The sequence below is a fragment of the Lathyrus oleraceus genome, chromosome 3, assembly GCF_024323335.1.
Source record: "Lathyrus oleraceus cultivar Zhongwan6 chromosome 3, CAAS_Psat_ZW6_1.0, whole genome shotgun sequence".
Lineage (NCBI taxonomy): Eukaryota > Viridiplantae > Streptophyta > Magnoliopsida > Fabales > Fabaceae > Lathyrus > Lathyrus oleraceus.
In genome coordinates this window covers 65,673,614-65,745,702 of record NC_066581.1, presented here as the reverse complement: position 1 = coordinate 65,745,702, position 72,089 = coordinate 65,673,614, and the positions used below count along the sequence as shown (strand labels likewise).

At 40.2% G+C, this 72,089-nt stretch overlaps 1 protein-coding gene across 1 annotated transcript; it reads left to right on the top strand.

The window, feature by feature from the left end:
• The first annotated feature begins 27,271 nt into the window (after nt 1-27,271).
• Nucleotides 27,272-35,247, top strand: LOC127129694 (uncharacterized). The gene is made up of 2 exons (XM_051058832.1): nt 27,272-29,692; nt 35,098-35,247. Exons 1-2 carry the CDS (start codon nt 27,272-27,274, stop codon nt 35,245-35,247), a joined length of 2,571 nt encoding a protein of 856 aa, XP_050914789.1.
• Nucleotides 35,248-72,089: the final 36,842 nt, after the last annotated feature.

The window sequence follows — 72,089 nt, the reverse complement described above, 5'->3', positions numbered from 1 at the left end:
TGTTAAGCACATAAAACTACATTCTTTCCCTTTTTGATTATGATAATATATCTCTTAGAGAGGTGGTTCAATATAAGTTAAGATGAAGAGAAAGTTTGAAGTATTAACTCCCTCTAACAGATATAAAGAGTATACCCTGAAGGTGAGAAAAACAAGAAAGGGGGGTTTGAATTGTTTTAGAAAATAAAAGCTTTTTCAAAAGTAAGAACACACAGAATTTTATACTGGTTCGCTTATAACACAAAGCTACTCCAGTCCACCCGACCAAGGTGATTTCGCCTTTAAAAAGGACTTAATCCACTAATCTTGAAAGATTAATACAACCAAACGTCTAAGAGAGTGATCTCTTAGTCCTCCCAAGTATACAGACTACGGATAGTCACTTGAGGAACAAAATCAATTTAGCAAAATAAATATGTAATAGAGAGTGCTTCTAAGAGTAAGCGAATATAATAGCAGAATAATCAAGCAAGTGTTTTCACGTATGAGCAGCAGCTCGTGAAAAGCTTTAAGAGAGAATGTAAAGAATTTTCTGTGTGTTATTGTGTATCTCTCAATACGGTAGGCTGTCCTTTATATAGTGGTGAAAGGACCGTTGGAGTGATGACAAAATATTGGCCTTTGATGAGCATTCAATGTCATTACTTCTGTGTTTCTTGCCATAACCAATTTGTCTCCCTGAATAACTTCTTTCTAAAAATACTTCCTTTCTATTTGAAGAAATTCTTTCCGTTACTCTATCTGGATTTGGAGAATCTTCATCAGAGTCTTTGTTATCTCGGAGTTTCTGTGTCAGAAGGAGATTGAGTTGAGGTTACATCAGAGCTTCTAAGAGTACTGGTCTTCTAGATCATCAGAACTAATTCCAGTGGATGTTTAGAGCTTCTGGTTCTTTCTACTGTCTTGTTTTGCTCAGAATCAGAACTTCTAGAGCGCACTTCTACTTCAGATGCTTCTGATCTTCTAGTACTTTGTATCTGATCAGAGTTTGTATCTGATAAAACGATCAGATTCCTTTGTTGCTATTCAGAGTCCTGCACACTTAGAGAATTTTCGTTAGGGTGCCATTTTTGGTTTCATCATTTGTTATCATCAAAATCCTGGAATTATATTGTAGAACTAATTTTGTTCTTACAATCTCCCCTTTTTGATGATGACAAAACAATCTTAATTAAGAGATGAAACATTTATAGATAAGAATTTTTTAGATCAGATAGAAGTGAGGTCCCCATGAGATAAGTCTGGGAGTTCAGAAGTTCTTACCGGAGCTTCCATGAGATGACGTTTCTAGATACTCTTCTGCAAATTTCTAAGTCAAAAGGATTAGAACCAATTTTTAAACAATGTTTGCAGAGTACTAAAAGGATTTAGATATGTTTTCATCAGAGCTGTTTTTAGTTCTCCCCCTTTTTGTCAGAATCAAAAAGACTTAGAAGGAAGGACAAAAAAAAATATATATATTCAGATAGAAAACACAAACAGCAGAAAGCGAGAACAAACACAACAGAAAGAAACAAGCAAATCAACAAGCAAAAAAAATCCTAGGTGCCTAAGGGTTTGGAGGTGGAGGCATCCTCTGAAGCAGCTGGGTCAGCAGATTCTGAATGTTGACATTGACTGAATCCTGTTGATCCAATCTGGCTCGGACTTCTTTCTGCTCCTTCTGAAGATTTTCAAGTGTCTTGAGAACCAAAGGGACAAAGGTGGAAGACTCCCCCTGAGTCAGAGCATCCGGTTCTACCCTGTTGGCAGATTCTTCAGCACGACGAGCTTCAGCTTCAGCAGCGGCTTTAGCTTTAGCTTCAGCAGCAGCAGCAACCTCAGCTAGAGCTTTTGCTTTAGCTTCAGCAGCAGCAGCAACCTCAGCTAGAGCTTTTGCTTCAGCTTCAGCAGCAGCAGCAACCTCAGCTAGAGCTTTTGCTTCAGCTTCCTTGATCCGTTGCATTTCCTCTTGTTTGGCTTTCTCTTCTGCTTCCTTACGGGCTCTCTCCTCAGCTTCTCTGGCTAGACGCTCCTGGAATCTTAGCTCAGCGTCTCTGATGAAGTCGTTTCAGACTTGCTCAGAGAGGCTCTTCAGCTTGAAGGCTTCAGCGATCATCCAACCAATAACTCTGTTCCAGTGTGTCCTTATAGCTGAAGGATCATCACTGATGCCAGAGTTGATGGTTAGAGACTTGACCTTGTCCACTGAAGCTCTTGCAAATAGCACTATTGCTTCCTCTAGGGTTGGCAGGGTGTTTTCTGGTTCAGAGGGTGGAGGTGGAGAAGAGGGAGGGCTTAGGTTGAGAGTGGGAGTTTGTGGTTCAGCGGATGTATTTGGTGGGTGTGTGTCAGAGTTGTTTGGTTCAGAAGGTTGAGGGCCAGATGTTGTTGGGTTTGGTTGTTCTGTGGGTGGTGAAGTGACTTCTGGTTCAGGTGTGGTTTGTGTTGGCTGTTGTGAGGCCAGAGTCTGAGCTTGGAGTTGGGCTAGAGTGGGAGATGAGGGGTCATAGTGTTTTGCATCTGAGGAAATGTTGTAGTAAGGGGGTGATTCTGGAGAAGAGGATGAAGATGGTGAAATGGTTTTGTTCAACATTTCTGCGTCAGAAGTAGGTAACGTTGTGGTGGCAAGGTTAAATTTCTGAGATGGTTGATGAGATGTTCTGGTGGTTGAGGGAGGGGTTTCTGAGTTTGTATAGATATGTGTGGGTTGAGGGATGGAAGAAGCAATAGTATGTGTTTGTACAGAGGGAGCAAGAGAAACGGACTTACCAGAAGGTCCAGGCAGAGGTGCTGGAGGTCTTGATCCGGAGGATTCTCCCAGTCTTGCCTTCTTAGCTTGCTTCGCCTTCTCAGATGGTCCTCGTGGACGCTTCATGAAGTTCGGAGGCTCAGCTGGCAACTGGCTTATGCTGAAGTCTGAGATATCCACTCCTTGTTTCCTCAGATCATCTAAGTAATAAAGGATTACCTCTAGGGGGTCGATCTTTAAGAACATATAAAGTCCATGTGGGATCTTCCTCTGATCTTTGAGAGCTTCCTAGGAGGTGTCCATAGTAGGTTTGAACTTGACTTGATCCAGAATCCCCATGCTCTTCAGATTTTTGGCGTTGAGAGCTCTTCTAGTGTCAATCATCACGTCCTCCATGAGTCTGAACGTTATCAGATGGTCCACGAGACGACTTTCAATCAGAACGTCAGAGATTAGCCTTCCCAGAGGAATGTAGTTTCTGGGCTTCATGTTGTTTCTTGTATCTCGTACAGAATCTCTGAGGTACTTGAAGAGGAGTGCTGGAAGGCAGAGCTTCAGACCCTTTTGGATGCAGTACAAGATGCACTTTTGGTCTGTGTTGATGTAATCTGAAGAATTTGAAGCTGGGCGATGATGGATGGTGCCCAGGATGATCTTCAGCCAGACTCGGAGGTTCTGATGTAGCTCTTTGTTCTTGGAGTGGTTTCCTTCAGCGTTCTGCTTGAAGATGGTTGGGTTAATCTCATGGGACATGTATTTTGCCCTAGGATTAATGTTGTAGATCCTTCTGCCTCCATCTTTCTCCATGTTGTAACACCCCAAAATTTGCCCTCCTCATTCATGCATTCATTTAACATTTCATATTGCATTTTATCATGTCAATCAGAATTAGATCCAAGAAAAAAAAATAAAAAATAAAATAAAAATAAATAAATAAAAAAAAACGAAAAATAAAAAAAATAAAAAAAATAAAATAAAATAAAAAATAAAAAATAAATAAAAATAAATAAAATAAAACGAAAAAAAATAAAAAATAAAAATAAAAATAAAAAATAAAAAATAAAAAAAATAAAAATAAAAATAATAATAAAAAAATAAATAAAATATAATAGAAAAAACTTGGACTTGGACCTCTCTCATTTGAGCCCACAAAGCCATGAAAATCAGGTTATAAAAGAGGGAGATCAGACAGAAAAAGGAAGGGAAGCAAAATACTCTGAGGTTTCCTTGAAACAAAACCCTTGACAAAACCTGGAGAGAAACCTGACAGAGAACTCAGAGCAACCCCCAGGCAGCTCTGAAAAATTCAATCTGACTCACACACTTTCATCTCACGCAAACCCTAACATTGCCTTGGAAACCCAGCCGTGCCATTTGATTTCAACCGGTCTCTCCCATCAGGTTTGCCTCATTCCCATGATTTCATGCTCTTAATTTGGATCATCTAAATGTATGAGGTATGATGGATGAATTTCATTATGTTTTTGCCCACGGGTTTAATTATGCATGAATGGGTGAAACCTATGCCTTGAATGTTTAATCACATGATTTCTGAAATGTATGCCACAGGGTTTGAGGTTTCTGAAACCATACTGTTATCCATGAAAAAAATGCTTATCGTGTTTCACTAACCCTTTTGTTGAGTTTTTGTAAGGGCTCACAGACTCTTGCAGAGATGGTTTGCGTGGTTTTCCCACTTTATTTGTGGGATACCCCCTGGAGGTTCATTCCAATTACCTGTACTGACTCACCTTTCTTTGATGGCATTAGCTTGGGAGATCCCTGGGTTTCTTACTTCTTTAATTGCTGTTACTTCGGATCTTTATCCGTGTGGTACTTTTACCTCTTTTCCGCATTTTATCGCTTTCTTAGCTGGAAGACCTCGATAGGAGGCATTTGTTTTCTTTTGTTTATTTACTTCTGAGCCCCTTGTTGGCACATTTACTTTATACATGTTTGTTTTGTATGTGTTCGTATCCCTGCAGGTAGCGCGGTTCCTTCGTCAAGGACTGCCTTTTTGCCCTTGAGCATCCCAAACCCTAAAACCCAAAGCAACACGTTATCTCCTTCTACTACAGGCGAGTAAGTCTCCAAAGGTCGAGCATCCGGTAGATTGCGTAGTGACGTCGTTCGTCCAAAACCCAATCCATAACCCCGTAGTTAGCTGAACTACGTTTTGCTCTGATTCTCAGGCCAGATGAGATACGTAGGCATAAGACGCGATGTCTTAGCGAGCACACATCCCCCTAACCCATAGGTCAGCCGAGCTACGAAGACTCTGATTCTCATATTCAGATGAGATACGTATGCAGTGGATGCGACATCCTCGCGAGTCATTTTCATTTAACCTTTTTTTTTGGTAAACAACACAAGATAAACTCATACCCTTTAGACAAGAACTACAAAAGTGGATCCCGTAGAGTACTACGAATGCGTAGGGATGCTAATACCTTCCCTTCGCATAACCGACTCCCGAACCCAAGATTTGGTTGCGAGACCCCGTCTTGTCCTTTCCTTTTTCAGGTTTACTTCGAGCGTTTCCTTTCCCTCCTTTGGGATGAATAACGCACGGTGGCGACTCTTCTGTCATTTTCTTTCGCCGGTTGTTTTTTCGTGCACTATATTTTTCAGGTTGCGACAGCTGGCGACTCTGCTGGGGACACTAAGAAGTTGACCTCTTGCTGGTCCATCTTCCCTAAGCGAGTCCCTCCTAGCTTTTGTGAATTTCTTGTTTATTGGGTGTTCATGCTTTTGTAAATTTATTTGCTTACCTGCTTGCATGCATCTGTTGTATCTGTTGGATCTGTTTGTTTGTTTGTTGGGATGGGGTGTTCTATGAGAGATAAGCCCATTACCCAGGCTTGAGTGTACACACAGGTTTTAGAGTGGATAATCACGAGGCTTGCGTGGTGTGTTGCTACGTTAAGTCGTTCGTGAAGAACCACACCCAGACGAGGTTTCTTTTGGATATATTATGTCTTACGGGTGTTCCGTAACAGCAGGATGTTCCTCTAGAAATCGTCGACTCTGGTGACCATTTCCCGAGAACTCAGTCGAGGCCTCTCCTCCGAGACGTGATTATGTTAGCTCTGGTGGGCGCATTCTCGCTGCTCAATCCGAGGACCCCGAGACTAGGAACTTGCTATTAGGATGTCCTGTTGAGGGGAGTCAATGGAGGTCTTTTGTCCCGTAATAATACCAAACCTTCAGTGGTAAACGTATTATTCGCGACTGAAGGGCTGAAGCTGACGAACTTCTGTTCTTAGAACCTACCAGTGAGGGGCGGGCTAAATTCAGGAAACCTTAACCTCCAACCAACCCGGTTTTCTGGAGCAGAGTTTTGGTCTTGTATTATATTCCTCAGTGAATTTCTCTCCAGGCAGTGCAACCTGACAAATGTTCAAGCGGATCCATCAATTCTGATTGACATGCCTTTCCATTGCATAACATCATCTGCATATTTGCATCCAACATCTCATGCTTATTCATTTGCAGGCTATTCCCTTTCAAAACGGGGGTGCCTTAAAACTGAACAAGCAGTGCATCGCATACCATGCATATTAACCCTTGTCTGTTTTGCAGGTGTCACCATAGTGTCTAATGTTTGTTCCCTGAATCAGGCAGTTATTGGTCCCAAGCGAGTCCACAGGTACCTGACAAAGGAAAATCGTCCACAGCTAGCGATGGACCAAGTACAGAAAGAGCTGGCTGATATGCGTGAAAGGATGGATCAGTTCATGACATTGATGACTGGTATGGCAGAAGGCCAGGAAAAGCTGAGGGAATTGGTTGAGCAACCGAGACCCGATCCGGAGGTGGAGATACCAAATGCTGAGGGAAACCCTGGTAACCCTGGGAACACTGATAACCCTGTGAACACTGGTAACGCAGGTAACACAAATGCTGATGGAAACCCGGGTAATGTTGGCAACACAGGGAATGTTGGAAATGGTATTGGCGGAAGGTACAATGTGAATCAAGGAATTCGGATTAACGGGCGCCCCGTTACTGAAGATTATCAGTATGATCAATTTTCTTTGCACGACGAGGCCCTCGAGACCACTCGCCGTATGGATGAGCTTGCTGAGAAGCTCAAATCTTTGGAGTCTCAAAATTCCTTAGGCTTTGATGTCACAAATCTTGGTCTGGTTCAGGGAGTAAGGATTCCTCACAAGTTCAAACCCCCTACTTTTGAGAAATACAACGGGGCTTCTTGCCCACGCACTCATCTCCAATCTTATCTGGGAAGGTTGGGAGCTCACACGGAAGATGAAAAGCTGTGGATGTACTATTTTGAAGACAGTCTAACTGGAGCTTCTCGTGAATGGTATTCTCATTTGTCTCGTACTACCATCAAGAGCTGGAAAGACTTGGCAGAGGCTTTTGTCAAGCAATATCAATACAACTTGGACATGGCTCCAAATCGGACCTTGTTGCAAGGTATGTCTCAGACTGCCAAGGAAACCTTTAGAGAGTATGCTCAGCGTTGGAGACAGATTGCTGCGTCCGTCTAACCCCCTATGTCTGAAAGGGAGATGGCGGACATGTTCATGAACACTCTTCAAGGCAATTATATTGAGAGATTGGCTGCTTGCCCGTCAATCAGCTTTACAGAAATAGTAATTGCTGGAGAAAGAATCGAGAGTCTGTTGAAGATGGGCCGAATTCAAGACAATAGTGCTTCCAACTCATCAGGTCCCAAGAGACCGTTTGCTGGTAACGGTCAGCGAGGAAAAGAAGGCGAGGCAAGCGTTGTGTATGCCGGCAGAGGCAGGGGTAGAGGACGCCCTAATTATTATCAAGATCAAGTGGCCGCAGTCACTATTCCAACACCTGTTCCTCAACCGCAATATCATCCGCAACAACAACCCAGGTACAACAATCAACAACAAGGAGGTAATCCGGGTCAGCAGAGACACTATCAACAACGTCCAAGGCAGATGGACCGGGTCATCGAGCCAATCCCAATGCCTTATTCAGTATTACTTCCCAAGCTGATTGACATGAATCTGGTTACGTTGAGAACTCTGGCCCCACCAATCGATCCCAATAATTTGCCTAGAGGTTATGATGTCAACGCCAGATGTGCTTTTCACTCCAACGCACCTGGCCATACTACAGATAATTGCAAGGCTCTCCAGTTAAAGGTACAAGATTTGAGAGATGCCCAGTGTAAGACCCCAATTTTGTCCCTAAGATCCCTCATGGCATCATATCATATCATTTCATTGCCTCAAGGATCATTAGACACCTTGCTCCTTCCTTGTGGGTGGGTTATCTTTTTGAGAGTGATTCCTGATCACCAAGCATGTTTGCATTTGTATATCATTGCTTTCCTTTTTATCACTAACCAAAAATACAAAAATATATCATCTAACCTTTGTCTTGCAGATAAAGCATTAACAGGTCAAGACAATCAAAGGCATTCATTAAGCAATAGGTGGTGGCCATTCTTGAGAATTTGGACCCCACAAGCATTCACAAGAGTTCATATGAGCTATGATGTCATTTTGAAGCAAAATCCCAAGTGGTAGAGGCTTGAATCTCATCAGAACATTTCCCAGTCATTTGAAGACATAGAAAGTCAACTGCAAAGTCAACTGTAGATTTGGAAGTGGGAAGTGATTAGAAATACCTCATTCATGTTCAAACAAGTCTCATTTGACATTTCAAACATCAACATTGAAGAATTTAAAGTCAGGTCAAAACTTTCCAAAAATAGAAAGTGACCTATAATTTGAATTTGCCAAAAATGGAAAGGTTTTAGTTCAATTTCAACTTCATATTACATCATCAAGAAAGCTTCAAATGAAATTTTGTTGAACATGGAAGTTGTATATCTTTTTCTCCCATTTCCAAAAAGTCCAAGATCATCAATTTCTCATGTGTGGTTAAGAAGATATGATCAAAACATGGCAAACTATGCATGGAACTTCAAATGGACATAACTTTTCAACCAAAGCTCCAAAATGGGTGGCTCTTTTTGCATTATTCTTCTCTTGACCTCTAATTTCCAAATCATGCATCACATTACATAAATTGTCATCACATGATCATTTGGTAATTCATTGGTTTTTTGGAGGGGAATTTTGAAATTCAAATTTGGTGCATTATTTGAACATTTTGCTATTGCCATTAGCTCCAAAATTGAATTTTAAGTGAAATTGAAGGGAATTCGTGCACTGTTCATACATACACTTCATGCATAAGGGTGAAAAGCCAATTTGCACATACACCTCATTTTTGGTTAATTACACTTAGCTTTGGCTTAAGCATGATTAGAACAGAATTAACACAGCATATATAAAGAAAACCCTAACTGTTTTCAGGGGATAAACAACCATTTTTCAGATCTAGATCCAAAATCACAAAAATTCTCTCTCAAAATTTCTTCCAAATTCTTTACATCCAATCCATTTCTAGTGCTTGATTCATGATCCTGAAGTGTTATTGAACAAGTTTGCACGTGGAATTGAAGAAATTGGCACCACATTGAAGCATATTCGAAGCTTGAAGCATCCATGGCAATTTTCAAATCTGTTGGATTCGAGTGCATTTGAACTTCATTTCTTCCATCAATCATCTATACAAACATCATAGAGGAACATTGGAGCTATCACCAGCCTTGAATCAAGCCAAATCCAGTTGCTGCACTTCAAGAGGTCACAATTCGACTCTCTTATTTTTGAAATCCATTGCTATGTTGTTATAGATCTTGATGTGTTGATGATTCTGAGCTTTGAATCGTGAATTTTAGTGCAATATTCACTGAGTTAGGGTTGATTAAAGTTCCATGCATGAAAATTCATTTGCTCAATTCCACTTGTGTATGATGATTCATGATTAGTTGCTATTAGATTCATGTTCTACATAAGAAATGCTGCATGATGATGTGTTCATTTGTGATTTCTGGAGAAAATGTTCTTGAGCTCGTATGAACATTCACTGTTCATCTTCTTCACGAGGAAGAAGATGAAGTTCAGCTTAGGCCACGCTTTTTGATCTCTTTGGCAACGTTAATCCGTGGCTGCATGTGTTTGCTTAGGGCTCAGTTTTGATTCGTCCATGTCAGCGCCATGCAAGCAATTCCATTGGCTTATGAGTGTTGATCGCGCGTTGACTGCCACATGTATTAATGAAACGCGGCGTTTCATTCAAACTGAGCGCGCCAACATTTCAAATGTTCCCTGGCTTCGATTCCTGGCCATTCCATTATTTCAAAATGCTTTCATATTTTCCACTTTCCCTCCTTATTTCATATGCTTGCTTCATATGTTTTTTTATTTTTTCTCCAACTTCATAAAATCATAAAAAATAGAAAAATGCATCAATTTGATCCCAATTTTTTCCTACTTGCTCCTTGCTCTGTCTATTATTTTTTGATCATTTTTTCCAAAATTTTGCTTGGCTGGATTTTGTTTTGTGCTAGGGTATTTGATCATGTGTCCTATTGATACCTTGCCATGCTTATACCTTTGTGAAATGCTTGTTTCTTATCCAATGATTCTGAAATTTTGCATGATGAAACTAGACACATTGCTTGACATTTTGGTGTTGATTTGGTATTTTTTATCAATTGTCATTTCTGTTTTATGATCATGTTAAGTTGGTGTGACAATTTGTGTCACACCTTTGCTTGTCCAACTTATGTGATGTGTTTGCCATGCCAAATGATCTCTAATTGTCCTGATTTTTTGTGTGATGCATGTTATAAGTGTTGTGAATGATCATGAATTTTGTTGGAATTATTTGAATCCTTTCTGATTTAATTGAGATTTTTCATTCTGGTTGATCACATTTGAGCTTTAAAATTGCCTTGAACTTCAATTGATCATGAAATGCTTTTGGTTAATGATATTGATGTGAGACCTTTTGGAATGTTTCAAGATGTGTTTGAAGTTGATTCATGTTAATTTTCAAGTTCTGTTTTGAATTTTTTCTCCATCTTTGACCCTAGGCTTTGACCTAGTGGTTTGTTGCTTATCTTTGAGCTTTGATTTCAGGTTGAACATCCAAGTTACATGGTTAATGATGCTTCATCACTTGAGCATTGATGTTTGCCTTTGATTACTAACCTTTGTGTGTTTTGTAGGTTGATGTTAACTCATTTGAGTTTGACTTTTGGCTTACACATTTTGTACATTGGGATTGTTGGTTGCTTATTGACTGTTGTTTGATTGTCTGAGTATTGTACTGATTTATTTGATGTTTCCACAGGTACATAAGTTGCTTTAAGTTCATTTGAACTTTGCTTTGCTTGGTTGCTTAACCACTTAGGTATGATCTCTCATCTTCATGTAGTCTGGAAGACCTACTGTTATTGGTAGGCACCTGTCTGAAGTCCTCCTTAAGAGGCAATGCTTGTGATTGTTTAAATTTTGTGCCAAGCAGGAAAAGTCCTCTTATGAGGCAATTGGTAGATAAAAGAGATGTGTAATCCATCTCCTACTACTCAGTGTGTCATTCACCTTGCTCACACCATGTGTTGATGCATGTTGAATAATAACCCAAGATCTTATAGAGTCCATTCGTGGAGAAGCGTTCCAACTTTCTGAACTCCCACACCTTCCATTGATCAAAGCTCTCCCTGACCAGGGATAAGAGCTATGAGGCACACCCCTCATCTCCATTTCATCAGCTTCACCCTAACTCTCAATGTTAGGGTTAAGAGCACAAAATACCCCATTCCAGTTGGCTGTAAAGCCTAACCCTGCTTGAGCCTAATTGATTGTATATAGTGTGTGCTAATTGACTTGTTTGTTGCTTACTTGATTCATATGTGCATATTTGATTGAGTGTGCCTTTGTGCATTTAACATCATTACTTGTATATCATTTCATAAACTTTGCTTTGTAGCATTTTGCTTTGTAGCATTTTGCTTTGTCCATGGAGGAGACAAGCATAAGTCCATTACTTGGCAGTTGTTCCTATGATATGGTAGGAGACTAGTATAAGTCCATTGATTGGAATCTGGTATCCATGTTTTGTTTTAGGAGATTGGTATAAGTCCATTGATTGGCATCCGGTATCCATTTCGTCTTGTGAGACTGGTATAAGTCCATTGATTGGCCTCCGGTATCCATTTTGTTTTGTGAGACTAGTATAAGTCCATTGATTGGCATCTAGTATCATTGTTTCTGTTTTGCTTTAGGAGATTGGTATAAGTCCATTGATTGGCCTCCGGTATCCATTTTGTTTTGTGAGATTGGTATAAGTCCATTGATTGGCATCCGGTATCCAGTTGCTTTGTTCATCTGTTATTTGCATTGTTGCCTTATTCCAAAGGAATCACTTGAATCATCTACATATGATCTCAAGAGGTGAACATCTAAGAAGTTTTACTTCCTCACCCTCCACCTTTTGTTTCTTTAAACCTCCATGTGCATGTTAATCCAAAACCAGAAAACTGTTGTGCAAACATTTTCATCTCTTTTCAAATTAGAAACCTAGGCCTTAGGCCTTTGATTTTTTCAAACTCCATTTCATAATACTTCTTTGAATTGAATTCTAATCATATCTTGACCATTTTTGTGAATAAATCCTAATTGGTTAATTTCACTCATTCAATTGTTTTGTGGCTTTGTCCATTCTTGATAAGTTTTCATACATTAGCCATAGGTTTGATTTATCCTAGTTGGTTGATGTTAATCTCACCTTTTGTCCTTAGTGATTGAATTGTAAGACTTCCTTGCTTATTATAGGGTTAACCCCTCGTTAGCAAGTTGAAGCTTTTCTCACATGGTGGACTTGTTGTTTGTATAAGGTTGAGTTTTCTCCCGTGGATAACGAAAGACCTTAGGGCTTTTGTTTTAAAATCAATCCACCCATACCTTTTGGAAATCTTTTAGCCGAACTACGGCGTTTTGATCCTTACCTTCCATGGAAAGGTACGTAGGCAACGGGTTCATCCGTTCAAACACAAAAATAATAACTTGTATATTCTTTTCTCATCCCTTCAATCCATGTTTGCATAATAAATATTTCATAAACAAATAACATTTCGTACAACAAGTGTGAAAAGGGCTCCCTAGGAGTACCTAGGACGTTTTGGGTGCCTAACACCTTCCCATTGCGTAATTAACCCCTTACCCAGATCTCTGACCTTTTCATTAGTTTTCTATGTGTAAAACTTCTTAGGCTTTTGTTCGCTTTTTAGCCATTCCTTTGGATAAATAAAAGTGCGGTGGCGACTCGATTCTTTGTATTCTTTGCTTTTGATTTAATCAATAAATCATAAAGTGACGAATACACCGCTACACCCAGGCTATCAATTTTGCTCCGGTGCCTAATGTTATCCAGAACCCGATGCCGGCTCACGGCGGGCAGAGGATTAATGCTGTTGATAGTGGGGAAACTTTGAATTTGGTTTCTGATGTGACTAAGGTGAAGACTTCGCTATCGGTGGTTAAAGACCGACTTCTGAAAGGACAAATTTTCCCGGGCTGTGGGGAAGAATGCAGAAATTGTCAAGCTGCCGAAAACGGATATGACAGTTTGAGAAAGGGTATTCAGCAACTGATAGATGAAGGTTGTCTTCAGTTCGATCAGGCCCGTCCAGTGAAGAATGATGTATCGACGGTGACGTTTTATTTCACTCCTGAAGAAATATATGTTCCCGAGAGACTCGCTCCGACAACAATATATTTCCCAGAAAGTACAGAACCAGCAGCGGTGAACATCGAAAGTTCAGCACCAGTTGCAATTTACTCTGACAGCCCTCAACTGACTGTGGTTGGTCCGATCACCATCACAATACCAGGACCCGTTCCGTATGAGAAAGACAGTGCTATCCCGTGGCACTATGGGGCTGATATCTACTGCCAGGGGCAGAGAGTTAACGAAGAAGACATTGACATTGGTAGCTCCGCTGTAGACAATGTTGGAGGGGTTGGTGGCTTCACTCGCAGTGGACGCCTATTTGCACCATCAACATTACGCGCGAATACTGAAGCTGAGGCAGCTGCCAAGGCTAAAGGGAAACAGATGGCTGCCGAAGAGGTTACTACTGAGGAAGATCCTCCTAAGACCGCATTCGAGAAGGAAGTGGATGAGTTTATGAGGATTATCAAGAAAAGTGACTACAAGGTAGTCGACCAGCTAAATCAGACACCCTCAAAGATCTCCATTCTCTCACTATTGCTGTGCTCTGAGGCGCACAGAGCAGCCTTGTTGAAAGTACTGAATATGGCCTATGTTCCACCGGAGATAAATGTTAACCAGCTGGAGTCGGTAGTTTCCAATGTAAACGCTAGCCGGGGGCTAGGGTTCACCGATAATGACCTGACATCTGAGGGCAGGAATCACAACAAAGCCTTGCATATCACAATGGAGTGCAAAGGGGTGGTGCTTTCCCATGTTTTGGTTGATACAGGCTCTTCTCTGAATGTTCTTCCAAAGAAAGCCTTAATGAAGTTGGATTGCGATGACACCATCCTGAGGCCAAGTAACTTAGTTGTGAGGGCTTTTGATGGCTCTAAGAGAGCTATCTTTGGCGAAGTTGAGTTGCCAGTTAAGATTGGACCGCAGGTGTTCGAGAGCACTTTTTATGTGATGGATATCCAGCCTGCCTACAGCTGTCTGCTAGGTCGGCCTTGGATTCATGTTGCCGGTGCTGTTACTTCTACCCTCCACCAGAAGCTCAAATATGAACTAGAAGGTCAGGTCGTCACTGTCTGTGGTGAAGAGGATATTTTTGTTAGCCACCTGTCTACATTTAAGTATGTAGAGATGGACGGCGAGATGCACGAGATGCTGTGCCAGGGCTTCAAAGCCATAAACATCAATGAGGTCGCGCCCGAAGCTGTCTTTTCACCTGAGTTTGAGAAGGTCGGGACTTCTATCTCTTCATACAAGCAAGCTGTCGAAGTGGTTAAAGCTGGTGATGCCCAAGGCTGGGGCAAATTTGTGGAGCCAGTCATCAAAGAAGACAAGTTTGGATTGGGGTATGCTCCGGGATCTCAGAAGAATGAAACCGGTACTCTCTCCAGCGGGGGTTTGGTTTCTCCCCACATCGTCAATGCTACAGATGAAGACAAGGCTGATAGCGACTGTGACTTAGATAGCTGGATTCGCCCGTGTGTCCCGGGAGAAAAGCTCGACAATTGGTCGTCTGAAAAAACCGTCCGGGTTACTCTACTGAAAGAGTGATTTTTATTGTTTTCCTTTATTACATGCATAATAAAGTCTTACACTTTGCCCAAGGTGTAATGGCTCATTTGTAGGGCCATCCATTTAGTTACATTTCGCAATTATTTTTATCATCAATAAAGGACGGCTTTTGCAAACAATTTTGTGTTCTCTTTCTTTCAGTTTTTTTTTACAAAAAAAAATGGCAATGTTTCTTTTTTCGTTTTTTCTTTCTTTCCAAAAAAAAAATCTCTCATTCTAAGGTAAAGCATGATCCTCCATCATGCAGAGCGGACCACCCGGATCTCACTACTAACGACACTGCTATGGCCAAGTATGACTTCGACAATCCTATCTATTAAGCCGAAGAAGGGGTTGAGGAAGATTGTGAATTGCCTGAAGGGTTAGCCAGATTTTTGAAACAGGAGGACCGAGCTATTACACCTTATCAGGAGGTGATTGAGACCGTCAACATCAGTACCGCAGACGACAAGAAAGAGATCAAGATCGGGGCAAGTCTACAGGCCGAGAGGAAAGACCGTTGATCATGTACTTGACTGTGTTAGAAAGGTCAATGGGTTGTGTGCTCGGTCAGCATGACGAGTCAGGTCGAAAAGAGCATGCAATATACTACCTTAGCAAAAGTTTACCGACTGTGAACAAAGATACTCATTGCTCGAGAAAACTTGCCGCGCTTTGGCATGGGCTGCTCGCCGACTAAGACAGTATATGTTGACTCACACGACTCTATTGATATCAAAGATGGATCAAGTCAAGTATATTTTTGAAAAGCCAGCGTTTACCGGAAGGGTTGCTAGGTGGCAAATGATGCTGACAAAGTATGACATCCAATACCCTTCACAAAAAGCCATCAAAGGAAGTGTCTTGTCAGACTATCTTGCAGAGCAACCGATTAATGATTATCAACCTATGAGGTTTGACTTTCCTGATGAGGACATCATGTTTCTCAAATCGAAAGATTGAGAGGAACCACTCCCGGAGGAGGGGCCTGACCCTGAATCCAAATGGGTTATGATGTTTGATGGGGCGGTCCACATCAATGGTCGCGAAGTTGGTGTAATGTTGATTACACCGGAAGGGGGTTCATATGCCATTTGGTGCCAGAATAACTTTTCCCTGCACCAACAATGAAGCCGAATACGAAGCTTGTATCCTAAGACTTGAGGAAGCCGTCAATATACAGATTAAAACCCTGGATGTATACGGGGATTCAACTTTGGTCATCAATCAAACCAACGGGAAATGGTGCTATGCTGGAACTACGTACCCAGAATTGACGTATCTCGGTCAGAGACGAATGAAGAAAGCATTTGGTCAGAAAATGCGCCCTCGGGGGTATCAAGTCGGTGAATTGGTACTCAAAAGATTTCTTCCTCCCAACACAGATCACAGGGGCAAATGGACACCGAACTATGAGGGTCCGTACGTGGTTAAAAGGATTTTCTATGGCGGAGCTTTGATGCTAACAACCATGGATGGCGAAGGATTCCCGTCCCCTATTAACTCAGACGCAGTTAAAAAAAATACTTCGCATAAAATAGACCCGCTGGACGATAAAAAGAATAGTCCAGGAAAAAAAAGGGCATCCCGACGAACCAAAAAAAAAAGAATAAAGAGGTTCGGGCAAAAATTAGGGATATAAAAAAAGAGTACACCCGGTGAGTCGAAAACCCAAAAGGGCGGCTCAGGCAAAAATGGGTATCCCGGTGGATTGAAAACCCGAAAAGGGGGCGATCCAGGCAAAAGTTAGGGAATAAGCGAATGACTGTGATATGAGTTCATCAGTGTTATATCACCGTTTCATTCAATCCGACAATCTTCGAAGGTTAAAGATCGACTAATCATCCACTTCAGAAAGCAAGATGAGCAGAGCGTCTTGAGGACATACGAGCCATAGCAGAGTTGAAACTCGGTGGGACCCCGTATCCCCATTGCCATTAGGATAGTTCTCTTTTTATAGCGATCACCTCTTTTCAGGGATCAGCTTCCTGATACCCTCGCCTATTCCTGGCACAAATTTTCTCCCCAGTAAGAGTCGAATAATTCAGTTAAAGAGCCTCTTTATTTTTCATTTATCAGTTTGTTTGCAAAAATGTCTGAATTTTTGATAAAACATATTGCGTATGAACATAATGGTGGCTTTTGCAGATGATTTGCATAGGAAAACATTTAAAATTGCTTTGAATGTGCTTAATCCCGGACGGTGAATTCAAACCGAGTAATTCCCCCGAGGCATACGTGTATTTTTGGTTGCAGGTCACAGGAACCGGATGCCAAGTCATGAATCCTCATCCCCAAGCGGTTGACGAAGTCTCTCCTCAGCAGAGCATGTTCCCCAGCAGAGTTGACAGTATCCAGACTATATATCCCCAGCGGAGTTGACAGTGTCAGACTGTATCTTCCTAGCAACAGCGGAGTGGTTGCATAACCAACAGATGAGAGGGTGGTGTTCCTAGTGTTCATCTCATTCCCCAGCAGATTATTTTTAACAGATTTATTAATCCCCAACTTGAGGGCGATTAGCAAGTTCATATCCCCAGCAAAGGTCGTTTCCTACGACATTTCCCCAGGAAGTGTTTTCCCCACAGACTCTCCTCACAGAGCCTCGCCGAACAAAGTTTCCATAGTTGATACTCCCCCCGCAAGGTCAACTTTTCAAGCAGCCAATTTATATTTGGTGGCTCATTGGTCCCGGCAGACGGATCATTCCCCACAGAGCATTCAAGGATTGATACAGCGATCTGTTCCCTATTGGAGTTTGCTTCCCCAAGCAGATTTCTTTTTACTCCATGCATAACATTTGCATTTGCATGCATATCATATCAAGCATACACATAAGCTGATAAACAGGTTCTTCCAAGCAGACTGAAGAATTACTTTACAACCAAGGTCATGAGATCCAGCCAGAGGATCAAGCGTGAGTGATCCAGCCTGAGGGTCGTTTTGAAGATTCAGCCTGAGAATCGTTTTCCAGTGATCCAGCCTGAGGGTCATTTTGAAGATTCAGCCTGAGAATCGTTTTCCAATGATCCATCCTGAGGGTTATTTCGAAGATTCAGCCTAAGAATCGTTTTCCAGTGATCCAGCCTGAGGGTCATTTCGAAGATTCAGCCTGAGAATCGTGTTCCAGTGATCCAGCCTGAGGGTCATTTCGAAGATTCAGCCTGAGAATCGTGTTCCAGTAAGCCAGCCTAAGGCTCAATTTGAAGATTCCCCAGTGAAGTCGCCTACAAGCTTTATTTCCCCAGCAAGCCCAAGTCTAATTGAGGAGTCGTTACAACATGTTCTAGCCCGAAGAATATGTACGAAGCCCAAAAGTGGAATATTCTCGAAGCTGCATATCTAATATGAAGGTTGGGTGTAGATGTCAAAAGAGGGTCAACCAGTGCATGCCTCAGATGCGGGATCCTAATGATGGGAATTTATCATCAAAACAATCCAGATCTAGCCAGAAGATCGAAGTAGATTTAGCCAGAGAATCGAAACAAAGAAGATCTAGCCAGAAGATCGAAAATCGCAACAATTCAGATCTAGCCAGAAGATCGAAGTAGATTCAGCCAGAGAATCAAAGGAAATAGATTCAGCCAGAGAATCGAAACGAAGGAGATCTAGCCAGAAGATCGAAGATGATCTAGCCAGAAGATCAAAATCGTATCCAACCCGAGGATCAAAATTAATATCCAACCAGAGGACTAAATTGAGTATAGGTTCAGCCAGAGGATCGAAACTCCAGATTAAGCCAGAAGACTGATTCAGATCCAGCCAGAGGATCGGAAGAAAAATAAACAGCGCGGTGTATTTCCGCGTTTTTGTGGTGTTCTCGGAGCGCAAATTTTCGGTCTGTCTTTGGTATTCAATCACAGCTCACCCCGTTTGTCTGATAAGCTGTTCGCTTTCATCCTACTCGGGTTAGCTGATGATTGAATAGGGGCAGCTGTAACACCCCAAAATTTGCCCTCCTCATTCATGCATTCATTTAGCATTTCATATTGCATTTCATCATGTCAATCAGAATTAGATCCAAGAAAAAAAAAACGAAATAAAATAAAATAAAATAAATAAATAAATAAATAAAATATAATAGAAAAAACTTGGACTTGGACCTCTCTCATTTGAGCCCACAAAGCCATGAAAATCAGGTTATAAAAGAGGGAGATCAGACAGAAAAAGGAAGGGAAGCAAAATACTCTGAGGTTTCCTTGAAACAAAACCCTTGACAAAACCTGGAGAGAAACCTGACAGAGAACTCAGAGCAACCCCCAGGCAGCTCTGAAAAATTCAATCTGACTCACACACTTTCATCTCACGCAAACCCTAACATTGCCTTGCAAACCCAGCCGTGCCATTTGATTTCAACCGGTCTCTCCCATCAGGTTTGCCTCATTCCCATGATTTTATGCTCTTAATTTGGATCATCTGAATGTATGAGGTATGATGGATGAATTTCATTATGTTTTTGCCCACGGGTTTAATTATGCATGAATGGGTGAAACCTATGCCTTGAATGTTTAATCACATGATTTCTGAAATGTATGCCACAGGGTTTGAGGTTTCTGAAACCATACTGTTATCCATGAAAAAAATGATTATCGTGTTTCACTAACCCTTTTGTTGAGTTTTTGTGAGGGCTCACAGACTCTTGCAGAGATGGTTTGCGTGGTTTTCCCACTTTATTTGTGGGATACCCCCTGGAGGTTCATTCCAATTACCTATACTGACTTTCCTTTCTTTGATGGCATTAGCTTGGGAGATCCCTGGGTTTCTTACTCCTTTAATTGCTGTTACTTCGGATCTTTATCCGTGTTGTACTTTTACCTCTTTTCCGCATTTTATCGCTTTCTTAGCTGGAAGACCTCGATAGGAGGCATTTGTTTTCTTTTGTTTATTTACTTCTGAGCCCCTTGTTGGCACATTTACTTTATACATGTTTGTTTTGTATGTGTTCGTATCCCTGCAGGTAGCGCGGTTCCTTCGTCGAGGACTGCCTTTTTGCCCTTGAGCATCCCAAACCCTAAAACCGAAAGCAACACGTTAACTCCTTCTACTACAGGCGAGTAAGTCTCCAAAGGTCGAGCATCCGGTAGATTGCGTAGTGACGTCGTTCGTCCAAAACCCAATCCATAACCCCGTAGTTAGCCGAACTACGTTTTGCTCTGATTCTCAGGCCAGATGAGATACGTAGGCATAAGACGCGATGTCTTAGCGAGCACACATCCCCCCAACCCATAGGTTAGCCGAGCTACGAAGACTCTGATTCTCATATTCAGATGAGATACGTATGCAGTGGATGCGACATCCGCGCGAGTCATTTTCATTTAACCTTTTTTTTTTGGTAAACAGCACAAGATAAACTCACACCCTTTAGACAAGAACTACAAAAGTGGATCCCGTAGAGTACTACAGATGCGTAGGGGTGCTAATACCTTCCCTTCGCATAACCGACTCCCGAACCCAAGATTTGGTTGCAAGACCCCGTCTTGTCCTTTCCTTTTTCAGGTTTACTTCGAGCGTTTCCTTTCCCTCCTTTGGGATGAATAACGCACGGTGGCGACTCTTCTGTCATTTTCTTTCGCCGGTTGTTTTTTCGCGCACTGTATTTTTCAGGTTACGACACATGCCCAGAAGAGCAGCAATGGACTTCTCAGTTATCACCATTTTGACTCCCAGAACATAGGAGACGATGTAGTGATCATCAGCATCAGCGAATCTCCAGAATTCCTTCACTAAGTTTGTGTAAACTGGCCCATAAAGACGTTTGAAGTAATTTTCCCAACCTTGGTTCTTGAGTTCTTCAGTGAGGTCAATGCCATTTCTTCGCATGTTGTCAAAATCCACCAAGGATTTACATAACACTTCCAGTTTCTCAAATGGCGTTGCAATATTGATGTGAGGCTCACAATCAAGAATGTGAGGCTCTTTGTAGATGGGAGTTGTGACTACACCGGTAACCGTTGAGTTTGAGTTGCTTGAACTTGGAGCTTGTTCGTTTGAATCCATTTGTTGAGAGAAGTTGTAGACAGATTGTTGTTGAGCATCCATGAGTGTTGTTGATAGCTGAGATGAAGATTGAAGAATGTTGCAGGAATGCCTTGAGAGAGCTGAGCTTGCAGAGGTTTATGAGTGCGTGAGAGTGAAAAGTGTGCAATGTGTGAATTGAGGTGTTTAAATACCCAAATTAGGGCGCATGTGTCGCACCCCAAAATTTGACTTTGGCTTTGTTGACCATATCCGGATTAATCTCGTTGTCTCGTATTCATCTCAATTTCTTAAACTTCGCATGACAACTGGTTCGATTAGGTTTTGTGTGTTTTCGTTGCTTACCGCGTTGTATTTCGTTGTTTTAGCAAAACCTGGCCGATATCGTTGCCTCGTATTTATCTCGCTTATCTCTTTTGTGCGTGGCATCGCTTCGATTAGGTTTTGTGCGTTTTTTTAATTGTTTGTTTGTCGGTATTTTGACTGTATTTCGAATATATTAGAGTTTTCGTATTGTCCGATTATTTGTGATTGTGTTTGTCAGCGTTTTCGTGATGTCGTGTTGATTTTATTATTGCCTAGGGTTGTTTATTTAATTACGTGTTGTGCCGTGTGATTTAATCGAGTCTGTTTGAGTCGTGTTGTTGATTTTACTGGTTTACCGGTTTATTGGTTTTATCAATTTGTCTGTTTTGTTGTGCAAATTATCATCGTTTTTATCGCGTTCGTGTCGCTCGATTTTATCGTATTTTAATCGTGTGCCGTTTAATATTATTTGTGCTTAATATTAATTGTGTTTAGTTGTTAATTAGTTTATTTAATTAGGATTAATATTATATTAGTTTATTATTATTATTATTATATAAATATAAATTATTATTAATTTATGTTAGATATTTTTTAGGTTTCCTATTGTTTAAGTAATCTAAATATATATTATTAATTTATATTAGATATTTTTTAGGTTTCCTATTGTTTAAGTAATCTAAATATATATTATTAATTTATGTTAGATATTTTTTAGGTTTCCTATTGTTTAAGTAATCTAAATATATATATATATATATATATATATATATATATATATATATATATATATATATATATATATATATATATATATATATATATATATATATATATATATATAGATGTTGTTAGTAAGAAAAGAAAGGGGTGAATCAGTAAGGAAAAAACGTGTGGTGAGAGAAACAGAGAATTGAAAAGAAATATTTTTCCAAAAGCATTACCGTATTTCACTTGTTCTTTATTTTCGGTAACCCAAAATCGTCCCGATTATTCACCGAAACACAAAACCGATTTCATATCTTTGAAGTTCGTTGAGTCCAGGTCACAAATATCCAAGGTTCATTTCATTCCGGCGTCGTTTCACCGATCAAAAGCGACGTTGAAGTCAGGTACTCACGAAGGCAGCCAGCACTGCGTCGGTGACGGTTTCCAGCTTTCGGTCGATCATTTGGACGATCAGAAGTTCATCCTCTTCACACAAGGTAATATTCTTCACTTATCTCTGAAATCGGCAAAGTTCCGGCTTGCCGACATGTGTTTTAATATATTATTTATCTATATATATATATATATATATATATATATATATATATATATATATATTTATATATATATTTTTGTCTATTATATATCTAAATAAATAAATATATATATATATATATATATATATATATATATATATATATATATATATATATATATTATCTTTGTCTATTATATATTATTGTCTATATATATATATATATATATATATATATATATATATATATATATATATATATATATATATTATTTTTGTCTATATATATTATTTGTCTAAATGTACATATATATTATTTTTGTCTACTATATATTTATTGTCTAAATATAAATATAAATATATATATATATATATATATATATATATATATATATATATATATATATATATATATTACTTTTGTTTACTAAATATTGTTTATCTTTTATTATTATTTTGCATATATGTTTTATTTAAATGTTAGTTAAATTAATTATTTGTTTAAATGTTTATTTTAATTAAATGTTTATTTATATCAAATGTTTATTTTGTCTAAAGTAAATGTTTATATTGTTTTTTTATATTTGTTTATGTTGTTACTAACCGTTTCGTTTCAGTTTCAGCTCGATTAACTCCACTAACTATTCGTAATACTAACTATTCATAGTTAACTGTGTTGTAATAATTTACTTTCTCGCATTTTTTATGTTCTGTATTGTGTGTTTAATCGTATTGTTCACGTTTTATATTAAAAAATCGAAAAATCCAAAAAAGAGAAACCCGATGCGATTCCAACGGTCGCCGTTTAAGAAACCCTTTTCACACACTCACAAGCTTACTCTTGGGCTTCCTTATAATGAGCCCATTTATTTATTGTTTCAGGGTTTAGGCTCATTCAAATCTTTTGCCAGCTTTGGCTTTTCAGTTTAAAAACATTTTCAAAAGGACGTGTCAGTCTCGAAGCCTCCCGCCTAGGTCGAGCAAGAGATTGCAATACACGCCAATCTAAAATCAACAAAACAGACTTTCCCCTTTTCTTTTGGGAGAACTACGTGGATTCTGATTTCTCCATTGCGCCTTGGAGATACGTAGGCATGAAGTCTACGACTTTATCGAGTCCAAAAGCAATAAAATCAAGTTCTTTTCTCATCTCCCCAATCAAACGATCAAAGCGAAAAAAGCAAAGCATTCACATAAACATAAGCAAAAAGGTTCCTGTGGAGTACCACAGATGTAGAGGGTGCTAATACCTTCCCTTTGCATAACCAACCCCCGAACCCGTAACTCTAAAGGGATTTATCGTTATTTTTCCCTTCCTCTTTTTGGATAAAATAAAAAACGGTGGCGACTCTTGCATTTAAAATATTTTTCAAACGGGTTAAGTTCAATCAATACTTAATCTCGTGAAAAATCCCGCCGCGACAGAATGGCGACTCTGCTGGGGACTTACATGATTAAACTTATTTGAGGGTTTAGCCTATCTTTGCTTGTTTATATGTTTGCTTTGTGAATATTTGCTAAATTGTATTGTTTGTAATGTTTGTTATTTTGGGTTTTGGGGGATACTTGTGAGAAATCCTATACCCGGATTTGGGGCACATTTGAGATAGGATGGATGATAATTCAGGTTGACTTGATAGGAGACAATCCTTACCGAGTTGACTTGAGCCTTTGTCCGCTTGGTGGAGGCCTCTTTGAGGGTGATAGTGCTAAACAAGTCATTTGTGAGGCATTGTTGCTTTCGACGGGCCCGTGAAGCCAAGGACCTTAGTTTACCTTTACCCCATCTTGGCCTTACTTAGGATGTGATGCGGTGACCACTTCGGACCAAAAGTCTGGTTTGGTTGATACACGATATCACACTCAAGCGAGATTCTTTTGAGAATAATATTGGAAAGCGAGCAGTTGCTTAACCCGGTATTATCCGAAGAAGGATCCATAACCTTGGGAACTTTTAGAACCCGTTTAGCAGGTGAACCTTAGAACTTATCTTGGGGCTTTGTCCTAAACTCCATGCTGGTGATGAACTTTGAGCCTTGTATTGTTTGACCATGTTTGTGTTTGTTGCATTCATGCATGACATGCATTCATTCCCATCATTTCAACCTTTTTCCAAGGAACTTAAAGTGAGGATTGCAAATATTGCAGGAAACATGGATTTTGGACGGAGAAGTGTGAAAAAGTACAATCTCATCAATCCAAAGATAGATGAACTAAAGAAACTGGTTTCTTCGATCGCAGATCCTATTGGTTTCAGAGACAGATATGGGGCACTTATATCTTTATTGACACTTAGGATGGAAGAAGGGTTATTGCAGACATTAGTACAGTTCTATGATCCAGTCTATCACTGTTTCACATTCCCAGACTATCAACTCATGCCTACATTGGAAGAGTATGCCCAATTGCTTCACATCCCAGTTGCTGATACAATACCTTTCTCTGGTTCAGAAAAGTTACCCGAGCACAGTTCTCTTGCAAAAGTGTTGTACACGAAGAAGTCAGAATTCAAGAATAACTTCACCACCAAAGGAGGACTTCCAGGTTTCACTGCCAAGTTCTTAATGGGGAGGGTTTCTTATTTTGCCAGTCAAGGTTGTGATATTATTGTGGAGCATCTGTTCGCCTTGTTGATCTACGGTTTGTTACTATTTCCTAATATTGAAGGTTTTGTGGATTCATATGCTATACGCATCTTCCTAAGTGGTAATTCTGTTCCAACTTTGCTCGGAGACACCTATCATTCCATCCATTACCGTACTTTGAAAGGAGGAGGAACCATAGTCTGCTGTATACCGTTACTCTACAAATGGTTTGTCTCTCATCTTCCTAAGTCAGCTACTTTTTGGGATCGCAAGTCAGGACTTCAGTGGTCACAGAGGATTACGTCTCTTACCCAGTCAGATATTGCATGGTATAGTAGAGTTTTAGACGATGTGAAGATCATTGATAGTTGCGGGGAGTTCCCCAATGTGCCCCTCATGGGCACAAAGGGAATCATTTCTTATAATCCAGTACTTGCTAGGAGACAACTCGGTTACCCTATGAAGGACAAGCCTCCTAACATTCTTTTAGAAGGTATTTTCTTGAGGGATAACGAGGAGGACCCTACCATGAAAGAGAGAGTAGTAAGAGCTTGGCATCGTGTTTGTCGCAAAGGGAGACTTGAATTGGGTAAGAAAGATTGTACCTCCTATGAGCCGTACCTCCAGTGGATCAGAGCCAGAGCTATACAGTTGAAAATGCCATACCCACATCATGATCCTATCAAACCCGCTCCGTTGAAGACCCCCTACCTTCCGCTAGATGACAAAGAAGAACTCCAAGCCACCTTGGAGAGGGTCAAGAAAGAGAGAGACGCTTGGAAGGATAAGGCCCAGGTGCTCGAATTGGAAAATGAAGAACTTCAGAGACAGTTAAAGGAGCAGAGTGGAGAAGATCGTGCAGGTAAACGTCCAAGGGTGCAAGAGGATTTATTTTCCTCAGGCACAACAGATTACTCCCAGATTCCACAGTCCTCAGGTGCATGGAAAGGTCTTGTAGACAGTTTGGTGAAGGAGAAAGCTTTTATGCAGAAGGCCTATGAAGAAAGAATTGAGAGACTTGAAGGACAACTCCTACTTGTTTATGCTCGTCCTGATGACACATGTCCTTAAATGGTTTTCTTGGTTGTATTTTGGGTTGATAACTTTGTATATTTTGATAAAAATGCTTAAAATGAAAAATTTTGTTTTGTTATAAAAAATGTTTGCAATTCTATCTTTTCCTTCACTTAGAGTTCCTTGGAAAATCATTCATTTTGCATATCCATGCATCACGTGCATACAGGTTGTCTGTCTTGGTCCAGTCTTCTAACAGTTGCTTCCCGCCAGCAGATCCATTTCAAGCTGACGCATAATTACAACACAAGAGCCAACTACAAAAGAAGAATGGAGATAACAGATAACGAGAACCGAGAATTGAAAGCTCAGGTTGACCGCCTTTCTGCTATGGTCGAGACATTGATAGCAAACCAAGCAGCCCAAGCTGCTCAACTTCAAACAGCACAAGCTCAGGTTGCCGAAGCACAAGATGCACAGATCCAGGCGCAAGCACAGGCAGCAGAGATGCGCAACCAAATGTTAACCGCCCGTCTACAAGCAGAGGAAGCCCAGGCTAGGGCTCAAGTTCATAATTCAGGACAGACTTCGGCACAAAATCAACCTCAAATTCAGAATCAGACAACAGCAGCACCCGTCACTACAGTCATCGTTTCAGAAATCAACGCTGTCCCAGTCACTTCTGTTACCATCACAGCATCCCGTCCTTGGGAAATACCCAGGGATCTTAATCAAGATAGATATCAACAAGAGTTCGTTCCACCAAATGCTCCTGTCTTCACTAATGTGCCTCCCGTTGTTCACTATACTCCTCACCTAGGAGAACCTGTCTATCACGGCCCTACCCCAAGTGAGGATCCTGGTCTCAATGATAGAATGGATGAATTCCAGGATCAGTTTGCAGAATTACAAAAAGAGATAAAAGCTCTTCATGGGAAAGAACTGTTTGGCAGAGATGTAAATGATATGTGTTTGGTTCCAGACGTAAGGATGCCAGCAAAATTTAAACTACCAGAATTTGAAAAGTACAAAGGAAGTTCTTGTCCACAGACCCATTTGGTTATGTACGTGCGAAAGATGTCAATGTACACCAACGACCAAAGGATGCTCATTCATTGTTTTCAAGACAGCCTTACCGGTGCAGCTTTACGCTAGTATATGGGATTAGACAGTTCTCAGATCAAGACTTTCAACGATTTAGGCGAGGCCTTTATCAAACATTACAAATACAACCTTGATAATGTGCCAGACCGAGATCAGTTGAGGTCCATGCAACAAAGAGAAAAGGAGACATTCCGTGAATACGCGCAAAGGTGGCGCGAAATTGCAGCACAGGTTGTTCCACCTATGGAAGAAAAGGAGATGACGAAAGTGTTCTTAAAGACTCTTGATACTTTTTATTACGAGAGGATGATTGCAATCGCTCCTACAGACTTTACTGACATGGTAAACATGGGAGTCCGTTTAGAGGAAGCAGTTCGAGAAGGGCGTCTAGTCAGAGAAGGAAGTTCATCTTCAAGCGGGGCAAAGAGGTACGGAGGTTTTATGAAAAAGAAGGAACAAGAAACTAATGCTGTGTCCTATAATCATCCAAGAAGGATCAATTATCCTTACCATTCCCAACACCAACATATAGCAGCCGTGACTCCAGTAATCACTTCCGCTCCAGTTCAAGTCCAATACCCTCAGCAGCGTACCAACCGCTTCCAACAGAATACTCAGTATCAGCAACAACATCAACCTCAACAACATCAACATCAGTTACAACAACGTCCACCACAGCAACAAAGAAGAACCAATTTGGATCCAATTCCGATGTCATATGCAGAATTGTATCCAGCTTTGATCACTAAAAACCTTGTGCAACCACGACCACGACCTCCTGTACCAGAAGTGCTACCTTGGTGGTACAAGCCAGAGGTATCTTGTCCCTTTCATCAGAATGCTCCAGGTTATGACTTAGACAACTGTTTTGCTTTAAAGTTGGAAGTACAGAAGTTGACAAGAGCAGGTATCCTGACCTTTAAGAGCATGGGTCCCAATGTGAAGGACAATCCAATGCCAAGTCATGGTCCTTCATCAGTGAACAATATAGAAGTTTGTCTCAATAAACAACGTGTTACGAAGATAGAGGAGATTCGGCAGTCTTTGGTTGAAATTCATTCTGTTTTATGTGCTCATGGTCTATTCCAACATGACCACCAGATCTGTGGTACATGTTCAGTCAATTCAAGAGGTTGTAGAAAGATTCAAGATGATTTGCAAGGCGTCCTTGATCAGGATTTGATTCAGATTTCTAGACAAGTGAGTTCTCCAGAATCACAAGAACAAGAGGTGAATGTCATCATTCCTTGCTTCAACATTCCAGAGAAAGTAGAGATAGCTTATCATCCGAGGGAGCCAGTGGTGATTTGCCCTCCGGGCCCAATGCCTTACACTTCAGATAAAGCGGTCCCCTACCGCTATGCAGCAACTATTATTGAGAACGGTAAAGAGGTCGAGATTAAAACCTTAGCCTCAGTTACCAATATCGCAGCAAATAGCCGAATGACGCGCAGTGGCCGCGTGTTCGCTCCGCCGGTTATCCCAAGTAGAAATGTTGAGAAAGATCCAGTAGTCGTGGTACCAGTGACAAGAGAAGCAGAAGGGCAAACAAGCAATTCAACCCTTGACAAAGAAACAGATGAACTACTCAGAATTATCAAGCTCAGTGACTACAAAGTGGTAGATCAGTTGCTACAGACACCGTCAAAAATCTCGATCCTGTCCTTATTATTGAATTCAGCTGTCCACAGAGAAGCACTACTGAAGGTGCTTGATCAAGCCTTTGTAGAACAGGATATAACAGCAGAGCAGTTCAACAATGTTGTAGGCAGCATCACTTCGTGCAATGGCTTAGGCTTTTGTGATGAAGAACTGCCAGAAGAAGGAAAGAATCACAACTTCACTCTCCATATCTCAGCCAATTGTCAAGGGGATTCTTTGTCTAATATCCTAATTGACACCGGTTCATCTCTGAATGTCATGCCCAAGTCTACCTTGGTGAAGCTAAAGTACAAAGGGGGGCAAATGCGGCACAGTGGAATTATTGTGAAAGCGTTCGATGGATCAAGAAAATCAGTCATTGGAGAAGTTGATTTGCCTATTGGTATTGGACCACATGTATTCCAGATCACTTTCCAGGTTATGGATATAGTGCCAGCTTATAGCTGTCTGCTCGGACGCCCATGGATTCATGAGGCAGGTGCCATTACATCCACGTTACACCAGAAGTTAAATTTTTTCAAGAATGGGCAAATAGTGACGGTTAATGGGGAGCAGGCTATGCTGATTAGCCACCTTTCATCGTTTAGTGTGATAGAAGCAGACGAAACGGCTGTTCAAACTCCATTTCAGGCCCTGACCATCGATGATTACAAGAAAAGTGAAGGTTCAATCGCGTCATTCAAAGACGCCCAACAGATTGTCAAGACAGGTCCTACAGAAATGTGGGGCAAGGTGATAGAGTTGCCAAAAAACGTTAACCATGCAGGATTAGGCTTTGTTGATGGAAAACAAGTGCAGACTTCAGTGGTGCGACCTTTCAAAGATATCTTTCACAGCGGTGGGTTTATCAACATGGTAGCAGTTGAGGAGGATACTTTTGAGGGAAAGACAGAAGACGAAGGCCCCAGATTTGTGACACCAGGAGTAGTTATGAAGAACTGGACCGCAGTTGACATCCCACATTGTGTCCACATATCAAAGTAATTAAGCTTTTCAGTTTTCAAAAATCTTCCGCTTTAGCCCAAAGCGCGAAGCATTAATTTTGTAAAATGGGCACTTTTGTCAAAAACGTACTATCCATGAAAAAGATCTTTTGTGTTCCTATACACTTGTGTCCTTTTATCTTTTCAGCTTTTTCGGAAAATGGTAACACAAAAAACCTTAAAAAGAACACATTTTTGCATGTCATGGTCAGTCCTCTAAAAACAATTGTTTGTACAGGTTACTTAAACCCGTTGAACACAACGACATCATGCCCTCTCCCAACTTTGAACGTTCTGTATTCGAAGCTGAAGAGGAAGAGTGGGATGAGATTCCAGAAGAGGTCGCCCGCGAGCTTGAAAATGAAGAAGACACTATTCAGCCATACAAGGAGCCTTTGGAAACAGTCAACTTGGGTTCGGAAGAAAATGTGGAAGAAGTCAAAATTGGAGCATTGTTATCCCCACAGGTCAAGGAGCAATTGATCAGCCTGTTGAAAGAGTATGTAGATGTGTTTGCTTGGTCTTATCAAGATATGCCTGGTCTCGACACTGACATCGTAGAGCACAAGCTACCTTTGAAGCCAGAATGTCCACCGGTCAAACCGAAATTAAGAAGAACACATCCAGATATGGCCGTCAAGATTAAAGAAGAAGTTCTGAAGCAAATAGATGCTGGTTTTCTTGCCACTTCAGTGTATCCAGAGTGGATAGCAAATATTGTGCCAGTTCCTAAGAAGGACGGGAAGGTACGAATGTGTGTCGACTATCGTGACTTAAATAGAGCAAGCCCAAAGGATGATTTCCCCCTGCCTCACATTGACATGTTGGTAGACAATACAGCAAGGTTTGACATATTCTCCTTCATGGACGGATTCTCCGGGTATAACCAGATCAAAATGGCTCCCGAAGACATGGAAAAAACTACCTTCATAACACCATGGGGAACATTCTGTTATCAAGTAATGCCGTTTGGGTTGAAGAACGCAGGTGCTACTTACCAGCGAGCCATGACAATGCTCTTTCACGACATGATGCACAAAGAGATTGAGGTTTATGTGGATGACATGATCGCGAAGTCTCGTTCAGAAGAAGGTCACTTAGTAGATTTATTGAAGCTGTTTCAACGATTGAGGAAGTTCCGTCTTCGCCTCAATCCGAACAAATGCACATTTGGCGTCAGGTCAGGTAAACTCTTGGGCTTCATTGTCAGCCAAAAAGGCATTGAAGTTGATCCAGATAAAGTAAAAGCTATCCAAGAGATGCCCGCACCAAAAACAGAAAGGCAAGTGAGAGGTTTTCTAGGACGATTGAATTACATATCCCGGTTTATTTCTCACATGACTGCCACTTGTGAACCTATCTTCAAATTGCTGAGAAAGAGTCAGAATTGTGTTTGGACAGAGGATTGTCAGAAAGCATTTGACAGTATCAAAGAGTACCTCATGGAGCCTCCTATCTTGTTACCACCTGTTGCTGGAAGACCGTTGGTTATGTATTTGACAGTGCTTGAGAATTCTATGGGCTGTATTCTGGGTCAACAAGACGAAACTGGAAAGAAAGAGCATGCCATTTACTACTTAAGCAAGAAATTTACTGACTGTGAATCACGATACTCCTTACTCGAGAAGACATGTTGTGCATTGGCTTGGGCTGCTAAGAGATTGAGGCAGTATATGTTAAGTCACACCACTTGGTTGATATCCAAAATGGATCCAATCAAGTACATTTTTGAGAAGCCTGCACTCACTGGTAAGATTGCAAGATGGCAGATGCTGTTATCAGAATACGACATTGAGTATCATACCCAGAAAGCTATCAAGAGCAGTGTGTTAGCCGAGTACCTTGCTCACCAACCCGTTGAAGATCACAATGATAACGAGGATGAGTTTCCTGATGAAGATGTCATGTTCCTAAAATCCAGAGATTGTGAAGAGCCACTTCCTGAAGAAGGACCTGAACCAGATTCTCAATGGGGTTTAGTATTTGATGGAGCTTCCAACGCTTATGGACATGGAGTAGATGCAGTCATTATCGCTCCAGAAGGTTCTCATATTCCTTTCACGGCAAGAATTTGTTTTGAATGTACAAACAACATTGCTGAATATGAAGCCTGTATCATGGGTCTTGAAGAAGCCATTGACCTCCGCATCAAAAATCTTACTGTTTATGGTGACTCAGCGTTAGTTATCAATCAGATCAAAGGAGAATGGGAAACGCGCCACCCTGGCTTGATCCCATACTGTAACACCTCAAAATTTGCCCTCCTCTCTTGGGACCAGCATTAACATATTTGCATATCATTTTATGACATTAGGCATTTCATATTGCATAGCATGTGGTTACATTGTGCAAGTCATCCTCCCAAGTCTTGATCAGAAGATGAGGAAGTCAGGAAGTGCAAGCCTAGGGTTTATTGATTGATCATGGCCATCTGAGGATTGGGCTGTGAATTAGGGTTTCATGATTTTCAAGGGTATTGGTCTTCATCTTGATTTTTTGATGTCTGTCCGCATCATTGTTTGATGTCTGTCCGCATCATTGTTTGATGTCTGTCCACATCATTGTTTGATGTCTGTCCGCATCATTGTTTGATGTCTGTCCGCATCATTGTTTGATGTCTGTCCGCATCATTGTTTGATGTCTGTCCGCATCATTGTTTGATGTCTGTCCGCATCATTGTTTGATGTCTGTCCGCATCATTGTTTGATGTCTGTCCGCATCATTGTTTGATGTCTGTCCGCATCATTGTTTGATGTTTGTCCGCATCATTGTTTGATGTCATGTAAACATCGAGTTTCCTCCCGGTCATTGGTTAATGTCTGGTCGAGCTTTTTTTGGTGTCAGTAAACATCATCGTCCGATGTTCAGTAAACGTCGAGTTTCTTCCCAGTCATCAGTCAGTGTCCGGTTGAAGGTGTACCCTCTGACGTGTTGCCCTTAGAGTGGTGATTAGTGAAGTTTCCGACTATCAGATTGAAGCACTTATGGTATTCAGGCCAGTTTTTCGGAGTTCAGACCGAAGTGGTTTTCGGACCAGGTAGAAGAAGAGAAAATTTTCGGGGTTCAAGAAAAGCATAAAAAGAAGAGATGATAATCCCGAGCGGATGTGTGGTGATCAGACCATGGTTGTCCCTGTGTTACCATTTATTTTGGTATCCAGGTCGACGTTGTTCAGAGTTTGTTTCTTCGCCGATGCTGACAGGCGCTGTTAATTATTCATCCCATCAGAGTGCAAATTGTTCGTCTGTTCTTGGTATTCAATCACTCTTCATCCTGATCATCCGAAAGCCGAGGCTATTTCGTATCGACAGGTTCACAGTGGATTGAATAGGGGCAGCTGTAACACCTCAAAATTTGCCCTCCTCTCTTGGGACCAGCATTAACATATTTGCATATCATTTTATGACATTAGGCATTTCATATTGCATAGCATGTGGTTACATTGTGCAAGTCATCCTCCCAAGTCTTGATCAGAAGATGAGGAAGTCAGGAAGTGCAAGCCTAGGGTTTATTGATTGATCATGGCCATCTGAGGATTGGGCTGTGAATTAGGGTTTCATGATTTTCAAGGGTATTGGTCTTCATCTTGATTGAATTGATACATCATCATCATCATGGTTGGGTGTCATCAAGAGATTGGAGAAGATTCCTTGAGATTAGGGTTTTGACCACCGGTCAACCCTAATCAGTTGCATTGCCAGTCTAGGCTGGATCAGGAGATGAGGTTTCTGATGATTATGGGGTTCATTCTATGATAATATTGTGCTTATTGAGGCTAGGGTTGCACCCTTGAGTCATTTCAGTTGGAGATTGGGGTTAAAATTGATCTATGCATTGCCAGATTCATCTATCAGATGAAAAGTCAACTGTGGTCAACTGTACATGATCTGATGAATTTGGAGGTGAAAATGAGTTGGATACACTTAATTCATGTTGGAACAAGTGTTAAATGACATCTCAAAGCTTAAGAATGAAGAAAATCAAGTCAGGACAAAAACTGCCAAAAATAGAAAGTGACTTGTAATTGAAGTTTCCAAAAATGGAAAGTTTTGGACCTCAAAGCCACGTGTCCAAGGAAGCTTCAAATGAAAAATTGTTCAACATGAAAGTTGTAGGTCTTGTTCTCACCTTTCCAAAAAGTCCAAGAACTTGAAAATCCCATGTATGGTTGGAAAGTTATGGCTCAGTGAAATTCAAAAATGACCCGTAATCAGGAGGCCATAATTTCCACATGCTTTGTCCAAATTGCAAGTTCTTTATATGCACAAACTCCATTTGACATGTACTTTGAGGGTGCATAATTGGATTTTTCCAAAAGTGGTCAAGGCAAAAAGTCACTTTTCAACTGGACAGCTGAATTGGACCAGGGGCAAAATTGTCCAACTCTCAAAATAATTGGAATTTTTGAATGGGACTTTTTCCTACACCTCATAAATGGAATTTAGAGTGTGTTGGAATCATCATTTCTTGCATAGGCCTTGTAAATTGAGATTTGGCTTGAAAAATGCAATGGATAAAAATGGACAAATGGTGTCACATGGTGATTTTGAGATTTACACATCCAATGAGCATAAGGCAAGTTTCTACAGCTCACATATGACAATTGGAAGGTGTATGTGCTGTCAAAACATGTGGCATGAGCTGTCATGATGTATTTACCACTTTTACCCCTCACTTGAAATTAACCATTTTCACTTAACACTCCAATTTGGTTAATTGATGGATTAAGCATGGATTAAGAACACATATATAAGCATAATCACTCCATAATCATAACAGAAAATCATTCATCCCAAGGTTGGATCTGAAAACCTCTCACATTCTCTCAAATTCATCAAAATCTCAAGAACACTCCAAAAACCAAAATCCATCAATCTTCCTCAAATCTCAACCAATCTTCGAGATTTCTTTTGCATTCAACTCCTATAATCATCCTCTAGATCTGTTTTGATAGTTTGGAAAGAAAGGAATACGAAATCGTGGCTGTCAAAGAAGCATCATCCATGGTGAAATGATGAATTCGCGCGCTAGAAGCTCTTGCAATCGCATCTAACCGTTCCATTCGTCTTCCTCATCATCTTACTGCAACTGTTTGAAGGAATTAAAGCTCAAGAACAACGAAATCACCGCTGCCATTACAGGTTTGAGAAATTTCGAATCTCATGCTTTGCCAAATTGTTATATGCATTCTATAGTTCACTTCATGTAGAGTATGATGATGCTTGTGGTTTAGCAAATGGTTAACTATAGGAGAAGAAATCTTGAATTGAATTTTCGTGTTCAAACCCTAACGCGATCGATTCATGAGTTATAGCAACATTTAGACGAAATTAGGTTGATATTCAGGATCCTCGTGTTGAGACGGTTTCAACGAGTGCTCGTTTGCTAATTTTGGTGAACTTTCGTTGTTCTTCGTATTTGTGCCATTTCTGGAAATCCTGGGAAGAAGACGATGAAATTTTAGAAAATTACTGTTCAATCCAGATTTCCATTTGAAAATTTGAATGAAGCGTTTTCCGCTCCCGCCTAATCTATTTACAAATCTGCCACTGTAGTTTTAATTTAATTATAATTAATTCTTAAAAAATTCATAAAAATCATTAACACATGAAATAATTCATAAAAAATTGTAGAAAAAATCAGAAAAATATGAGAATTTTTCCTTTGACTTCCTTGTTGACTGTAGATTATTTTTGACCTATTGGTCAAAGTTGTGCATGGTATAATTATTGTTTGACTTAGGCTTGTCTCACATGTACTCATATTTGATACATTCTACCATTTTGTTCATAAAATGCACATGCTTGCAAATAAATTCTTGAAAATTTTTGTGATGATTGTGGACTCATTGATGCTCATTTCCATATAAATTTCATGAATTTTTGATACCTGGTCAATGAGCAGCAAATTCTGGAACTTAGGTGTGACAATTTGTGTCACACCTCATTATGTCAACTTGCTGGATTTTTTTGAGTGACCTATACTTGTTGGATTAATGTGAAATTTTGCATGATGGTTGATTAACATGTTAAGATGCTGTATGAATTTTTGTGGAATTTTACATTGCATTTTCAATTTGATTGTGATTTTTCATTTTTGTTGGTCAATTGTGCAAGCTTGTTTGACATAGGTTGGTAGATTGAATGAGAAATGCTCATATGGTATTGGATTGTCATGAAATTTGATATTCTTGTAGTAGACACATAATGTGACATCCCTGTTTTGGTCTCACTCATTTCTTTTTTGTTTTCATTGAGTTATGAATTTTTGAAGTGAGTTCATGTGTTGATGTTGTGATTTGGAGCCTATTATTGTGTCTGTTTTTGTTGATTTTCATTGACATGGTTCCATTTGCCCAATTGAGCTCAAATTTGACATGGTAGACCTTAATTATCCCCTGTTTAGGTGTAATTAATTTGAGAATTTTTGGATGTGTCTTGGTATGGATTTGAATGCAGTACTTCTGTTTGTATGTTTGATGCTCCATTTGACTTAATGTGAATTGTTTTGAGCATAATATGAGCATAATGAATGATCTAAACATGAGACCAATGATGTTTGCTCTTGTTTGACTTTAATTTGAGATTGGTTTGTGAATGCCTTGCTGTTTAGGGATTTTTTCTTGCTTTGGACCCTAGGCTTGGCCTAGTGGTCTAGTTACTAATATTTGCTTGATTTTTCAGGATCAAAAGCATCATGTACATGGAGAATGATACAAGTTGATTTTAATTGATGTTGTGGATGTTTGTACACTAACATAACATTGTTTTGTAGGTGTTGGAGCTTGGGCTTAAGCCTTGAGCTTGCTTTGTGTTGTATTGTTTAAACTGTTTGTTTGCTGTATAGTTTTGTCTGTCTGAGTACTAACTGTGTTGGATTGTTTCCAGGTACTTTAGTTGCTCAGTTCCTTGTGAACTTTTGCTTTGCGTTGCTTAAGCAACTTGCATTGAGGTAAGTCCTCTTGACTTCATGTAGTCTGGAGACCCGGCTGTTACCGGGCCGGGCAAATAAATGTCTGAAGTCCTCCTTAAGAGGCAATGATTGTGTTTGTTTATTTTTAAGCCCAAGCAGGTGAAAGTCCTTCAAGTAAGGCAATTGGTGGAAGGTAGGGACAAGCAACCTGTCCCCCACTATTCAGTTGAGTCTTCTCCTTGCTCCCATTACGTGGTTGTAGCATTGAGATCAAAAGCCCAAGATCTGTTGTGTCAGAGTCATCGAGTATAGAAGGGTTCCCCTATTCTGGACCCATGCTCATTTGTCAGCTCTCCCTGGTTAGGGATAAGAGCCGTGAGGTCTGATCCTCACTTCATCCCATCATCTGCTTCACCTTAGCCTCGTAATGGCAAGGTTAAGAGCAAACACAGCCTGTACAGACGATTGCTTAGGCAGTCAAACCTGATTGATTGAGCCCCCTTGTTTGGCTATAGTGCGTGTTATGTGGATATCTGATTGACATGCTTGTTTGAGATACCTGTTCTCATTTGATGATATATGATTGTATGCTTGTGTGCTAGCTTCTTTCCTGGTTAGGTTAGTTTGCTTATGCAAGTAGGATAGAAAACTGAACTTAGGGTTAACGATGCATGACAACATTAGGCTCGAGTCTCAGCTCCCTAGTCGTGTATCTTTCCCCGGTTTCTGGTTAGCAATTTAGTCCCTTTCAGGGGAACTACATCGCCCTGATCCTTGTTCCAGACAAGGTATGTAGGCAGGTGGTCGTGCGAGACCACTCCGGGCAACCTTTTTCTTTTTTTTGCGTGTGTTTACTTGTTATCTGATTGTGTTTTGGCTCGGATGCCGACGTAAGCCCAGTGATTGGCAGTCGGGCTCCACGTTTGCCCCTTTGAGTGCGTTTTGGTTCGGATGCCGACGTAATTCCATCCAGTGGTTGTCGGGCTCCATGTTTGCCACCCTTGCATGTTTGTGTTGTTTTGTGTTGTTTGGCGCGCGTAAGCCGAACTACAGTGGCTCTGATTCTTGTTCCAGACAAGATATGTAGGCATAAGGTGCGACGCCTTATCGAGCCCGTTTCTCTTAACCCCACCTGCGTTCCCTGTGTGTGTGTGTGATGTTTAGCAACCTTTTCTTTATTTTAGAACGTGGATCCCTAGGAGTACCTAGGACGTGAGGGGTGCTAATACCTTCCCCTTGCGTAACCGACTCCCGAACCCATTCTCTTGGTCGCGAGACCATGTCTTTCCAGGTTTCTCTGAGCGTTTCCTTTCCCTATCTTGGGATAAATAACGTTTAGTGGCGGCTCTGTGTGTTTTTATTTTGAGTCTCGCCGGTTGATTTTTCGCAGGATGCGACAGCTGGCGACTCTGCTGGGGACTTGCGATGTAGACCTATGCTGGTCCATCGTCCCTAAGCGAGTCCTTCCTAGCGTTCTAGGATTAGTTTAGGTTGCTTGTTTGTGTTATTTATTGCATTTATTATTCTAACCAGTATCTATATTTGCATAAATGTCTGCATGCATCATACTATCATGTTGTTGCCGTCCTCTTTGCAGGTGGTTCCTCTGTGTGGGGTGGGTGTTCTGAGTGGGGCTAAAACCCAGGCCCGAGTATACACCTAGGATTAGTGTGGTCTCATGTCGCCTCTTTCATGTTAAGTCAACATGTGCCTGGCGGCGTGATGTACCACAAGCCGGACGAGGCTCATTTGGTAGTGCTCATCTCTGTGGATATTCCGCTTTGTTTGAGTTACTCCATCTGAGTTGTTGACTCTGGTGACCGATCTTTTCCCGGATTTTTGGTTTAGACGATCTTAAGGGAGCTACAATGGCACACCCGAAAGGGCAAACCCATTGAGTATCTCTGCCCGATTGTCGAGACTATTATCCGCCTTAGGATGACCTGATTAGAATTTACCTGTGAGGGGAGGGTGATTCTTTCAGATGCATGTTCAGATGCATATTCAGATGGTGACTTTTTGATCTGTGATTCAGAGTCCTATTTATAAGTTGGATTTATGGCCGTTTATTTCTGAGACGCCGGAGTGCTGTCCGTGATTTATCAGTGGGGATCCATTTATTTCAGGATTCCCCGGGCCGAGTTATTTATCAGTGGGGATCCGTTTATTTCAGGATTCCCCGGGCCGTTTCAGATGATTGTGGGTGTCTGCTCAGAGACTGACAGTGATGATGATGATGTATCTGTCTTCCGTTTATTTCGGAACCCGTGGGTCAGATTGGTTACATTTCTCCTCAGATGGTAATGATCAGTCCAGAGGCCAGATTCAGTACAGAGGATCAGATGACTTGGAGGATGGCCCAATGCATTGCATACATCTGCATCATTCTCATTTTGCATTCATCTACATCGAACCTATGTCTAGCCATGTGGGGAGTACTATTGATTGAGAATCTGGTTGAGAGACATCTTGAATTTCAGAATGTGGATGTCAAAATATTATCTGTCTCGATGAAACCAGGATCGAAGAGACAAAGTGTTCCTCGTATGGATAGACGTTGCATTCATGCATATTAACCTGTTTGCTGTTTTGCAGGAATCATTGCTCGCGCTCGTAGAGTCATCCCTTTGCACTCAACCCGTCCTCACAGATACTACGCCAGGCGCAATACTCCCAGACTGATGGATCCTCCCAACGCTGACATCCTCGAGCTGAAAGAGAAGATGGGAGAGCTGATTCATGTCATGCAAGAGTTCGCCTTGGGGCAGAAAGTAATTGCCGAAAAGGTGGAGAGGATTGAAGACTGGCTGAAGATGGGGAACATGCAAGGAAACGCTTCGTCATCTGGACCGAAGAAATTCTTTGGTAATGACCAGCGCAAGGATGGGGGTAATACCAGTGCGGTCTACGCTCAGAGAGGACCCAGTAGGGATCGTTACTTCCAGCACACCGCTGCGGTAACTATTCCTGCTGACAATCAGCCTGCACAACAGCAACAGCAACGTCAGCCATTTCAGCAGAGGTCTCAGAGGGCAGGATATCCAGTCAGGAGGAGGATGAGTGATCGGCATTTTGACAGGCCGCCTGTGACATACTCTGTCCTATTGAAAAAGTTGAAGGATCTAGGGCTGGTACAGTTGAGGACTTTGGCACCTATGGGACCTGATCAAAGGCCAGCCAATTTTGATGAAAATGTCAAATGTGAATTCCATTCGGGTGCTCCCGGGCACAGTGTAGAGGGCTGTAGAGCATTCAAGAATGTCGTCCAGGACCTGGTAGACTCCAAAGCTATCAATTTTGCGCCATCACCGAATGTTAATGCTAATCCCATGCCGGTACATGGTCAAGCGACGGTGAGTGCAATTGCTGAAGATGCAGATTACACCTGTGCAGTGGGTGGAGAGACCAACAGTGACTGCAAGCTGGATGGTTGGGTAAAACCGTGTGCACCAGGGCAGCAAATCCAGAACTGGAAGGCTTAAAGAGATCAGCACTGACACTCGTCCGGAAGAGTAGCATTTCTTGTTTTCAGTTTATTTGCATGAAAGCCATATGTGTTGCCCGACACGTAATGGTTCATTGTAAGGGCCACCTCATGTTTAAATTTGCATTTTCTGCATCATTAATAAATGGATGTTTTTCAGTCAAAAAGCGGTGTTCCCTGTTTTTCATTTATTTTTGCAGTTTAAAAACAAATAAAAATGGCAATGTTTATTTTCATTTTTTCTCCTTTTTTGATTTGTCTCGTTCCGAATGCAAAAAAATAATTCTCCGGATCTCGACGATAACAATTTGGTTACACCTCATATGACTTCGACAAACCGATCTATCTTGCTGAAGAAGAAGACGAAGAGGATTGTGATCTGCTGGGAGATTAGCCAGGTTGTTGAAACAAGAGGAGAAGGTGATTCAGCCGCTTGAGGAGTGAGTTGAGATTGTTATTCCACGCACCGCCGAGGTCAGGAAGGAAAGGAGAATTCAGGCCGTTTCAGAGGCAAGTTGAAAGCAGAATGGTAGCCCTGTTGAAAGAGCATGTGAATGTTTCAACCTGGTCATGTCAGGATATGCCAGAGTCGAACACCGATATCGTTGCTTACACGCTACCATGGAGAGAAGACCGTCCTCTAAAGAAGCAGAACGCCAGTGCCTGTATCAGAGAGTCATGGTGACTTTGTTTCATGATATGATTCATCATGAAATCGAATGCTATGACATGATAGCAAAGTCCCAAACAGAAGAGGGGCATTTGGTAGATCTGGCCAAGTTGGTTAACTGGTTGAGACAATTCAAACTGAGGTTGAATTCGAGTAAGTGCACTATCAGAGTGTGGTCCGGTAAATCGTTGGGGTTCATTATAAGTGTCAGAGAGGAATCGAGGTTGCTCCTGCTTAAAAAAAAAAAAAAAAAAAAAAAAAAAAAAAAATGCCTGAACCGAGAATGGAAAGAGAGGTTTGTGGTTTCCTAGATAGATTGAACTACCTGTCATGGTTCACATCTCATCTAACGGCCACGGGCGAACCTATATTCAAGTTATTGAAAAAAAAAAAAATCGAACGGTCAGGTGAAATAATGATTGCCAAGGGGCATTGAAAATAAAAGAATAAGTTGCAGGAACCTCTGATTCCGATGCCTCCCATGGAAGGAACGATTGTTAATCTGTACTTGACGGCCTTCGAGGGGTCTACGAGGTGAAGTGGGTCAGCATGGCGCGTCTTGTCGAAAAGAGCATGCAATTTACCTGAGCAAAAAGTTTACCGACTGTGAAACAGTACATTCACTGTTCGAGGAAACTTGATGTACTTTGGCATAGGCTGCTCGCCGACTGAGACAGTATATGCTGGTTCATACCACTTTGTGGATTTCCGAGATGGATCCGATCAAGTATGGGTTTGAGAATCCAGCATTGACCGGACGGGTTGTGAGAGTGCAAAAGAATATTGACTGATCAATATACTCTCAGAAAGCAATCAAGGGGTGTATTGCCTGATTACATCGCTCCGCAACCCATGGTGGGTTATCAACCGAGGAGGTTTGAGTTCCCTGATGAGGACATCTCGAGGTGCTCCAATCGAAAGATTGAGAGTAACCGATCCCGGAGGAGGGGCCTGACCCCGAATCCGAACGGATTCTGATGTCTGATGGGGAGGTTAAGGTGAATAAGCTTTTGTTGCCCGGATAACGTTTGAATGCACCGACAGTGTGATTGAGTAGGAAACTAGTATCCTGAGTATTGAACCTCGGTGCGCCTACTGGGGCAAAGCTTTTCTCATTGGTATATGGAATGGAGGCTGTGTTACCGGTTGAGGTTCAGATTCCCTCTTTGAGAGTCCTGATGGACGTGGAATTGCAAGAGGCTGAATGGGTAAGGACCCGGTGCGAAGAGTTGAGCCTGATAAAGGAAATGAGGCTAGCGGCCATCTGTCATGGGCAATTGTACCAGCAAAGGATGAAGCGTGCTTTTGACAAGAAGGTGCGACCTCGGGTGTATCACGTAGGTGATATGGTGTTGAAAAGGATCCTTCCTCCTCAGAACGATCGAAGGGGCAAATGAACACCGAATTATGAAGGTCCATTCGTGGTCAAGAAGGTTTTCTCTGGTGGAGCCTTGTTGTTAACGACCATGGATGGCGAGGATTTTCCATCCCCTGTGAATGCGGACGCAGTTAAAAAATACTTCGTATAAATTGACCCGCTGGACGAAAAGAATAAAATAGTCCAGACAAAAATGGGCATCCCGGCGAACCAAAAACAGAAAGAAAGGTTCGGGCAAAAATTAGGGATAAAAATGAAAATTGTACACCCGGCAAGTCGAAAACCTGAAAGGGCGACTTGGGCAAAAAGGGGTATCCCGGTGGACTGAAAACCCGAAAGGGCGGTCCAGGCAAAAGAGGGATTGAAACGAACAACTGCGTCTAGCATGATCGTTTGCGCTTTGGTTAAAGCATCATGGATAATACCCTGTAGGGATCAGTCGGAAACGTCTTGTTCAGAAGGCAGAAAGCATGGAGAGTCTGAGGACATATGGGGTGTAACCGAGTTGGAACTCGATGAGATCACATCACGGGTTTCACATTGCCATTAGGATAGATTTTTCCTTTCGTGCAATTACCTCTTTTCAGGAATTGCTTCCTTTGTATTGCTCATTTGAGCCACACACTTTTTCCATCAATAAAATGCATATTCAGTCAAATAATTTTGTTTTTGTTTTTCATTACCGCTTTGATTGCAAAAACATCCAGAAATTTTTGATAAAGAATCTTTGCATTTTAAGACATACAGGTACCTTCCAATGCATGTTTATAAGATTGAAGGCTTGAAATCTTATTTGGAAGGTTGAGTGACCCAAGTGTTGAAATCTTGACACGCCTGGGGCACGGTTTTATCTGATGATCTGTTTTGCAGGAACTGTTGGATATTTTCACTCACTTGCAGGTTGTGATGTGGAAGCTTTGTAACAGATCCCCAGAGAGTTCGCTCAGGGACGAATGTAGGGGTGACGGAGAAGACGTTGAGACGTACGATGATCCTTGATGATAATCAAGAAGACTCTTCAAAGTCGGAAGATTGGAAAGTCTGTAGAAATTCCCCGCAGAGTCCGGTCAGGGACGAGTGCATGAAGAAGGAACGGAGAGACGATGAGACGTCCGACGATCTTTGAAATTAAACAAGAAGACTCTTCAAAGTCGGAGAATTGAAATTTCTGTATAACTCCCAGGAGTACGTCTCTCGTCGAGCGCGGAGCGACTTGGAATACAAGATGATGGAGCAGAAAAGGTCCAGACGAGTCTGGGAATTCTCAAAAGTGGAAAGCTGATACGAGATTGGGAGGTGGATACTGTGGTTCGATGCGTCGATGGGTGTTCTATACCAACTTTTCTCATTTTCCAGCTAGGTCCCCGAGCAGAATCAGAGGGCCAACTCCCCCAGCAGATCCAAGGTCTGTGAATTCCCCAGCCGAGTTAAGATGGTTATCCCCGGCAGGTTCAAAATGGCGTTTCCTCAGCAGCCGGGCCAGAAGGTTGCTACTCCCCGAGTGGAGCGGGTTTCAATGAAATATATCTCCAACAGTGTTCATTCTACCACTGGATTGAACGAGTTTCCGTAGCAGACGGATATCTGCATCCCCAGCCGAGGGTATCCTACATGTGGATTGATTGGGTCCTCCCCAGCGGAGTAGTTGTCGTTCCCCTAGCAGGGTCTGGATGGTATTCCCCCAGCAGGTTGAAGATTGCTCATTTCCCCAGCGGGAGTATCTGTGAGGGTTCCCAAAGCAGAGTTGGGATCTATATCCTCAGCAAGTCAAAGACTGTATTCCCACAGAGTGCAGTGAAGGATCTGTATCCCCAGCATGTCCTCGAGAGGGTGGGGTGCAAAGGAGGTATTCCCCAGCATGTCCTCGAGAGGGTTGGGTGCAAAGGATCTGTATCCCCAGCAAGGGTTGTCTATTTCCTAGCAGCAGTGCTATCCCCGGCAGGGTGGAAATCGGAGCAGTGGCGAGTTCCTCAGCAGAGAGTCTCGTATTCCCCAGAAAATTCCCTTGAGGGGGATATTTTTATGCATTCATCATGTAGAATAAGCATAGCATATTGCATAGAAAAATAAATAATCGCGTAACATTTCCATAATTATGGAGCATTACGCAGAAAAATCAATCATGCATCATATTGCACGCATAAGCTGGTCTCAAGCCGTGGTTACTGTTTGAGAAGTGGTTTTTGCCAGATAGCGAAGGTGTTATTCAGAGGAGTTTTAGCCTCAGGATTCGATCAAAGATTCCCCAGTAGTGCGATACTGGAGGGTACTTTTTCCGTCGGGCGGAGATGGAAAAGGGATGTATTCAACGCAACCCAAACTGTGGTTACCGCTTGAAGATTTGGGGTTCACCAAAGGTGAAGATGTTACTCTGAGGAGATTAGCAGCACAGCGTCAGATCAGCAATGTTCCCCAGTAGTGCGATATTGGAGGAAATGTTCCCGTCGGACAGAGATGGGGATACAGTCAGAAGACGTTACGCGATCAGCGCGATTCAAGCCGTGATTACCGCTTGAGGTTTGGTTTTGTCTGACAGCGAAGACGATGCTCCGAGGAGTTCAGCATTGTGAGTTTGGAACCACCGTTTCTTCCCAGACATCAGTAAGTGTTTGGTCGATCATTGTTTGATGTCTGTCCGCATCATTGTTTGATGTCTGTCCGCATCATTGTTTGATGTCTGTCCACATCATTGTTTGATGTCTGTCCGCATCATTGTTTGATGTCTGTCCGCATCATTGTTTGATGTCTGTCCGCATCATTGTTTGATGTCTGTCCGCATCATTGTTTGATGTCTGTCCGCATCATTGTTTGATGTCTGTCCGCATCATTGTTTGATGTCTGTCCGCATCATTGTTTGATGTCTGTCCGCATCATTGTTTGATGTTTGTCCGCATCATTGTTTGATGTCATGTAAACATCGAGTTTCCTCCCGGTCATTGGTTAATGTCTGGTCGAGCTTTTTTTGGTGTCAGTAAACATCATCGTCCGATGTTCAGTAAACGTCGAGTTTCTTCCCAGTCATCAGTCAGTGTCCGGTTGAAGGTGTACCCTCTGACGTGTTGCCCTTAGAGTGGTGATTAGTGAAGTTTCCGACTATCAGATTGAAGCACTTATGGTATTCAGGCCAGTTTTTCGGAGTTCAGACCGAAGTGGTTTTCGGACCAGGTAGAAGAAGAGAAAATTTTCGGGGTTCAAGAAAAGCATAAAAAGAAGAGATGATAATCCCGAGCGGATGTGTGGTGATCAGACCATGGTTGTCCCTGTGTTACCATTTATTTTGGTATCCAGGTCGACGTTGTTCAGAGTTTGTTTCTTCGCCGATGCTGACAGGCGCTGTTAATTATTCATCCCATCAGAGTGCAAATTGTTCGTCTGTTCTTGGTATTCAATCACTCTTCATCCTGATCATCCGAAAGCCGAGGCTATTTCGTATCGACAGGTTCACAGTGGATTGAATAGGGGCAGCTGTAACACCTCAAAATTTGCCCTCCTCTCTTGGGACCAGCATTAACATATTTGCATATCATTTTATGACATTAGGCATTTCATATTGCATAGCATGTGGTTACATTGTGCAAGTCATCCTCCCAAGTCTTGATCAGAAGATGAGGAAGTCAGGAAGTGCAAGCCTAGGGTTTATTGATTGATCATGGCCATCTGAGGATTGGGCTGTGAATTAGGGTTTCATGATTTTCAAGGGTATTGGTCTTCATCTTGATTGAATTGATACATCATCATCATCATGGTTGGGTGTCATCAAGAGATTGGAGAAGATTCCTTGAGATTAGGGTTTTGACCACCGGTCAACCCTAATCAGTTGCATTGCCAGTCTAGGCTGGATCAGGAGATGAGGTTTCTGATGATTATGGGGTTCATTCTATGATAATATTGTGCTTATTGAGGCTAGGGTTGCACCCTTGAGTCATTTCAGTTGGAGATTGGGGTTAAAATTGATCTATGCATTGCCAGATTCATCTATCAGATGAAAAGTCAACTGTGGTCAACTGTACATGATCTGATGAATTTGGAGGTGAAAATGAGTTGGATACACTTAATTCATGTTGGAACAAGTGTTAAATGACATCTCAAAGCTTAAGAATGAAGAAAATCAAGTCAGGACAAAAACTGCCAAAAATAGAAAGTGACTTGTAATTGAAGTTTCCAAAAATGGAAAGTTTTGGACCTCAAAGCCACGTGTCCAAGGAAGCTTCAAATGAAAAATTGTTCAACATGAAAGTTGTAGGTCTTGTTCTCACCTTTCCAAAAAGTCCAAGAACTTGAAAATCCCATGTATGGTTGGAAAGTTATGGCTCAGTGAAATTCAAAAATGACCCGTAATCAGGAGGCCATAATTTCCACATGCTTTGTCCAAATTGCAAGTTCTTTATATGCACAAACTCCATTTGACATGTACTTTGAGGGTGCATAATTGGATTTTTCCAAAAGTGGTCAAGGCAAAAAGTCACTTTTCAACTGGACAGCTGAATTGGACCAGGGGCAAAATTGTCCAACTCTCAAAATAATTGGAATTTTTGAATGGGACTTTTTCCTACACCTCATAAATGGAATTTAGAGTGTGTTGGAATCATCATTTCTTGCATAGGCCTTGTAAATTGAGATTTGGCTTGAAAAATGCAATGGATAAAAATGGACAAATGGTGTCACATGGTGATTTTGAGATTTACACATCCAATGAGCATAAGGCAAGTTTCTACAGCTCACATATGACAATTGGAAGGTGTATGTGCTGTCAAAACATGTGGCATGAGCTGTCATGATGTATTTACCACTTTTACCCCTCACTTGAAATTAACCATTTTCACTTAACACTCCAATTTGGTTAATTGATGGATTAAGCATGGATTAAGAACACATATATAAGCATAATCACTCCATAATCATAACAGAAAATCATTCATCCCAAGGTTGGATCTGAAAACCTCTCACATTCTCTCAAATTCATCAAAATCTCAAGAACACTCCAAAAACCAAAATCCATCAATCTTCCTCAAATCTCAACCAATCTTCGAGATTTCTTTTGCATTCAACTCCTATAATCATCCTCTAGATCTGTTTTGATAGTTTGGAAAGAAAGGAATACGAAATCGTGGCTGTCAAAGAAGCATCATCCATGGTGAAATGATGAATTCGCGCGCTAGAAGCTCTTGCAATCGCATCTAACCGTTCCATTCGTCTTCCTCATCATCTTACTGCAACTGTTTGAAGGAATTAAAGCTCAAGAACAACGAAATCACCGCTGCCATTACAGGTTTGAGAAATTTCGAATCTCATGCTTTGCCAAATTGTTATATGCATTCTATAGTTCACTTCATGTAGAGTATGATGATGCTTGTGGTTTAGCAAATGGTTAACTATAGGAGAAGAAATCTTGAATTGAATTTTCGTGTTCAAACCCTAACGCGATCGATTCATGAGTTATAGCAACATTTAGACGAAATTAGGTTGATATTCAGGATCCTCGTGTTGAGACGGTTTCAACGAGTGCTCGTTTGCTAATTTTGGTGAACTTTCGTTGTTCTTCGTATTTGTGCCATTTCTGGAAATCCTGGGAAGAAGACGATGAAATTTTAGAAAATTACTGTTCAATCCAGATTTCCATTTGAAAATTTGAATGAAGCGTTTCCCGCTCCCGCCTAATCTATTTACAAATCTGCCACTGTAGTTTTAATTTAATTATAATTAATTCTTAAAAAATTCATAAAATCATTAACACATGAAATAATTCATAAAAAATTGTAGAAAAAATCAGAAAAATATGAGAATTTTTCCTTTGACTTCCTTGTTGACTGTAGATTATTTTTGACCTATTGGTCAAAGTTGTGCATGGTATAATTATTGTTTGACTTAGGCTTGTCTCACATGTACTCATATTTGATACATTCTACCATTTTGTTCATAAAATGCACATGCTTGCAAATAAATTCTTGAAAATTTTTGTGATGATTGTGGACTCATTGATGCTCATTTCCATATAAATTTCATGAATTTTTGATACCTGGTCAATGAGCAGCAAATTCTGGAACTTAGGTGTGACAATTTGTGTCACACCTCATTATGTCAACTTGCTGGATTTTTTTGAGTGACCTATACTTGTTGGATTAATGTGAAATTTTGCATGATGGTTGATTAACATGTTAAGATGCTGTATGAATTTTTGTGGAATTTTACATTGCATTTTCAATTTGATTGTGATTTTTCATTTTTGTTGGTCAATTGTGCAAGCTTGTTTGACATAGGTTGGTAGATTGAATGAGAAATGCTCATATGGTATTGGATTGTCATGAAATTTGATATTCTTGTAGTAGACACATAATGTGACATCCCTGTTTTGGTCTCACTCATTTCTTTTTTGTTTTCATTGAGTTATGAATTTTGAAGTGAGTTCATGTGTTGATGTTGTGATTTGGAGCCTATTATGTGTCTGTTTTTGTTGATTTTCATTGACATGGTTCCATTTGCCCAATTGAGCTCAAATTTGACATGGTAGACCTTAATTATCCCCTGTTTAGGTGTAATTAATTTGAGAATTTTTGGATGTGTCTTGGTATGGATTTGAATGCAGTACTTCTGTTTGTATGTTTGATGCTCCATTTGACTTAATGTGAATTGTTTTGAGCATAATATGAGCATAATGAATGATCTAAACATGAGACCAATGATGTTTGCTCTTGTTTGACTTTAATTTGAGATTGGTTTGTGAATGCCTTGCTGTTTAGGGATTTTTTCTTGCTTTGGACCCTAGGCTTGGCCTAGTGGTCTAGTTACTAATATTTGCTTGATTTTTCAGGATCAAAAGCATCATGTACATGGAGAATGATACAAGTTGATTTTAATTGATGTTGTGGATGTTTGTACACTAACATAACATTGTTTTGTAGGTGTTGGAGCTTGGGCTTAAGCCTTGAGCTTGCTTTGTGTTGTATTGTTTAAACTGTTTGTTTGCTGTATAGTTTTGTCTGTCTGAGTACTAACTGTGTTGGATTGTTTCCAGGTACTTTAGTTGCTCAGTTCCTTGTGAACTTTTGCTTTGCGTTGCTTAAGCAACTTGCATTGAGGTAAGTCCTCTTGACTTCATGTAGTCTGGAGACCCGGCTGTTACCGGGCCGGGCAAATAAATGTCTGAAGTCCTCCTTAAGAGGCAATGATTGTGTTTGTTTATTTTTAAGCCCAAGCAGGTGAAAGTCCTTCAAGTAAGGCAATTGGTGGAAGGTAGGGACAAGCAACCTGTCCCCCACTATTCAGTTGAGTCTTCTCCTTGCTCCCATTACGTGGTTGTAGCATTGAGATCAAAAGCCCAAGATCTGTTGTGTCAGAGTCATCGAGTATAGAAGGGTTCCCCTATTCTGGACCCATGCTCATTTGTCAGCTCTCCCTGGTTAGGGATAAGAGCCGTGAGGTCTGATCCTCACTTCATCCCATCATCTGCTTCACCTTAGCCTCGTAATGGCAAGGTTAAGAGCAAACACAGCCTGTACAGACGATTGCTTAGGCAGTCAAACCTGATTGATTGAGCCCCCTTGTTTGGCTATAGTGCGTGTTATGTGGATATCTGATTGACATGCTTGTTTGAGATACCTGTTCTCATTTGATGATATATGATTGTATGCTTGTGTGCTAGCTTCTTTCCTGGTTAGGTTAGTTTGCTTATGCAAGTAGGATAGAAAACTGAACTTAGGGTTAACGATGCATGACAACATTAGGCTCGAGTCTCAGCTCCCTAGTCGTGTATCTTTCCCCGGTTTCTGGTTAGCAATTTAGTCCCTTTCAGGGGAACTACATCGCCCTGATCCTTGTTCCAGACAAGGTATGTAGGCAGGTGGTCGTGCGAGACCACTCCGGGCAACCTTTTTCTTTTTTTTGCGTGTGTTTACTTGTTATCTGATTGTGTTTTGGCTCGGATGCCGACGTAAGCCCAGTGATTGGCAGTCGGGCTCCACGTTTGCCCCTTTGAGTGCGTTTTGGTTCGGATGCCGACGTAATTCCATCCAGTGGTTGTCGGGCTCCATGTTTGCCACCCTTGCATGTTTGTGTTGTTTTGTGTTGTTTGGCGCGCGTAAGCCGAACTACAGTGGCTCTGATTCTTGTTCCAGACAAGATATGTAGGCATAAGGTGCGACGCCTTATCGAGCCCGTTTCTCTTAACCCCACCTGCGTTCCCTGTGTGTGTGTGTGATGTTTAGCAACCTTTTCTTTATTTTAGAACGTGGATCCCTAGGAGTACCTAGGACGTGAGGGGTGCTAATACCTTCCCCTTGCGTAACCGACTCCCGAACCCATTCTCTTGGTCGCGAGACCATGTCTTTCCAGGTTTCTCTGAGCGTTTCCTTTCCCTATCTTGGGATAAATAACGTTTAGTGGCGGCTCTGTGTGTTTTATTTTTAGGCTCGCCGGTTGATTTTTCGCAGGATGCGACACATACAAAGACTATGCAAGAAGATTGTTGACTTTCTTCACCAAGGTTGAGTTGCATCACATTCCTCGGGATGAGAATCAGATGGCGGATGCTCTAGCTACGTTGTCTTCAATGTATCAAGTGGGTTTTCCAAACGAAGTACCCAGAATTGTGATCAAGCGACTTGATAGACCAGCACATGTGTTTACAGCTGAGGCCAGTTTTGATGATAAACCATGGTACCACGATATCAAGCATTTCCTTCAGACTCAGGAGTATCCTCTTGGAGCAACAGAAAAAGATAAAAAGACTTTGAGAAGATTGTCAGGCAGTTTCTTCCTTAATCAGAATGTGCTCTATAAGAGGAATTATGACATGGTCTTACTCAGATGTGTTGACAAAAAGGAAGCAGAAATGTTGATGAAAGAAGTTCACGAAGGGTCCTTTGGTACTCATGCAAACGGCCACTCTATGTCAAGAAAGATGTTGAGAGCTGGTTACTACTGGTTGACCATGGAATCAGATTGCTGCAAATTTGTAAAGAAGTGTCACAAATGTCAGATCTACGCTGATAAGGTTCATGTACCACCAACCTTTTTGAATGTGATTTCTGCTCCTTGGCCATTCTCAATGTGGGGCATTGACATGATCGGTATGATTGAACCCAAAGCTTCCAACGGACACCGTTTCATTCTCGTGGCAATTGATTATTTCACCAAATGGGTGGAAGCAGCTTCGTATGCAAAGGTGACAAAGCAAGTGGTGGTCAGATTCATCAAAAATAATCTCATTTGCCGATATGGCATTCCAAACAAGATCATCACTGACAATGGCTCCAATCTGAACAACAAAATGATGGATGAATTATGTGAAAGTTTCAGGATCGAGCATCACAACTCTTCTCCTTACCGTCCCAAGATGAATGGGGCAGTTGAAGCTGCAAATAAGAATATCAAGAAGATCATTCAAAAGATGGTTGTTACCTATAAAGATTGGCATGAAATGCTGCCTTTTGCACTACACGGATATAGAACATCAGTCCGTACTTCAACTGGGGCAACCCCATTTTCACTTGTATACGGTATGGAAGCTGTGTTACCGATAGAGGTTGAAATTCCATCAATGAGGATACTAATGGAAACTCAGTTGTTAGAGGTTGAATGGTGCCAAAGCAGATATGATCAGTTGAATTTGATTGAAGAAAAAAGAATGACTGCCTTGTGCCATGGACAGTTATATCAAAAGAGAATGAAGCAGGCATTTGATAGGAAGGTTAAGCCGAGAGAATTCAAAGAGGGTGACCTTGTGCTCAAGAAGATGATACTATTTCACAATGATTCTAGGGGCAAGTGGACTCCTAACTATGAAGGACCCTATGTTGTCAAGAAAGCCTTCTCAGGCGGTGCTTTAATTCTTACAAACATGGAGGGTGAAGAGCTTCCACGTCCCGTGAATACAGATGCAGTCAAGAAATACTTCGCCTAAAAAATGAAAAGAACAGCTCGCTAAGTTGAAAACCCGAAAGGGCGGCTTAGGCAAAAATGAGCGTCTCGGTGGACTGAAAACCTGAAAGGGCGGTCCAAGCAGAAATTAGAGACATAAAAAAACAAAGAGAATATTATCCCGGTAGATTGAAAACCCGAAAGGGCAATCTAGGCAAAAGTTAGGGATTTCAGGCAAGTAACTGCATAACAGAGATAAGATCATTGAAGTATCAGAATATTTTCAACAGTTCTCCAACTTTCTCAAGGCTGCAATACAGGTCAAAAGTGGAAGAGAGAATGATGTCATTGTAGTTCAACGTACCCTTTTTCCACGAAATTACCGTTTTCCAATTTGTAAAGATCCATGGAATCACGCTGTTGGCTGATTACCATCCTATCAAATCAATTTGAGCCTTTCTATATTTCTTGGCACTCTTAATTTTCATTTCAATTTACGAAAGTTCTTTTACTTTGACAGATATGTTTTGAAACAAAAGTTTTGAATTAAAAACAGTTTTTGAAAAATATAAAGATTATTTATTTTGATTTGTGGACATCAATAAAAGGATTGAGACATGTGGTCCCAGTAATTCTGAAATCATGTGATTCCAACTAGACATGTTCATATTACTATCCTTATATGTATATGATGAAAAAATCTCCACAGGTGTCTTGGCAGTAATATTTCTCCAGCAGAGGTTGTGATTCTGGATATCCCCAGCTATGCTTCCTAGTTTTCCTCAAGAGATCATGCAAGAAATATTTCAAGAAGTTTATTCCCTTCACTTGGGGCATGAAGACTCCCCAGTTAATTGATCATGAAGACTCCCCAGTTTAATTGATCATGAAGACTCCTCGGTTAATTGATCATGAAGACTTTGATCCAGGTTTTAAGTTACATATTTGGCCTATGGGATTACTACAGGTATTTCCCCAGTAATTTATTAAGGCGGGATCAGCAATGTCCCCAGCAGAGGATGAGAAGGAAGATTTGATTTTCCTGAGCAGGAGTAATACAGAGGTCTCCATCCCTCAGCGAGTGAAGAAAGTTGATATTCAGAAACTACAGGGAATCTCCTGTTGTTCTCTGTCCATTCAATAGAAGGATATGTCTCCTCCTCAGTAATGTTTTGTAGTAAAAGAAGAGTGTGTTATGCATTTTAAGCAAATTCAAGAATTGCAGGATTTCTCCTGAATTCTCATTTATATTCAAAGGTCAGACATCACTGTTCCCCGGCAGAGTTTCCTAGAGGAAAGATCTCGTAACCAGATATCAGACACCATAATCCCCTGCAGAGTCTTCAGATACAGAAAGTCTCCATGATAATTAAAGCAAAAAAATCAAGGATAGATTTCCCCTATATTCTTATTCCCTGGAAAGATACCACCTATCCCTAGCGGACTTTATCCCCAGCGGAGTCTTCCAGAAGAATAATCCCTTCTGCATTATCAGCAAATTCAAGAATTGCAGGACTTCTCTTACAATATCATCTTATTTCCAGAGGATAACACCTTGTATCCCCAGCGGAGTCCTCAGAAAGGTCCAATCCTCATATACCTCACAAATTCAAGAACCACAGGGAATCTCCTGCATTTTTGAAGTAGAAGGCATCTCCATTCTTCTACGGAATCCTCAGCAGAGACAAACTTTTAAAGAAACCTGGATATGGTGCTCTTGTACCAATTCCCCAGCAAATCTTTGTACTACTCCCTAGCGAGTCTCAGTGCAAATCTCCAGCAAGTCCTTATGCAGCCGTTAACATTTTTAGTTATTCCTAGTTTTGTCTGTCCATCATGCATTCATTACTAAATATTCATGCATATCTATGACATATCATGCTTGCATTCATATGCACCTTGTTTCCTTGTTTATATTGTGGGTTGAGTCAATCTCTCCATATAGAGTATCCTCATAAGCAGCAAAATACCTTTTATTGGTCATGTTCCCCACAAGAGATCTATGCCTCGTGGAAGATGGTTGTTTCAGTTGTAAATCCTGATGAGTTCATTCCTCTTCAGTTGAAGTCTTGTTTGACCGTTTCATTCTAGTTCTATCCTAGTTTGAACCTCGTGTCTCCAGATAAAGCTCAGAAATTGCCAGTAAAAGAAGGCAACAATATAGTCTTTGTGACTCTCATTCAGTAAAACAGACATGACAGATATTGTGTCCAAGTCCTTTATACCTTCACCTTTGAGTTGGTACCCGTTACAAACTTGAGTTACCTACATCCATGAGTGGTAACCTTTGTTATCCCTCGGATAAATTAATTACTATCTCCATCTATGAGTTGATAACATCCTCACAGAAAGTTCCATGGTTCTACCTGCAACTTTGAGCTGGTAGCGTGCTTTCGTCTTTGAGTTTAGCACAAATTCCTTTTGATTCCACCTTCGTCTTTGAGTTGGTGAAGTACCTGCAACTTTGAGCTGGTAATATGCATTCATCTTTGAGTTCGCACATTTTCCTGTGATTCCATCTTCGTCTTTGAGTTGATGGAGTACCTTCATCTATGAGTAGGGTATGTTTGATCCTTGTTGAACTGATAGTGTGCTTTCATCTTTGAGTCTGCACAGATAACTTCTGATTCCATCTTCGTCTTTGAGTTGATGGAGTACCTTCATCTATGAGTTAGGTACATTTTGTCCTTCCACCGTCATCTTTGAGTCGGTAATGATAAACATCTCCAGGAGAATATGTTCTAAATTCTTTTAAACACCTTTGTCAATGAATCGGTGGTTGCCTTCAACTTTGAGTCGGCATTTCTCTGTCTACCTCATCAATGAGTTGGTAGTGTGCATTCAACTGTAAGTCTGCACAATGATCCTTAGATCTGATTCTTCATCTACACCATCATCAATGAGTTGGAATTTGATTTCCCTAGCAGTGTTATTATCAATCTTTTGAAGCTTGCCTTCAACTTTGAGTTGGCATGTCCTGTTTACCTCATCAATGAGTGGGTAGTGAGCTGTCAACCATGAGTTAACGCAGTTCGATTCTTATTATGCCCTTGTTATACCTTCATCCTTGAGTTGGTATTCATCTTTTCTGTTACCTCCATCTTTGAGTTGGTAATGTACTGTCACATCAGTACTCTTGTTATATTGATCTTTTCCCACTTTCATCTATGAGATAGTGATGTATCGTCAACATTGAGTCGATATCTCTTTTCCTCCTATTTTCCATCTATGAATAGGTAGTGAATCTTCCCCAGCTGAGTATTCTCAGTGTTTACCTTCATGCATTGAGTCGGTGTATGTCCTTCCCCAGTAGAGTTTGCACTCCTGTGTCTCTGTGTCTTCTGTCTTTTGCATCATGCATACATGCATTTGCGGTCAAATTTTGTGGCGTTTGTCATATTTAATTACCTTACGCCATTCGATAGCCTCCGGCTATCTGGCCTAAGTTAATTAAATAGGGGCATCTGTCGCACCCCAAAATTTGACTTTGGCTTTGTTGACCATATCCTGATTAATCTCGTTGTCTCGTATTCATCTCAATTTTTTAAACTTCGCATGACAACTGGTTTGATTAGGTTTTGTGTGTTTTCGTTGCTTACCGCGTTGTATTTCGTTGTTTTAGCAAAACCTGGCCGATATCGTTGCCTCGTATTTATCTCGCTTATCTCTTTTGTGCGTGGCATCGCTTCGATTAGGTTTTGTGCATTTTTTTAATTGTTTGTTTGTCGGTATTTTGACTGTATTTCGAATATATTAGAGTTTTCGTATTGTCCGATTATTTGTGATTGTGTTTGTCAGCGTTTTCGTGATGTCGTGTTGATTTTATTATTGCCTAGGGTTGTTTATTTAATTACGTGTTGTGCCGTGTGATTTAATCGAGTCTGTTTGAGTCGTGTTGTTGATTTTACTGGTTTACCGGTTTACTGGTTTATTGGTTTTATCAATTTGTCTGTTTTGCTGTGCAAATTGTCATCGTTTTTATCGCGTTCGTATCGCTCGATTTTATCGTATTTTAATCGTGTGCCGTTTAATATTATTTGTGCTTAATATTAATTGTGTTTAGTTGTTAATTAGTTTATTTAATTAGGATTAATATTATATTAGTTTATTATTATTATTATTATATAATATATAAATTATATTATTAATTTATGTTAGATATTTTTTTAGGTTTTCTATTGTTTAAGTAATCTAAATATATATTATTAATTTATGTTAGATATTTTTTAGGTTTCCTATTGTTTAAGTAATCTAAATATATATTATTAATTTATGTTAGATATTTTTTAGGTTTCTTATTGTTTAAGTAATCTATCTATATATATATATATATATATATAGATGTTGTTAGTAAGAAAAGAAAGGGGTGGATCAGTAAGGAAAAAACGTGTGGTGAGAGAAACAGAGAATTGAAAAGAAATATTTTTCCAAAAGCATTACCATATTTCACTTGTTCTTCATTTTCGGTAACCCAAAATCGTCCCGATTATTCACCGAAACACAAAACCATTTTCATATCTTTGAAGTTCGTTGAGTCCAGGTCACAAATATCCAAGGTTCATTTCATTCCGGCGTCGTTTCACCGATCAAAAGCGACGTTGAAGTCAGGTACTCACGAAGGCAGCCAGCACTGCGTCGGTGACGGTTTCCAGCTTTCGGTCGATCATTTGGACGATCAGAAGTTCATCCTCTTCACACAAGGTAATATTCTTCACTTATCTCTGAAATCGGCAAAGTTCCGGCTTGCCGACATGTGTTTTAATATATATTTATTTATCTAATATATATATATATATATATATATATATATATATATATAGATATATATATATATATATATATTATTTTTGTCTATTATATATCTAAATATATATATATATATATATATATATATATATATATATATATATAATATATATATATATATTATCTTTGTCTATTATATATTATTTGTCTATATATATATATATATATATATATATATATATATATATTATATATATATATATATATATATATATATATATATTATTATTTTGTCTATTATATATATTTGTCTAAATATACATATATATATTTTTGTCTACTATATATTTATTGTCTAAAATATAAATATATATATATATATATATATATATATATATATATATATATATATATATTATATATATATATATATATATATATTACTTTTGTTTACTAAATATTGTTTATCTTTTATTATTATTTTGCATATATGTTTTATTTAAATGTTAGTTAAATTAATTATTTGTTTAAATGTTTATTTTAATTAAATGTTTATTTATATCAAATGTTTATTTTGTCTAAAGTAAATGTTTATATTGTTTTTTTATATTTGTTTATGTTGTTACTAACCGTTTCGTTTCAGTTTCAGCTCGATTAACTCCACTAACTATTCGTAATACTAACTATTCATAGTTAACTGTGTTGTAATAATTTACTTTCTCGCATTTTTTATGTTCTGTATTGTGTGTTTAATCGTATTGTTCACGTTTTATGTTAAAAAATCGAAAAATCCAAAAGAGAAACCCGATGCGATTCCAACGGTCGCCGTTTAAGAAACCCTTTTCACACACTCACAAGCTTACTCTTGGGCTTCCTTATAATGAGCCCATTTATTTATTGTTTCAGGGTTTAGGCTCATTCAAATCTTTTGCCAGCTTTGGCTTTTCAGTTTAAAAACATTTTCAAAAGGACGTGTCAGTCTCGAAGCCTCCCGCCTAGGTCGAGCAAGAGATGGCAAGACACGCCAATCTAAAATCAACAAAACAGACTTTCCCCTTTTCTTTTGGGAGAACTACGTGGATTCTGATTTCTCCATTGCGCCTTGGAGATACGTAGGCATGAAGTCTACGACTTTATCGAGTCCAAAAGCAATAAAATCAAGTTCTTTTCTCATCTCCCCAATCAAACGATCAAAGCGAAAAAAGCAAAGCATTCACATAAACATAAGCAAAAAGGTTCCTGTGGAGTACCACAGATTTAGAGGGTGCTAATACCTTCCCTTTGCATAACCAACCCCCGAACCCGTAACTCTAAAGGGATTTATCGTTATTTTTCCCTTCCTCTTTTTGGATAAAATAAAAGACGGTGGCGACTCTTGCATTTAAAATATTTTTCAAACGGGTTAAGTTCAATCAATACTTAATCTCGTGAAAAATCCCGCCGCGACAGCATGCAAAACGACAAAAGCAGAGTTTAGCATAAAAACCTAATCAGCACGTTTAGAGGGAAAATGATTACAGCTCATTAATGATGTCTAATCCCAACAGTTAGTACACTGCTCGAGGAGATCTCAAGAGATTGTTCCTTGGTTGCTGCTAGACAGCTGTCTAGAAGTTCCAAGGTCAGACGCAAGGTACTCCACATGTTTTCTTTATCTGATCTTCAGGAATACTAAGGGATTGGTTCTTGGAGATTTCTAACTCAGATAACTTCTAACTTGGTAGGAGTATCAGAGTCAGAGGCAGAATCCACTTTGTTTACGTCAGAATCTTATTTTACACACTCAGAGGCACATTTTATTCAGGGCAATTTTGAATGTTCAGATTCTTTAAGATGAAGAGGAATCTATCTTCAGCTAAGGGTTTAGTAAAGATGTCAGCCCATTGATGATCTGTATCAATGAATTTCAATGTTACTACCTCTTTCTGAACATAGTCTCTGATAAAATGATGTTTTATTTCTATGTGCTTAGCTCTGGTTTGTAAAATAGGATTCTTGCTTAAACAAATGGCAGCAGTATTATCACAGAAGATAGGAATGTTACTCTCAAAGATTTGCAGATCCTCTAATTGATTCTTCATCCAGAGCATCTGAGTAATGCACAGTGATGCTGAGATGTATTCCGCTTCTGCAGTAGACAGGGCTATGGTTGATTATCTTTTGCTGGCCCAGGATATCAGATCTTTCCCAAAAGCTGACAATTTCCAGATGTACTTTTTCGTTCCATTCTGTCTCCTGTGTAATCCGCATCACAAAAACCAGATAGTCTATACTCTGATGTTTTCTCATACATCAGGCCCAGGTTAGGAGTTCCTTTTAGATATCTGAGAATTCTCTTAACTGTTGTTAAATGAGATTCTCTAGGATCTGATTGGAATCTGGCACAGAGACAAACACTGAATAGAATATCAGGACGAGTAGCAGTCAAATAGAGAAGGGAGCCTATCATACCACGATAGAGCTTCTGACAAACCTTTTGACTGACTTCTTCTTTTTCAAGAATGCAGGTTGGATGCATAGGTTTCTTTGCAGGTTTGCATTCAGCCATTTCAAATTTCTTCAGAATGTCTTTTATGTATTTACTTTGATGAACGTACGTGACTTCTGAAGTTTGATTGATTTGAATTCCTAGAAAGAACTTTAGTTCTTGCATTAAGCTCATTTCAAATTCTGCCTGCATTAGCTCAGAGAATTCTTGACATACAGAGGCGTTAGCTGAACCAAAAATGATGTCATCAACGTATATCTGGCATATCATGAGATCATTATTAATGTTTTTACAAAAGAGTGTGGAGTCAACTTTCCCTCTGATAAAATCATGTTCCAGAAGAAAATTACTTAATCTTTCATACCAAGCTCTGGGAGCTTGTTTAAGTCCATATAAAGATTTCTTAAGTTTAAAATCATGTTCTGGACAATTCGAATTTTCAAAACATGGAGGTTGATTGACATACACTTCTTCTGATATATAACCATTAAGGAATGCGCTCTTGACATCCATTTGATACAATTTGATAGAATGATTTATAGCGAATGATACAAGTAAGCGAATAGATTCTAACCTGGCGACTAGGGAAAAGGTTTCATTGTAGTCAATGCCTTCTTGTTGACTGTAACCTTGAGACACCAGTCGAGCTTTGTTTCTGACAACTTCTCATTTCTCATTCAGCTTGTTTCTGAACACCCATCTGGTTCCGATAATGTGAGTGCCTCTGGGCTTAGGAACAAGATCCCAGACGTCGTTCTTTGTGAATTGATCTAGCTCTTCTTGCATGGCTAGAACCCAGTCGATATCTTGAAGTGCCTCATCACAGGAAGTAGGCTCGATTAGAGATACTAGTCCCAGAGGAGTTTCTTCAGGGGTCTTGAAGGTAGACCTAGTTCAGATAGGTTCGTCCTTATTTCCCAGAATCAACTCTTCAGATATGTTGAGGCGACTTTTAGCTTTCTTTGGGATTGCTGGGGATTTAGTTCCTTCTGAAGTTTGAATGGCAGTTGCTTTCGGAGCTTTAATCTTCTTGTCAGAACCTACAAGAGTGATCTCCAGATCTGCAAGTTTCTCAACTAGCTTTGACTTTTCAGGGTCAAGCTTATCATCAAATCTGACATGAATAAATTCTTCCACAATTTTGGTTTTTGTATTGTATACTCTGTAGCCTTTAGAGCGTTTTGAGTATCCTAACATAATACCTTTTTGTGCTTTGGAATCAAACTTGTTCAGATGTTCTTTAGTATTTAAAATAAAACAGGAACATCCAAAATGATGAAAATAAGAAATGTTTGGTTTTCTTCCTTTACACAGTTCATAGGGAGTCTTCTCCAGAATAGGTCTTATGGAGATTCTATTCTGAATGTAACACGCTGTATTTACAGCTTCAGCCCAAAAGTGCTTAGCCACATTTGTTTCATTGATCATGGTTCTGGCCATCTCTTGGAGTGTCCTATTCTTCCTCTCTACAACTCCATTTTGTTGTGGAGTTCTAGGGCAGGAGAAATCATGGGATATTCCATTAGAGTCAAATAATTCCTCAAAAAATTTATTTTCAAATTCCCCACCATGATCACTTCTGACTCTGATGATTTTAGAGTCAAATTCGTTTTGCACTTTGGAACAGAAGCTAGTGAATACAGAGTGAGACTCACTCTTGTGCTTTAAGAATTTTACCCATGTCCAGCGACTGAAATCATCAACAATGACTAGTCCATACTTCTTTCCATTGGCTGATGCTGTTTTCATAGGACCAAATAAATCAATGTGAAGAAGTTCCAGAGGCTTAGAGGTAGAAACAATATTTTTCTTTTTGAAAGATGATTTTGAAAATTTTCCTTCCTGACATGCTTCACATAGAGCATCTGAAGAAAACTTCAGCTTAGGTAGACCTCTGACTATCTCAAGTTTATTTAGCTGAGATAATTTTCTCATGCTAATGTGGCCCAAGCGTCTATGCCATACCCATTGCTCTTCGTGAACATACATTAGACATTTCACATTTTGTTCTTTTAAAGCAGAAAGATTTATTTTATAAATATTGTTTTTCCTCTTGCCAGTGAATTGGACATAACCATTTGTTTTGATTTATGGCTTTACATGTTTTTTGATTAAAGATTACATCATATCCGTTATCACTTAATTGACTTATTGATAACAGATTATGCATTAATCCTTCTACATATAACACATCAGATATAGAGGGAAGAGTACCATTACCAATAGTTCCGGAGCCTCTGATCCTTCCTTTCTGATCTCCTCCGAAGCCTACGAATAAGTTCCAGGCTTTGGAACATAGACTTTCTTCCCGTCATGTGTCACGAGCATCCAGAGTCCAGGTACCATGACTGGTGTTTTAACTCTGCTGCATAAGATATCTGCAACATAAACAATCTTATCCTTTGGTACCTAGAGTCTTTTGGGTCCTTTGTGATTAGTTTTCCCAGAGTTTCTTAAAACTTTGGGTTTTCTAGCATTATTAAATTGTTGTGCTTGTGTATGTGTATAATGATATGAAAATGGAGATTTAGGTTGGTCATTAGTAGAAGTTTTATCTTCACTAGGATCATACCCAATTCCTCTTCTATTGTTCTGACTGACCCCATAAATCATGGATGCCATTCTGCTCCTCTCTATCCCATTTTTCAGAAACTTTTGAAAAGATTTTTCATATTTATAAATTATTGTGTTTGAAGTTTGTGGAGCTTGAGATAACGCTTCTTCAAGTTTTGAGCAATTTTTCTTTGTTGCATCTCTTTGTAATGTCAAAGATCTGTTTTCATCTTTTAGTTCTAAAATTGTTATCTCAAGTTTGCCACATTCTTCTAATGTTTCTTCAAGAACACCTTTTATAGCTTTAAATTTTTGTTTGAGTTTCTGATATGAGCTTAGAGTTTCAGACATACATGATTCTAGGTCAGATCGAGAGAGTTCAGAAAATACCTCTTCTGATTCAGATTCTTCATCTGAAGTATTCTTGGATGTGGTAACCATGAGTGCCACATTAGCTTGTTCATCAGAGTCTGATTCTGATGAGTCAGGTTCACTGTCGTCCCAGGTAGCAATCAGTCCCTTTTTGGTTCTGAGGGAATTTTTCTTGAAGTTCTCTTTTCTGGAACTGTCTTTCTTTAACTTGGGACATTCGTTTCTGTAGTGACCTATTTCTTTACATTTATAACAAGTAACATCTTTGTTAGATTTACCTTTTGAGGTTGATTCTGATCGGTCCCCTCTAGGTCTTGGTCTCCTGAAGTTATTATTCCTCTTTCTCCAGAGTTGTTTTACTCTTCTGGTCAGAAGGGATAATTCTTCCTCATCGTCAGAATCTTCCTGCTCAGAGTCATCAGCGTCTTCTGTTTCGGCCTGGAAGGCTTTGTTTCTGTCAGACTTACGCCTTTCAGATCTGGACTTTAATGCTACAGACTTGATCTTCTTCTGAGGCTCATCTTCCTTCAGTTCTATCTCATGACTTATGAGTGACTGACAAGCTCTTCAAGGCTGATGTTGTTCAGATCCTTTGATAGCTTTAAGGCGGTGACCATGGGTCTCCACTTCTTTGGCAAGCTTCTGACTATCTTTTTGACATGGTCTGCAGTTGTGTATCCTTTGTCTAACACTTTGAGACCTGCAATAAGAGTTTGGAATCTAGAAAACATTACCTCTACAGCTTCATCATCCTCCATTTTGAAGACTTCATATTTTTGGATTAGAGCCAGAGCCTTTGTTTCTTTGACCTGAGAGTTTCCTTCATGAGTCATCCTCAGGGAGTCGAGTATATCTTTAGTTGTTTCCCTGTTGGTGATTTTTTCATACTCATTGTAGGATATGGCATTGAGAAGTATCGTTCTGGCTTTGTGATGATTCTTGAATTCGCGCTTTTGATCATCTGTCATTTTACTTCTGAGAACGGCAACTCCAGCATTTGTTATAGGAGGTTTGTATCCAACTGTGACAATGTCCCAGAGATCAGCATCATAACCCAGAAAGAAACTTTCAATTCTATCTTTCCAGTAATCGAATTTCTCTCCATCAAAGACTGGAGGCTTAGCATTGTAACTGTCTCTTTTATTGGTGTTGGCCATAGTTTTTCTCGTTCTGGATCTCTCTACACTGTTAAGTGTTAGATTAGAAAATCAATAACAGAGCCGAAGCTCTGATACCAACTGAAGGTGAGAAAAACAAGAAAGGGGGGTTTGAATTGTTTTAGAAAATAAAAGCTTTTTCAAAAGTAAGAACACACGGAATTTTATACTGGTTCGCTTATAACACAAAGCTACTCCAGTCCACCCGGCCAAAGTGATTTCGCCTTCAAAAATGACTTAATCCACTAATCTTGAAAGATTAATACAACCAAACGTCTAAAAGAGTGATCTCTTAGTCCTCCCAAGTATACAGACTACGCAGAGTCACTTGAGGAAAAAAATAAATTTAGCAAAATAAATATGTAATAGAGAGTGCTTCTAAGAGTAAGCGAATATTACATCAGAATAATCAAGCAAGTATTTTCACGTATAAGCAACAACTCGTGAAAAGCTTTAAGAGAGAATGTAAAGAATTTTTTGTGCGTTATTGTGTATCTCTCAATGCGGTAGGTTGTCCTTTATATAATGGTGAAAGGACCGTTGGAGTGATGACAGAATATTGGCCTTTGATGAGCATTCAATGTCATTACTTCTGTGTTTCTTGCCATAACCAATTTGTCTCCCTGAATAACTTCTTTTTAAAAATACTTCCTTTCCATTTGAAGAAATTCTTTCTGTTACTCTATCTGGATTTGGAGAATCTTCATCAGAGTCTTTGTTATCTCGGAGTTTCTATGTCAGAAGAAGATTGAGTTGAGGTTACATCAGAGCTTCTAAGAGTACTGGTCTTCTAGATCATCAGAACTAATTCCAGTGGATGTTTAGAGCTTCTGGTTCTTTCTACTGTCTTGTTTTGCTCAGAATCAGAACTTCTAGAGCGCACTTCTACTTCAGATTCTTTTGATCTTCTAGTACTTTGTATCTGATAAAACGATCAAATTCCTTTGTTGCTGTTCAGAGTCCTGCACACTTAGAGAATTTTCGTTAGGGTGCCATTTTTGGTTTCATCCTTTGTTATCATCAAAATTTTGGAATTATATTGTAGAACTAATTTTGTTCTTACATACCCCCCTAAAAGCATACATCTCCCCTTTCGACATTATCAAGAAGCATTGAAATAAATAAACATAAATGAAGCACATGAAATGAAGGTTCCAGAAACACAAGAAATAGGGATTTGAATTGGATTTCAGATATGAAAACTTTTTTCAAACCAATGACAAGAATAACAATGATAGAAATACACTGGATTTTCATACTGGTTCACTATTAACTAAGTTAATCCAGTTCACTCGTTAGAGTCATTTTTCCTTCTCACATGAGTTGATCCAATAATCAAATAAATTACAAACTCAAAGACCAACTGTAAATGACTTCTCGAGGGTACAGACTAAACTTAGCCCCTCAAAATTTTTAACCAAAGTTAAAATACAAAGAGTATGTGTTTACAAGAATGCTTGTAAACAAGTAGATACACAAGATGAATTTTAGAGTTTATGTAACACCCTTCTAAAATACCCCAATAAATAATTAAACAACAAAACATAAATCAGAGTATATATGCAATTTAAGGGTGTCACACTTGACACTTCACACCATGTTCCAATTTAACTCGTCATGCTCATTTATTCATCAAAATAAACATTTGCATAATTCGCAGCGGATAGAAATTAACAACGACATGCAAAACATGTAACACATTACATGTAAGGTTATTCAACAACCAAACCGAAAACAAGGCAAAACATCCCGTCCCGATGTTACATCTACCAGAGCATGACTCACTAAGGAACTACACTAGACTCCAAGGACTAGCTTCTACTCAATCACTGCACGTTACCTGAAACATAGTTGTAAGGGTGAGTTCCTCAATCGATATAATAAGCATTATAAAATATCATGTAATGCTAAGTAAATGAACACATCTCATCACCCTAATCATATCACACATTCAGTAACGGCAACATCAACTCATACTCATAATCATGCTCAACATAAACATCAAAACACACGTATAATATTGGAACACATCCATTCATATTATACACAATACATACATTATGCAATGAGACTCCATGCATGCGGTACCGACTATTCGTGAACATATAGTTCAACCTCACCGATCAAATCCAGATACGACTACCAAGCTCACTAGTCCCACTCATTTGAGACCTAGTGACTCACATCACTAATTCCTCACCATGGGAATTAGCTACCACCCCAAGGGCTATGCTATGCACGCTAAATCACCTAGCATGCAAACATCAACAACAATCCACAATAACTCACTCACTAATTCCTCACCATGGGAATTAGCTACCACCATAAAGGCCATACTATGCACGCTAAATCACATAGCATGCAACATCAACAACAATCCACAATGGACACATGCTCACACTCTAGCCATAAACAGTCCATTCACAATTGCATACATAACCGATACATTCACAGCATTATGCATACCATCATACATCATCAGCATATTTATCACAGAATCATATTCATATCATGCCAAAATAATAAATCACAGTATTAGCACACTCTACTAATACCTATACTGCTCAAAACAATGGGAAATAATCCCTACTATATCATACACCGATATAGGCCAATCATCAAATATGTCAACAATATTTAAATATCAATTTTCCACTTTCCAAACAGTGTTAACCGGTTAACGCCCTGGGTTAACCGGTTAACGCAACACAGAACACGCTTCCTGGCACATTTTAACAGTGTTAACCGGTTAACGCCCTGGGTTAACCGGTTAACGCAAGACAGACAGCAATATTTCACAATTCATAACAGTGTTAACCGGTTAACACCCTGGGTTAACCGGTTAACGCAAGACAGAAAGCTGTTCCTGCGCTAACACGAAGCAGAATGCAGAATTCTCCGCATTTTCCGCCGTTGGAGGACTTCCGAACCTCCGATTCCAATTCCGTAAAAAGCTACACTTTCGGAAAATCAAGGCTCATCCAATTACAGATTCAATTACAGTTTTTAACATAACTTATTCATCTCAATTTTTCAGCATTCAACATCCCAATTAGGGTCAATTCAACGGCTTATTACTACCCATTACATGTTAACCCATAATACCCATTAAACAACGATAAACCCCCCTTACCTGAGTTAATCCGGCAATCCTTTAGCTTCAAGCTCTTCCTTCTTCAACCTTCTTCTCCTGCTCTTCCTCTTTGCCCTTTTCTCACTTTCTTCCCTTTTCTCCCAATGTTACGTGTTCTCTGTTTTCACGTAAAACCCTTTTTACCAAATGGGACCTTATATATATTCCAACTTTATTATTCCAATAATAATAATAATTCCAAATAATATTCCAATTATTTAATTAAATTAATAAATATACTATTAACTTAAATTAAATAATTATCATATTTTATCGGGGTGTTACAACTCTCCCCCACTAAAAGAGTTTTCGTCCTCGAAAACATACCTCAAGCGAATAACTCAGGATAAGACTCCTTCATCTGACTCTCAAGTTCCCAAGTCACATTGCCACCTGCTGGTCCTCCCCAAGCTACCTTTACCAAAGCAATCTCTTTACCCCGCAACTGCTTCAACTCTCGATCCTCGATCCTCATAGGTGATGTTTCAACAGTCAGGTTATCTCTCACCTGTACATCATCTACTTGGACCACATGCGACGGATCAGGAATGTACCTCCTCAACTGAGACACATGAAAAACCTCATGCAAATTCGCAAGTGACGGCGGTAAAGCGATACGATAGGCTACTTCCCCTATCCTCTCCAAAATCTGATAAGGACCAATAAATCGAGGTGTCAACTTCTTCGACTTCAAAGCTTGACCAACCCCAGTTATCGGAGTAACACGAAGGAACACATGATCTCCCTCTTGAAACTCAAGTGACTTCCTCCTCTTGTCGTGATAACTCTTCTGACGACTCTGAGCAATCCTCATCTTCTCCTGAATCATCTTAATCTTTTCCATAGTTTGTTGAACAATCTCCGGTCCAACCACAACACTCTCACCGGACTCATACCAACATAAAGGTGTCCGACATATCCTACCATACAAAGCTTCAAACGGTGCCATACCAATGCTCGAATGAAAACTATTGTTGTAGGTAAACTCAATCAGAGGTAAATAACAATCCCAAGCACCTCCCTTTTCCAAAACACAAGCCCTCAAAAGATCATCCAGTGACTGAATCGTCCTCTCAGTCTGACCATCAGTCTGCGGATGATATGCGGAACTCAATCTCAGCTTAGTTCCCAAAGCCCTCTGCAAACCTTCCCAGAACTTCGATGTAAATCTAGGATCTCTGTCCGAAACAATACTCGACGGGATACCATGCAAACTTACAATTTTCTCAATATACAACTCAGCTAATCTCTCTAACGGATAATCCATTCTGATCGGAATGAAATGAGCCGATTTTGTCAATCTGTCAACAATCACCCAAATAGCTTCAAAATTCTTAATTGTCCTCGGTAAACCAGAAACAAAATCCATACTGATACTATCCCACTTCCACTCTGGAATAGCCAACGGTTGCATTAGCCCAGACGGCTTCTGATGCTCAATCTTTGACTTCTGACAAGTCAAACAAGAATAAACAAAACTCGCAATTTCTCTTTTCATACCCGGCCACCAAAATAACTTTTTCAAGTCATGATACATCTTCGTAGCCCCAGGATGAATACTCAGGCCACTACGATGTCCTTTCTCAAGAATACTCTTCTTAAGTTCGGTAACATCCGGAATACACACCCGATTACGAAATTTCAAAACACCATTCTCATCAACTCTGAATTCACCACCTTGACCTTGATTCACTAGAGTCAACTTATCAACCAAAAGCACATCGGATTTCTGACCCTCTCTAATCTCATCCAGAATACCACTCGTTAACTTCAACATTCCCAATTTAACACTATTGTGAGTACTCTCACACACCAAACTCAGTCTCTAAACTGCTCAATTAAATCCAATTCCTTAACCATTAACATAGACATATGCAATGATTTCCAACTCAATGCATCAGCCACTACGTTTGCTTTACCCGGATGGTAATTCAAACCAAAGTCATAATCCTTCAGAAACTCTAACCATCTCCTCTGTCTCATATTTAGCTCTTTCTGATCAAACAAATACTTTAAACTTTTATGGTCACTGAAAACCTCAAATCTTGACCCATACAAGTAACGCCTCCATAACTTCAGAACAAATACCACAGCTGCCAACTCTAAATCGTGTGTCGGATAGTTCCTCTCATGAACCTTCAGTTGTCTCGAAGCATAAGCTACAACCTGCTTATTCTGCATCACAACACCACCCAAACCCAACAATGAAGCATCACAGTAAACCTCAAATGGTTCTGACGGACTTGGTAATATCAGAATAGGAGCAGTAGTTAACCTCCTCTTTAACTCTTGGAAACCTTCTTCACACTTTGAGTCCCAAACAAACGCTTGCCCCTTTCTAGTCAACATCGTCAACGGTAACGCCAACTTAGAAAATCCCTCAATGAATTTCCTATAATAACCTGCAAGTCCAAGAAAACTCCTTATCTCAGAAACTGACTTCGGAGCTTCCCACTTAGATACCGCTTCTATCTTAGAAGGATCAACAGCAACACCACCTCTTGAAATCACATGACCAAGAAAACTAACCTCTTCTAACCAAAATTCACACTTAGACAGTTTAGCAAATAACTTCTTTTCTCGTAGAACTCCTAAAACCACTCTCAAATGTTCAACATGCTCTTCTTCAGATTTCGAATACACCAAAATATCGTCAATAAACACCACAACAAACTTGTCTAGGTACGGATGGAAAATCCTATTCATATACTCCATAAATACCCCAGGCGCATTAGTCACACCAAAAGGCATTACAGAATACTCATAATGTCCATACCTTGTTCTGAAAGCAGTCTTCTGAATATCCTCAGTTTTCACACGTATCTGATGATACCCCGATCTCAAATCTATTTTGCTGAACACACTCGCACCAACCAACTGATCCATCAAATCATCAATCCTCGGCAAAGGATACTGATTCTTGATCGTCACTTTATTCAGTTGCCTGTAGTCCACACACAACCTCATAGTACCTTCTTTCTTCTTAACCAATAACACTGGTGCACCCCACGGTGACACACTCGGACGAATAAATTTCTTATCCAACAGATCTTCCAGCTGACTCTTCAATTCAGTTAACTCAACAGCAGACATACGGTACGGAGCCATCGATATCGGCCTAGTACCAGGTACCAAATCAATCGAGAACTCAACTTCACGCTCTGGCGGTAATTCATTCACTTCTTTAGGAAACACATCAGGAAAATCACACACCACGGCTAGATCGCAAATCACTAGTTTATCTTTAGCCTCCAAAGTTGCTAACAGCATAAACAACTCTGCCCCATCTGCTACTGCCTCATTCACCTGCCTTGCTGATAGAAACAAACTCTTTCCTTCCTCAATCTTAGGAAAGATCACAGTCTTATCAAAACAGTTGATAGAAACTCGGTTAAACACCAACCAGTTCATACCCAGGATAACATCAATCTGCACTAGTGGAAGACACACGAGGTCCATCCCAAAGTCTCTACCAAAAATACTCAAGGGACAATTTAAACAAACTGAAGTAGTAGTCACTGAACCCTTCGCAGGAGTATCAATCACCATACTCCCATGCATCTCAGATATCTCTAATTTAAGTTTCACAGCACAATCCAAAGATATAAAGGAATGAGTCGCACCTGTGTCAATAATAGCTACAAGAGGAAAGCCATTAATATAACACGTACCTCGGATCAAACGATCATCTGCAGAAGTCTCAGAACCCGATAAAGCAAAGACCTTGCCTCCCGACTGGTTCTCTTTCTTAGGCTTAGGACACTGTGGGCTGATATGACCCACCTCTCCACAGTTGAAACAAGTCATAGTCTTCAACCGGCACTCTGCAGCCAAGTGACCACCTTTTCCACACTTGAAACACTTCTTCTCAGCACTGGTACACTCATGGAAACGATGTCCAGCCTGACCACATCTATAACACTTAGCAGGGGCACTGGAGTCTCCCTCACTAGGTCTTTTCATCCCACTCTGTCTCTGGAAACCTTTGCCAGCCGCATACAGTTTCCCACGATCATTCTGATTCTTGCCTTTCCTATCAACCCTCTGCTGATAGCTCTCCGTTTTGGCCTTGGTATCCTGTTCAAAAATCCTGCAACAGTCAACCAAGTCAGAAAACACTCTGATCCGCTGATACCCAATAGCCTGCTTGATCTCGGGACGCAACCCGTTCTCAAACTTCACACATTTTAAAAATTCCCCAGTAGCCTCATCGTAGGGAGTGTAATACTTCGACAGCTCTGTGAACTTAGCAGCATACTCAGTAACAGACCGGTTGCCCTGCTTCAATTCTAAGAACTCTATCTCTTTCTTTCCTCTGACATCCTCTGGAAAGTACTTCCTCAGGAATCTCTCTCTGAACACCGCCCAAGTGATCTCAGCACCTCCAGCAGCTTCCAACTCAGTGCGGGTAGCAACCCACCAATCATCTGCTTCCTCAGACAGCATATGCGTACCGAACCTGACCTTCTGGTTATCGGCACACTCAGTCACTCGGAAGATCCTCTCGATCTCCTTCAACCACTTCTGAGCACCATCTGGATCGTATGCTCCTTTGAACATTGGAGGATTGTTCTTCTGGAACTCACTCAGTTGACGAGCAGCTCCCATTCCCACAACATTCGGATTCCCTCCAAGTACTCCAGCTAGCATACCCAGAGCCTCAGCAATCGCAGCATCGTCTCTACCTCTTCCAACCATCTCTATTCTGAAAACCCAACAAGCTAAAATAATAAGTACTGATAGGGTTACACAACCTCTATCCCGTACAGGGAAACAAAATAATTACGACTCGACTCGACCGACTATGCTCTGATACCACTAATGTAACACCCTTCTAAAATACCCCAATAAATAATTAAACAACAAAACATAAATCAGAGTATATATGCAATTTAAGGGTGTCACACTTGACACTTCACACCATGTTCCAATTTAACTCGTCATGCTCATTTATTCATCAAAATAAACATTTGCATAATTCGCAGCGGATAGAAATTAACAACGACATGCAAAACATGTAACACATTACATGTAAGGTTATTCAACAACCAAACCGAAAACAAGGCAAAACATCCCGTCCCGATGTTACATCTACCAGAGCATGACTCACTAAGGAACTACACTAGACTCCAAGGACTAGCTTCTACTCAATCACTGCACGTTACCTGAAACATAGTTGTAAGGGTGAGTTCCTCAATCGATATAATAAGCATTATAAAATATCATGTAATGCTAAGTAAATGAACACATCTCATCACCCTAATCATATCACACATTCAGTAACGACAACATCAACTCATACTCATAATCATGCTCAACATAAACATCAAAACACACGTATAATATTGGAACACATCCATTCATATTATACACAATACATACATTATGCAATGAGACTCCATGCATGCGGTACCGACTATTCGTGAACATATAGTTCAACCTCACCGATCAAATCCAGATACGGCTACCAAGCTCACTAGTCCCACTCATTTGAGACCTAGTGACTCACATCACTAATTCCTCACCATGGGAATTAGCTACCACCCCAAGGGCTATGCTATGCACGCTAAATCACCTAGCATGCAAACAT

Bases quoted from the DNA above. Each gene is read 5' to 3' on its own strand.
- LOC127129694 (XM_051058832.1), top strand. From the start codon at position 27,272: ATGCAACAAAGAGAAAAGGAGACATTCCGTGAATACGCGCAAAGGTGG. The intron at 29,693-35,097 runs GTAGTTATGAAG...GTTGATATTCAG, and splicing joins CCAGATTTGTGACACCAGGA to GATCCTCGTGTTGAGACGGT.